Source organism: Scyliorhinus torazame, unplaced genomic scaffold (genome assembly GCF_047496885.1).
Source record: "Scyliorhinus torazame isolate Kashiwa2021f unplaced genomic scaffold, sScyTor2.1 scaffold_1271, whole genome shotgun sequence".
Classification (NCBI taxonomy): Eukaryota; Metazoa; Chordata; class Chondrichthyes; order Carcharhiniformes; family Scyliorhinidae; genus Scyliorhinus; species Scyliorhinus torazame.
In genome coordinates this window covers 1-57,442 of record NW_027308998.1, presented here as the reverse complement: position 1 = coordinate 57,442, position 57,442 = coordinate 1, and the positions used below count along the sequence as shown (strand labels likewise).

Sequence of the window (57,442 nt, the reverse complement as noted above, 5' to 3'; positions counted from 1 at the left end):
GACAGATCGGAGAGAGAGAGACAGATCGGAGAGAGAGAGAGACAGATCGAGAGAGAGAGAGACAGATCGGAGAGAGAGAGACAGATCGGAGAGAGAGAGACAGATCGGAGAGAGAGAGACAGATCGGAGAGAGAGAGACAGATCGAGAGAGAGAGAGACAGATCGGAGAGAGAGAGACAGATCGGAGAGAGAGAGACAGATCGGAGAGAGAGAGACAGATCGGAGAGAGAGAGACAGATCGGAGAGAGAGAGACAGATCGGAGAGAGAGAGACAGATCGGAGAGAGAGAGACAGATCGAGAGAGAGAGACAGATCGGAGAGAGAGAGACAGATCGGAGAGAGAGAGACAGATCGGAGAGAGAGAGAGACAGATCGGAGAGAGAGAGAGACAGATCGGAGAGAGAGAGACAGATCGGAGAGAGAGAGACAGATCGGAGAGAGAGAGACAGATCGGAGAGAGAGAGAGACAGATCGGAGAGAGAGAGAGACAGATCGGAGAGAGAGAGACAGATCGGAGAGAGAGAGAGACAGATCGGAGAGAGAGAGAGACAGATCGGAGAGAGAGAGAGAGACAGATCGGAGAGAGAGAGACAGATCGGAGAGAGAGAGAGACAGATCGGAGAGAGAGACAGATCGAGAGAGAGAGACAGATCGGAGAGAGAGAGACAGATCGGAGAGAGAGAGAGACAGATCGGAGAGAGAGAGACAGATCGGAGAGAGAGAGAGACAGATCGGAGAGAGAGAGAGACAGATCGGAGAGAGAGAGAGACAGATCGGAGAGAGAGAGAGACAGATCGGAGAGAGAGAGAGCAGATCGGAGAGAGAGAGACAGATCGGAGAGAGAGAGACAGATCGGAGAGAGAGAGACAGATCGGAGAGAGAGAGAGACAGATCGGAGAGAGAGAGAGACAGATCGGAGAGAGAGAGACAGATCGGAGAGAGAGAGACAGATCGGAGAGAGAGAGAGAGACAGATCGGAGAGAGAGAGACAGATCGAGAGAGAGAGAGACAGATCGGAGAGAGAGAGACAGATCGGAGAGAGAGAGAGACAGATCGGAGAGAGAGAGAGACAGATCGGAGAGAGAGAGACAGATCGGAGAGAGAGAGACAGATCGGAGAGAGAGAGACAGATCGGAGAGAGAGAGACAGATCGGAGAGAGAGAGACAGATCGGAGAGAGAGAGACAGATCGGAGAGAGAGAGACAGATCGGAGAGAGAGAGACAGATCGGAGAGAGAGAGACAGATCGGAGAGAGAGAGACAGATCGGAGAGAGAGAGACAGATCGGAGAGAGAGAGAGACAGATCGGAGAGAGAGAGACAGATCGGAGAGAGAGAGACAGATCGGAGAGAGAGAGACAGATCGGAGAGAGAGAGACAGATCGGAGAGAGAGAGACAGATCGGAGAGAGAGAGACAGATCGGAGAGAGAGAGACAGATCGGAGAGAGAGAGAGACAGATCGGAGAGAGAGAGACAGATCGGAGAGAGAGAGACAGATCGGAGAGAGAGAGACAGATCGGAGAGAGAGAGACAGATCGGAGAGAGAGAGACAGATCGGAGAGAGAGAGACAGATCGGAGAGAGAGAGAGACAGATCGGAGAGAGAGAGACAGATCGGAGAGAGAGAGACAGATCGGAGAGAGAGAGACAGATCGGAGAGAGAGAGACAGATCGGAGAGAGAGAGACAGATCGGAGAGAGAGAGAGACAGATCGGAGAGAGAGACAGATCGGAGAGAGAGAGACAGATCGGAGAGAGAGAGACAGATCGGAGAGAGAGAGACAGATCGGAGAGAGAGAGACAGATCGGAGAGAGAGAGACAGATCGGAGAGAGAGAGACAGATCGGAGAGAGAGAGAGACAGATCGGAGAGAGAGAGAGACAGATCGGAGAGAGAGAGACAGATCGGAGAGAGAGAGACAGATCGGAGAGAGAGAGACAGATCAGAGAGAGAGAGAGACAGATCGGAGAGAGAGAGACAGATCGGAGAGAGAGAGAGACAGATCGGAGAGAGAGAGACAGATCGGAGAGAGAGACAGATCGGAGAGAGAGAGACAGATCGGAGAGAGAGAGAGACAGATCGGAGAGAGAGAGAGACAGATCGGAGAGAGAGAGAGACAGATCGGAGAGAGAGAGACACAGATCGGAGAGAGAGAGACAGATCAGGAGAGAGAGAGAGACAGATCGGAGAGAGAGAGACAGATCGGAGAGAGAGAGACAGATCGGAGAGAGAGAGAGAGACAGATCGAGAGAGAGAGAGAGACAGATCGGAGAGAGAGAGAGACAGATCGGAGAGAGAGAGAGACAGATCGGAGAGAGAGAGACAGATCGGAGAGAGAGAGAGACAGATCGGAGAGAGAGAGAGACAGATCGGAGAGAGAGAGACAGATCGAGAGAGAGAGAGAGACAGATCGGAGAGAGAGAGACAGATCGGAGAGAGAGAGAGACAGATCGGAGAGAGAGAGACAGATCGGAGAGAGAGACAGATCGGAGAGAGAGAGACAGATCGGAGAGAGAGAGACAGATCGAGAGAGAGAGACAGATCGGAGAGAGAGAGAGACAGATCGGAGAGAGAGAGAGACAGATCGGAGAGAGAGAGAGACAGATCGGAGAGAGAGAGACAGATCGGAGAGAGAGAGACACAGATCGGAGAGAGAGAGAGACAGATCAGAGAGAGAGAGAGACAGATCGGAGAGAGAGAGACAGATCGAGAGAGAGAGACAGATCGGAGAGAGAGAGAGAGAGACAGATCGGAGAGAGAGAGACAGATCAGAGAGAGAGAGAGAGACAGATCGGAGAGAGAGAGACAGATCGGAGAGAGAGAGAGACAGATCGGAGAGAGAGAGACAGATCGGAGAGAGAGAGACAGATCGGAGAGAGAGAGAGAGACAGATCGGAGAGAGAGAGACAGATCGGAGAGAGAGAGACAGATCGGAGAGAGAGAGACAGATCGGAGAGAGAGAGACAGATCGGAGAGAGAGAGACAGATCGGAGGAGAGAGAGACAGATCGGAGAGAGAGAGACAGATCGGAGAGAGAGAGACAGATCGGAGAGAGAGAGACAGATCGGAGAGAGAGAGACAGATCGGAGAGAGAGAGACAGATCGAGAGAGAGAGAGAGAGACAGATCGGAGAGAGAGAGAGACAGATCGGAGAGAGAGAGCAGATCGGAGAGAGAGAGACAGAACGGAGAGAGGGAGACAGATCGGAGAGAGAGAGAGACAGATCGGAGAGAGAGAGACAGATCGGAGAGAGAGAGACAGATCGGAGAGAGAGAGACAGATCGAGAGAGAGAGAGACAGATCGGAGAGAGAGACAGATCGGAGAGAGAGAGACAGATCGGAGAGAGAGAGACAGATCGGAGAGAGAGAGACAGATCGGAGAGAGAGACAGATCGGAGAGAGAGAGACAGATCGGAGAGAGAGAGACAGATCGGAGAGAGAGAGAGACAGATCGGAGAGAGAGAGAGACAGATCGGAGAGAGAGAGAGACAGATCGGAGAGAGAGAGACAGATCGGAGAGAGAGAGACAGATCGGAGAGAGAGAGAGACAGATCGGAGAGAGAGAGAGACAGATCGGAGAGAGAGAGAGACAGATCGGAGAGAGAGAGACAGATCGGAGAGAGAGAGAGACAGATCGAGAGAGAGAGACAGATCGGAGAGAGAGAGACAGATCGGAGAGAGAGAGACAGATCGGAGAGAGAGAGAGACAGATCGGAGAGAGAGAGAGACAGATCGGAGAGAGAGAGACAGATCGGAGAGAGAGAGACACAGATCGGAGAGAGAGACAGATCAGAGAGAGAGAGAGACAGATCGGAGAGAGAGAGACCGATCAGAGAGAGAGACAGATCGGAGAGAGAGAGAGAGAGACAGATCGGAGAGAGAGACAGATCGGAGAGAGAGAGAGACAGATCGGAGAGAGAGAGAGACAGATCGGAGAGAGAGAGACAGATCGGAGAGAGAGAGAGACAGATCGGAGAGAGAGAGAGACAGATCGGAGAGAGAGAGACAGATCAGAGAGAGAGAGAGAGAGATCGGAGAGAGAGACAGATCGGAGAGAGAGAGAGACAGATCGGAGAGAGAGAGAGAGACAGATCGGAGAGAGAGACAGATCGGAGAGAGAGACAGATCGGAGAGAGAGAGACAGATCGGAGAGAGAGAGACAGATCGGAGAGAGAGACACAGATCGGAGAGAGAGAGAGACAGATCGGAGAGAGAGAGAGACAGATCGGAGAGAGAGACAGATCGGAGAGAGAGAGAGACAGATCGGAGGAGAGAGAGACAGATCGGACAGAGAGAGACACAGATCGGAGAGAGAGAGACACAGATCGGAGAGAGAGAGAGACAGATCGGAGAGAGAGAGACCGATCAGAGAGAGAGACAGATCGGAGAGAGAGAGAGAGAGACAGATCGGAGAGAGAGACAGATCAGAGAGAGAGAGAGACAGATCGGAGAGAGAGAGAGACAGATCGGAGAGAGAGAGAGACAGATCGGAGAGAGAGAGACAGATCGGAGAGAGAGAGAGACAGATCGGAGAGAGAGAGACAGATCGGAGAGAGAGAGACAGATCGGAGAGAGAGAGACAGATCGGAGAGAGAGAGAGACAGATCGGAGAGAGAGAGACACAGATCAGAGAGAGAGAGAGACAGATCGGAGAGAGAGAGACCGATCGGAGAGAGAGACAGATCGGAGAGAGAGAGGAGAGAGACAGATCGGAGAGAGAGACAGATCAGAGAGAGAGAGAGAGACAGATCGGAGAGAGAGACAGATCGGAGAGAGAGAGACAGATCGGAGAGAGAGAGACCGATCGGAGAGAGAGACAGATCGGAGAGAGAGAGAGAGAGCGAGATCGGAGAGAGAGAGAGAGAGATCGGAGAGAGAGACAGATCGGAGAGAGAGAGAGAGAGAGAGACAGATCGGGAGCAAGAGAGCGAGATCGGAGAGAGAGAGACAGATCGGAGAGAGAGAGAGAGACAGATCGGAGAGAGAGAGAGAGACAGATCGGAGAGAGAGAGACAGATCGGAGAGAGAGAGACAGATCGGAGAGAGAGAGACAGATCGGAGAGAGAGAGACAGATCGGAGAGAGAGAGAGAGATCGGAGAGAGAGACAGATCGGAGAGAGAGAGAGAGAGAGACAGATCGGAGAGAGAGAGACAGATCGGAGAGAGAGAGAGACAGATCGGAGAGAGAGACAGATCGGAGAGAGAGACAGATCGGAGAGAGAGAGACAGATCGGAGAGAGAGAGACAGATCGGAGAGAGAGAGACAGATCGGAGAGAGACAGATCGGAGAGAGAGACAGATCGGAGAGAGAGACAGATCGGAGAGAGAGACAGATCGGAGAGAGAGAGAGAGACAGATCGGAGAGAGAGAGAGACAGATCGGAGAGAGAGAGACAGATCGGAGAGAGAGAGGCAGATCGGAGAGAGAGAGAGACAGATCGGAGAGAGAGAGACAGATCGGAGAGAGAGAGACAGATCGGAGAGAGAGAGAGACAGATCGGAGAGAGAGACACACATCGGAGAGAGAGACAGATCGGAGAGAGAGAGAGACAGATCGGAGAGAGAGAGACCGATCGGAGAGAGAGACCGATCGGAGAGAGAGAGAGACAGATCGGAGAGAGAGAGAGACAGATCGGAGAGAGAGAGACAGATCGGAGAGAGAGAGACAGATCGGAGAGAGAGAGACAGATCAGAGAGAGAGAGACAGATCGGAGAGAGAGAGAGACCGATCGGAGAGAGAGAGAGACAGATCGGAGAGAGAGAGACAGATCGGAGAGAGAGAGAGACAGATCAGAGCGAGAGAGACAGATCGGAGAGAGAGAGAGACAGATCGAAGAGAGAGAGACAGATCGGAGAGAGAGAGACCGATCGGAGAGAGAGAGACAGATCGGAGAGAGAGAGAGACAGATCGGAGAGAGAGAGAGACAGATCGGAGAGAGAGAGACAGATCGGAGAGAGAGAGACAGATCGGAGAGAGAGAGAGAGACAGATCGGAGAGAGAGAGAGACAGATCGGAGAGAGAGAGAGAGACAGATCGGATGAGAGAGAGAGACAGATCGGGGAGAGAGAGACAGATCGGAGAGAGAGAGAGAGACAGATTGGAGAGAGAGCGAGACAGATCGGAGAGAGAGAGACAGATCGGAGAGAGAGAGACAGATCGGAGAGAGAGAGAGACCGATCGGAGAGAGAGAGAGACAGATCGGAGAGAGACAGACAGATCGGAGAGAGAGAGACAGATCGGAGACAGAGACAGATCGGAGAGAGAGAGAGACAGATCGGAGAGAGAGAGACAGATCGGAGAGAGAGACAGATCGGAGAGAGAGAGACAGATCGGAGAGAGAGAGAGAGACAGATCGGAGAGAGAGAGACAGATCGGAGAGAGAGAGAGACAGATCGGAGAGAGAGAGAGACAGATCGGAGAGAGAGACAGATCGGAGAGAGAGAGACAGATCGGAGAGAGAGAGACAGATCGGAGAGAGAGAGAGAGACAGATCGGAGAGAGAGACAGATCGGAGAGAGAGAGAGACAGATCGGAGAGAGGGAGACAGATCGGAGAGAGAGAGAGACAGATCGGAGAGAGAGAGACAGATCGGAGAGAGAGAGAGAGACAGATCAGAGAGAGAGAGAGAGATCGGAGAGAGAGACAGATCGGAGAGAGAGAGATCAGATCGGAGAGAGAGAGAGACAGATCGGAGAGAGAGACAGATCGGAGAGAGAGAGACAGATCGGAGAGAGAGAGACAGATCGGAGAGAGAGAGACAGATCGGAGAGAGAGAGACAGATCGGAGAGAGAGAGACAGATCGGAGAGAGAGAGAGAGACAGATCAGAGAGAGAGAGACAGATCGGAGAGAGAGAGAGAGACAGATCGGAGAGAGAGAGAGACAGATCGGAGAGAGAGAGACAGATCAGAGAGAGAGAGAGACAGATCGGAGAGAGAGAGACAGATCGGAGAGAGAGAGAGACAGATCGGAGAGAGAGAGACAGATCAGAGAGAGAGAGACAGATCGGAGAGAGAGAGACAGATCGGAGAGAGAGAGACAGATCGGAGAGAGAGAGACAGATCGGAGAGAGAGAGAGACAGATCGGAGAGAGAGAGACAGATCAGAGAGAGAGAGACAGATCGGAGAGAGAGAGACAGATCGGAGAGAGAGAGACAGATCGGAGAGAGAGACAGATCGGAGAGAGAGAGACAGATCGGAGAGAGAGAGACAGATCGGAGAGAGAGACAGATCGGAGAGAGAGAGACAGATCAGAGAGAGAGACAGATCGGAGAGAGAGAGAGACAGATCGGAGAGAGAGAGACAGATCGGAGAGAGAGAGAGACCGATCGGAGAGAGAGAGAGAGAGATCGGAGAGAGAGAGAGACAGATCGGAGAGAGAGAGACAGATCGGAGAGATAGAGACAGATCGGAGAGAGAGAGAGACAGATCGGAGAGAGAGAGAGACAGATCGGAGAGAGAGAGACAGATCGGAGAGAGAGAGAGACAGATCGGAGAGAGAGAGAGACAGATCGGAGAGAGAGAGAGACAGATCGGAGAGAGAGAGAGAGATCGGAGAGAGAGAGACAGATCGGAGAGAGAGAGAGTCAGATCGGAGAGAGAGACAGATCGGAGAGAGAGACAGATCGGAGAGAGAGAGAGAGATCGGAGAGAGAGAGACAGATCGGAGAGAGAGAGAGACAGATCGGAGAGAGAGAGAGAGATCGGAGAGAGAGAGACAGATCGGAGAGAGAGAGACAGATCGGAGAGAGAGACAGATCGGAGAGAGAGAGACAGATCGGAGAGAGAGAGACAGATCGGAGAGAGAGACCCAGATCGGAGAGAGAGAGACAGATCGGAGAGAGAGAGACAGATCGGAGAGAGAGAGACAGATCGGAGAGAGAGAGACAGATCGGAGAGAGAGAGACAGATCGGAGAGAGAGAGACAGATCGGAGAGAGAGACAGATCGGAGAGAGAGACAGATCGGAGAGAGAGAGACAGATCGGAGAGAGAGAGAGAGACAGATCGGAGAGAGAGAGACAGATCGGAGAGAGAGAGACAGATCGGAGAGAGAGAGAGACAGATCGGAGAGAGAGAGAGACAGATCGGAGAGAGAGAGACAGATCGGAGAGAGAGAGACAGAACGGAGAGAGGGAGACAGATCGGAGAGAGAGAGACAGATCGGAGAGAGAGAGACAGAACGGAGAGAGGGAGACAGATCGGAGAGAGAGAGACAGATCGGAGAGAGAGAGAGACAGATCGGAGAGAGAGAGACAGATCGGAGAGAGAGAGAGACAGATCGGAGAGAGAGAGACAGATCGGAGAGAGAGAGAGAGGCAGATCGGAGAGAGAGAGACAGATCGGAGAGAGAGAGACAGATCGTAGAGAGAGAGACAGATCGGAGAGAGAGAGACAGATCGGAGAGAGAGAGACAGATCGGAGAGAGAGACAGATCGGAGAGAGAGAGACAGATCGGAGAGAGAGACAGATCGGAGAGAGAGAGACAGATCGTAGAGAGAGAGACAGATCGGAGAGAGAGAGAGACAGATCGGAGAGAGAGAGACAGATCGGAGAGAGAGAGACAGATCGGAGAGAGAGACAGATCGGAGAGAGAGAGACAGATCGTAGAGAGAGAGACAGATCGGAGAGAGAGAGAGACAGATCGGGAGAGAGAGACAGATCGGAGAGAGAGAGACAGATCGGAGAGAGAGAGACAGATCGGAGAGAGAGAGACAGATCGGAGAGAGAGAGACAGATCGGAGAGAGAGAGACAGATCGGAGAGAGAGAGAGACAGATCGGAGAGAGAGAGAGACAGATCGGAGAGAGAGAGAGACAGATCGGAGAGAGAGAGACAGATCGGAGAGAGAGAGACAGATCGGAGAGAGAGAGAGACAGATCAGAGAGAGAGAGAGACAGATCGGAGAGAGAGAGACAGATCGGAGAGAGAGAGAGACAGATCGGAGAGAGAGAGACAGATCGGAGAGAGAGACAGATCGGAGAGAGAGAGACAGATCGGAGAGAGAGAGAGACAGATCGGAGAGAGAGAGAGACAGATCGGAGAGAGAGAGAGACAGATCGGAGAGAGAGAGACACAGATCGGAGAGAGAGAGAGACAGATCAGAGAGAGAGAGAGACAGATCGGAGAGAGAGAGACCGATCAGAGAGAGAGACAGATCGGAGAGAGAGAGAGAGAGACAGATCAGAGAGAGAGAGAGAGACAGATCGGAGAGAGAGAGAGACAGATCGGAGAGAGAGAGAGACAGATCGGAGAGAGAGAGACAGATCGGAGAGAGAGAGAGACAGATCGGAGAGAGAGAGAGACAGATCGGAGAGAGAGAGACAGATCAGAGAGAGAGAGAGAGAGATCGGAGAGAGAGACAGATCGGAGAGAGAGAGAGACAGATCGGAGAGAGACGACAGATCGGAGAGAGAGACAGATCGGAGAGAGAGAGACAGATCGGAGAGAGAGAGACAGATCGGAGAGAGAGACACAGATCGGAGAGAGAGAGAGACAGATCGGAGAGAGAGAGAGACAGATCGGAGAGAGAGAGAGACAGATCGGAGAGAGAGAGAGACAGATCGGAGAGAGAGAGACAGATCGGAGAGAGAGAGACACAGATCGGAGAGAGAGAGAGACAGATCGGAGAGAGAGAGAGACAGATCGGAGAGAGAGAGACCGATCAGAGAGAGAGACAGATCGGAGAGAGAGAGAGAGAGACAGATCGGAGAGAGAGACAGATCAGAGAGAGAGAGAGAGACAGATCGGAGAGAGAGAGAGACAGATCGGAGAGAGAGAGAGACAGATCGGAGAGAGAGAGACAGATCGGAGAGAGAGTGACAGATCGGAGAGAGAGAGAGAGACAGATCGGAGAGAGAGACAGATCGGAGAGAGAGAGACAGATCGGAGAGAGAGACAGATCGGAGAGAGAGAGACAGATCGGAGAGAGAGAGACAGATCGGAGAGAGAGAGACAGATCGGAGAGAGAGAGACAGATCGGAGAGAGAGAGACAGATCGGAGAGAGAGAGACAGATCGGAGAGAGAGAGACAGATCGGAGAGAGAGAGACAGATCGGAGAGAGAGAGACAGATCGGAGAGAGAGAGACAGATCGGAGAGAGAGAGAGACAGATCGGAGAGAGAGAGGCAGATCGGAGAGAGAGAGACAGAACGGAGAGAGGGAGACAGATCGGAGAGAGAGAGACAGATCGGAGAGAGAGAGACAGATCGGAGAGAGAGAGACAGATCGTAGAGAGAGAGACAGATCGGAGAGAGAGAGAGACAGATCGGAGAGAGAGACAGATCGGAGAGAGAGAGACAGATCGGAGAGAGAGAGACAGATCGGAGAGAGAGAGACAGATCGGAGAGAGAGACAGATCGGAGAGAGAGAGACAGATCGGAGAGAGAGAGACAGATCGGAGAGAGAGAGAGACAGATCGGAGAGAGAGAGAGACAGATCGGAGAGAGAGAGAGACAGATCGGAGAGAGAGAGACAGATCGGAGAGAGAGAGACAGATCGGAGAGAGAGAGAGACAGATCGGAGAGAGAGAGAGACAGATCGGAGAGAGAGAGAGACAGATCGGAGAGAGAGAGACAGATCGGAGAGAGAGAGAGACAGATCGGAGAGAGAGAGACAGATCGGAGAGAGAGAGACAGATCGGAGAGAGAGAGACAGATCGGAGAGAGAGAGAGACAGATCGGAGAGAGAGAGAGACAGATCGGAGAGAGAGAGACAGATCGGAGAGAGAGAGACACAGATCGGAGAGAGAGACAGATCAGAGAGAGAGAGAGACAGATCGGAGAGAGAGAGACCGATCAGAGAGAGAGACAGATCGGAGAGAGAGAGAGAGAGACAGATCGGAGAGAGAGACAGATCGGAGAGAGAGAGAGACAGATCGGAGAGAGAGAGAGACAGATCGGAGAGAGAGAGACAGATCGGAGAGAGAGAGAGACAGATCGGAGAGAGAGAGAGACAGATCGGAGAGAGAGAGACAGATCAGAGAGAGAGAGAGAGAGATCGGAGAGAGAGACAGATCGGAGAGAGAGAGAGACAGATCGGAGAGAGAGAGAGAGACAGATCGGAGAGAGAGACAGATCGGAGAGAGAGACAGATCGGAGAGAGAGAGACAGATCGGAGAGAGAGAGACAGATCGGAGAGAGAGACACAGATCGGAGAGAGAGAGAGACAGATCGGAGAGAGAGAGAGACAGATCGGAGAGAGAGACAGATCGGAGAGAGAGAGAGACAGATCGGAGAGAGAGAGACAGATCGGACAGAGAGAGACACAGATCGGAGAGAGAGAGACACAGATCGGAGAGAGAGAGAGACAGATCGGAGAGAGAGAGACCGATCAGAGAGAGAGACAGATCGGAGAGAGAGAGAGAGAGACAGATCGGAGAGAGAGACAGATCAGAGAGAGAGAGAGAGACAGATCGGAGAGAGAGAGAGACAGATCGGAGAGAGAGAGAGACAGATCGGAGAGAGAGAGACAGATCGGAGAGAGAGAGAGACAGATCGGAGAGAGAGAGACAGATCGGAGAGAGAGAGACAGATCGGAGAGAGAGAGACAGATCGGAGAGAGAGAGAGACAGATCGGAGAGAGAGAGACACAGATCAGAGAGAGAGAGAGACAGATCGGAGAGAGAGAGACCGATCGGAGAGAGAGACAGATCGGAGAGAGAGAGAGAGAGACAGATCGGAGAGAGAGACAGATCAGAGAGAGAGAGAGAGACAGATCGGAGAGAGAGACAGATCGGAGAGAGAGAGACAGATCGGAGAGAGAGAGACCGATCGGAGAGAGAGACAGATCGGAGAGAGAGAGAGAGAGCGAGATCGGAGAGAGAGAGAGAGAGATCGGAGAGAGAGACAGATCGGAGAGAGAGAGAGAGAGAGAGACAGATCGGAGCAAGAGAGCGAGATCGGAGAGAGAGAGACAGATCGGAGAGAGAGAGAGAGACAGATCGGAGAGAGAGAGAGAGACAGATCGGAGAGAGAGAGACAGATCGGAGAGAGAGAGACAGATCGGAGAGAGAGAGACAGATCGGAGAGAGAGAGACAGATCGGAGAGAGAGAGAGAGATCGGAGAGAGAGACAGATCGGAGAGAGAGAGAGAGAGAGACAGATCGGAGAGAGAGAGACAGATCGGAGAGAGAGAGAGACAGATCGGAGAGAGAGACAGATCGGAGAGAGAGACAGATCGGAGAGAGAGAGACAGATCGGAGAGAGAGAGACAGATCGGAGAGAGAGAGACAGATCGGAGAGAGACAGATCGGAGAGAGAGACAGATCGGAGAGAGAGACAGATCGGAGAGAGAGACAGATCGGAGAGAGAGAGAGAGACAGATCGGAGAGAGAGAGAGACAGATCGGAGAGAGAGAGACAGATCGGAGAGAGAGAGGCAGATCGGAGAGAGAGAGAGACAGATCGGAGAGAGAGAGACAGATCGGAGAGAGAGAGACAGATCGGAGAGAGAGAGAGACAGATCGGAGAGAGAGACACACATCGGAGAGAGAGACAGATCGGAGAGAGAGAGAGACAGATCGGAGAGAGAGAGACCGATCGGAGAGAGAGACCGATCGGAGAGAGAGAGAGACAGATCGGAGAGAGAGAGAGACAGATCGGAGAGAGAGAGACAGATCGGAGAGAGAGAGACAGATCGGAGAGAGAGAGACAGATCAGAGAGAGAGAGACAGATCGGAGAGAGAGAGAGACCGATCGGAGAGAGAGAGAGACAGATCGGAGAGAGAGAGACAGATCGGAGAGAGAGAGAGACAGATCAGAGCGAGAGAGACAGATCGGAGAGAGAGAGAGACAGATCGAAGAGAGAGAGACAGATCGGAGAGAGAGAGAGACAGATCGGAGAGAGGGACACAGATCGGAGAGAGAGAGACAGATCGGAGAGAGAGAGAGACAGATCGGAGAGAGAGAGAGACAGATCGAAGAGAGAGAGACAGATCGGAGAGAGAGACAGATTGGAGCGAGAGAGAGACAGATCGGAGCGAGAGAGAGACAGATCGGAGAGAGAGAGACAGATCGGAGAGAGAGAGACAGATCGGAGAGAGAGAGACAGATCGGAGAGAGAGAGACAGATCGGAGAGAGAGACAGATCGGAGAGAGAGAGAGACAGATCGGAGAGAGAGAGACAGATCGGAGAGAGAGACAGATCGGAGAGAGAGAGACAGATCGGAGAGAGAGAGACAGATCGGAGAGAGAGACAGATCGGAGAGAGAGAGAGACAGATCGGAGAGAGAGAGACCGATCGGAGAGAGAGAGAGACAGATCGGAGAGAGAGAGAGACAGATCGGAGAGAGAGAGACAGATCGGAGAGAGAGAGAGAGACCGATCGGAGAGAGAGAGAGACAGATCGGAGAGAGAGAGTCAGATCGGAGAGAGAGAGAGACAGATCAGAGAGAGAGAGACAGATCGGAGAGAGAGACAGATCGGAGAGAGAGAGAGACCGATCGGAGAGAGAGAGAGACAGATCGGAGAGAGAGACACAGATCAGAGAGAGAGAGACAGATCGAAGAGAGAGAGACAGATCGGAGAGAGAGAGACAGATCGGAGAGAGAGAGAGACCGATCGGAGAGAGAGAGAGACAGATCGGAGAGAGAGAGTCAGATCGGAGAGAGAGAGAGACAGATCAGAGAGAGAGAGACAGATCGGAGAGAGAGAGAGACAGATCGGAGAGAGAGACACAGATCAGAGAGAGAGAGACAGATCGAAGAGAGAGAGACAGATCGGAGAGAGAGAGAGATCGGAGAGAGAGAGACAGATCGGAGAGAGAGAGACAGATCGGAGAGAGAGAGAGATCGGAGAGAGAGAGAGATCGGAGAGAGAGAGAGAGAGAGATCGGAGAGAGAGAGAGTGACAGATCGGAGAGAGAGAGACAGATTGGAGAGAGAGAGAGACAGATCGGAGAGAGAGACACAGATCGGAGAGAGAGAGACAGATCGAAGAGAGAGAGACAGATCGGAGAGAGAGAGAGATCGGAGAGAGAGAGACAGATCGGAGAGAGAGAGAGATCGGAGAGAGAGAGAGAGAGAGATCGGAGAGAGAGAGAGTGACAGATCGGAGAGAGAGAGACAGATTGGAGAGAGAGAGAGAGAGAGATCGGAGAGAGAGAGACAGATCGGAGAGAGGGACACAGATCGGAGAGAGGGAGACAGATCGGAGAGAGAGAGAGACAGATCGGAGAGAGAGAGACAGATCGGAGAGAGAGAGACAGATCGGAGAGAGAGACAGACAGATCGGAGAGATAGACAGATCGGAGAGAGAGAGGCAGATCAGAGAGAGAGAGACAGATCGGAGAGAGAGAGAGAGATCGGAGAGAGAGACAGATCGGAGAGAGAGAGACAGATCGGAGAGAGAGACAGATCGGAGAGAGAGAGAGACAGATCGGAGAGAGAGAGAGACAGATCGGAGAGAGAGACAGATCGGAGAGAGAGAGAGACAGATCGGAGAGAGAGAGAGAGAGATCGGAGAGAGAGAGAGAGATCGGAGAGAGAGAGACAGATCGGAGAGAGAGAGACAGATCGGAGAGAGAGAGACAGATCGGAGAGAGAGAGACAGATCGGAGAGAGAGAGAGACAGATCGGAGAGAGAGAGACAGATCGGAGAGAGAGAGAGAGGCAGATCGGAGAGAGAGAGACAGATCGGAGAGAGAGAGACAGATCGTAGAGAGAGAGACAGATCGGAGAGAGAGAGACAGATCGGAGAGAGAGAGACAGATCGGAGAGAGAGACAGATCGGAGAGAGAGAGACAGATCGGAGAGAGAGACAGATCGGAGAGAGAGAGACAGATCGTAGAGAGAGAGACAGATCGGAGAGAGAGAGAGACAGATCGGAGAGAGAGAGACAGATCGGAGAGAGAGAGACAGATCGGAGAGAGAGACAGATCGGAGAGAGAGAGACAGATCGTAGAGAGAGAGACAGATCGGAGAGAGAGAGAGACAGATCGGAGAGAGAGACAGATCGGAGAGAGAGAGACAGATCGGAGAGAGAGAGACAGATCGGAGAGAGAGAGACAGATCGGAGAGAGAGAGACAGATCGGAGAGAGAGAGACAGATCGGAGAGAGAGAGAGACAGATCGGAGAGAGAGAGAGACAGATCGGAGAGAGAGAGAGACAGATCGGAGAGAGAGAGACAGATCGGAGAGAGAGAGAGACAGATCAGAGAGAGAGAGAGACAGATCGGAGAGAGAGAGACAGATCGGAGAGAGAGAGAGACAGATCGGAGAGAGAGAGACAGATCGGAGAGAGAGACAGATCGGAGAGAGAGAGACAGATCGGAGAGAGAGAGAGACAGATCGGAGAGAGAGAGAGACAGATCGGAGAGAGAGAGAGACAGATCGGAGAGAGAGAGACACAGATCGGAGAGAGAGAGAGACAGATCAGAGAGAGAGAGAGACAGATCGGAGAGAGAGAGACCGATCAGAGAGAGAGACAGATCGGAGAGAGAGAGAGAGAGACAGATCAGAGAGAGAGAGAGAGACAGATCGGAGAGAGAGAGAGACAGATCGGAGAGAGAGAGAGACAGATCGGAGAGAGAGAGACAGATCGGAGAGAGAGAGAGACAGATCGGAGAGAGAGAGAGACAGATCGGAGAGAGAGAGACAGATCAGAGAGAGAGAGAGAGAGATCGGAGAGAGAGACAGATCGGAGAGAGAGAGAGACAGATCGGAGAGAGACACAGATCGGAGAGAGAGACAGATCGGAGAGAGAGAGACAGATCGGAGAGAGAGAGACAGATCGGAGAGAGAGACACAGATCGGAGAGAGAGAGAGACAGATCGGAGAGAGAGAGAGACAGATCGGAGAGAGAGAGAGACAGATCGGAGAGAGAGAGACAGATCGGAGAGAGAGAGACACAGATCGGAGAGAGAGAGAGACAGATCAGAGAGAGAGAGAGACAGATCGGAGAGAGAGAGACCGATCAGAGAGAGAGACAGATCGGAGAGAGAGAGAGAGAGACAGATCGGAGAGAGAGACAGATCAGAGAGAGAGAGAGAGACAGATCGGAGAGAGAGAGAGACAGATCGGAGAGAGAGAGAGACAGATCGGAGAGAGAGAGACAGATCGGAGAGAGAGTGACAGATCGGAGAGAGAGAGAGAGACAGATCGGAGAGAGAGACAGATCGGAGAGAGAGAGACAGATCGGAGAGAGAGACAGATCGGAGAGAGAGAGACAGATCGGAGAGAGAGAGACAGATCGGAGAGAGAGAGACAGATCGGAGAGAGAGAGACAGATCGGAGAGAGAGAGACAGATCGGAGAGAGAGAGACAGATCGGAGAGAGAGAGACAGATCGGAGAGAGAGAGACAGATCGGAGAGAGAGAGACAGATCGGAGAGAGAGAGACAGATCGGAGAGAGAGAGAGACAGATCGGAGAGAGAGAGGCAGATCGGAGAGAGAGAGACAGAACGGAGAGAGGGAGACAGATCGGAGAGAGAGAGACAGATCGGAGAGAGAGAGACAGATCGGAGAGAGAGAGACAGATCGTAGAGAGAGAGACAGATCGGAGAGAGAGAGAGACAGATCGGAGAGAGAGACAGATCGGAGAGAGAGAGACAGATCGGAGAGAGAGAGACAGATCGGAGAGAGAGAGACAGATCGGAGAGAGAGACAGATCGGAGAGAGAGAGACAGATCGGAGAGAGAGAGACAGATCGGAGAGAGAGAGAGACAGATCGGAGAGAGAGAGAGACAGATCGGAGAGAGAGAGAGACAGATCGGAGAGAGAGAGACAGATCGGAGAGAGAGAGACAGATCGGAGAGAGAGAGAGACAGATCGGAGAGAGAGAGAGACAGATCGGAGAGAGAGAGAGACAGATCGGAGAGAGAGAGACAGATCGGAGAGAGAGAGAGACAGATCGGAGAGAGAGAGACAGATCGGAGAGAGAGAGACAGATCGGAGAGAGAGAGACAGATCGGAGAGAGAGAGAGACAGATCGGAGAGAGAGAGAGACAGATCGGAGAGAGAGAGACAGATCGGAGAGAGAGAGACACAGATCGGAGAGAGAGACAGATCAGAGAGAGAGAGAGACAGATCGGAGAGAGAGAGACCGATCAGAGAGAGAGACAGATCGGAGAGAGAGAGAGAGAGACAGATCGGAGAGAGAGACAGATCGGAGAGAGAGAGAGACAGATCGGAGAGAGAGAGAGACAGATCGGAGAGAGAGAGACAGATCGGAGAGAGAGAGAGACAGATCGGAGAGAGAGAGAGACAGATCGGAGAGAGAGAGACAGATCAGAGAGAGAGAGAGAGAGATCGGAGAGAGAGACAGATCGGAGAGAGAGAGAGACAGATCGGAGAGAGAGAGAGAGACAGATCGGAGAGAGAGACAGATCGGAGAGAGAGACAGATCGGAGAGAGAGAGACAGATCGGAGAGAGAGAGACAGATCGGAGAGAGAGACACAGATCGGAGAGAGAGAGAGACAGATCGGAGAGAGAGAGAGACAGATCGGAGAGAGAGACAGATCGGAGAGAGAGAGAGACAGATCGGAGAGAGAGAGACAGATCGGACAGAGAGAGACACAGATCGGAGAGAGAGAGACACAGATCGGAGAGAGAGAGAGACAGATCGGAGAGAGAGAGACCGATCAGAGAGAGAGACAGATCGGAGAGAGAGAGAGAGAGACAGATCGGAGAGAGAGACAGATCAGAGAGAGAGAGAGAGACAGATCGGAGAGAGAGAGAGACAGATCGGAGAGAGAGAGAGACAGATCGGAGAGAGAGAGACAGATCGGAGAGAGAGAGAGACAGATCGGAGAGAGAGAGACAGATCGGAGAGAGAGAGACAGATCGGAGAGAGAGAGACAGATCGGAGAGAGAGAGAGACAGATCGGAGAGAGAGAGACACAGATCAGAGAGAGAGAGAGACAGATCGGAGAGAGAGAGACCGATCGGAGAGAGAGACAGATCGGAGAGAGAGAGAGAGAGACAGATCGGAGAGAGAGACAGATCAGAGAGAGAGAGAGAGACAGATCGGAGAGAGAGACAGATCGGAGAGAGAGAGACAGATCGGAGAGAGAGAGACCGATCGGAGAGAGAGACAGATCGGAGAGAGAGAGAGAGAGCGAGATCGGAGAGAGAGAGAGAGAGATCGGAGAGAGAGACAGATCGGAGAGAGAGAGAGAGAGAGAGACAGATCGGAGCAAGAGAGCGAGATCGGAGAGAGAGAGACAGATCGGAGAGAGAGAGAGAGACAGATCGGAGAGAGAGAGAGAGACAGATCGGAGAGAGAGAGACAGATCGGAGAGAGAGAGACAGATCGGAGAGAGAGAGACAGATCGGAGAGAGAGAGACAGATCGGAGAGAGAGAGAGAGATCGGAGAGAGAGACAGATCGGAGAGAGAGAGAGAGAGAGACAGATCGGAGAGAGAGAGACAGATCGGAGAGAGAGAGAGACAGATCGGAGAGAGAGACAGATCGGAGAGAGAGACAGATCGGAGAGAGAGAGACAGATCGGAGAGAGAGAGACAGATCGGAGAGAGAGAGACAGATCGGAGAGAGACAGATCGGAGAGAGAGACAGATCGGAGAGAGAGACAGATCGGAGAGAGAGACAGATCGGAGAGAGAGAGAGAGACAGATCGGAGAGAGAGAGAGACAGATCGGAGAGAGAGAGACAGATCGGAGAGAGAGAGGCAGATCGGAGAGAGAGAGAGACAGATCGGAGAGAGAGAGACAGATCGGAGAGAGAGAGACAGATCGGAGAGAGAGAGAGACAGATCGGAGAGAGAGACACACATCGGAGAGAGAGACAGATCGGAGAGAGAGAGAGACAGATCGGAGAGAGAGAGACCGATCGGAGAGAGAGACCGATCGGAGAGAGAGAGAGACAGATCGGAGAGAGAGAGAGACAGATCGGAGAGAGAGAGACAGATCGGAGAGAGAGAGACAGATCGGAGAGAGAGAGACAGATCAGAGAGAGAGAGACAGATCGGAGAGAGAGAGAGACCGATCGGAGAGAGAGAGAGACAGATCGGAGAGAGAGAGACAGATCGGAGAGAGAGAGAGACAGATCAGAGCGAGAGAGACAGATCGGAGAGAGAGAGAGACAGATCGAAGAGAGAGAGACAGATCGGAGAGAGAGAGAGACAGATCGGAGAGAGGGACACAGATCGGAGAGAGAGAGACAGATCGGAGAGAGAGAGAGACAGATCGGAGAGAGAGAGAGACAGATCGAAGAGAGAGAGACAGATCGGAGAGAGAGACAGATTGGAGCGAGAGAGAGACAGATCGGAGCGAGAGAGAGACAGATCGGAGAGAGAGAGACAGATCGGAGAGAGAGAGACAGATCGGAGAGAGAGAGACAGATCGGAGAGAGAGAGACAGATCGGAGAGAGAGACAGATCGGAGAGAGAGAGAGACAGATCGGAGAGAGAGAGACAGATCGGAGAGAGAGACAGATCGGAGAGAGAGAGACAGATCGGAGAGAGAGAGACAGATCGGAGAGAGAGACAGATCGGAGAGAGAGAGAGACAGATCGGAGAGAGAGAGACCGATCGGAGAGAGAGAGAGACAGATCGGAGAGAGAGAGAGACAGATCGGAGAGAGAGAGACAGATCGGAGAGAGAGAGAGAGACCGATCGGAGAGAGAGAGAGACAGATCGGAGAGAGAGAGTCAGATCGGAGAGAGAGAGAGACAGATCAGAGAGAGAGAGACAGATCGGAGAGAGAGACAGATCGGAGAGAGAGAGAGACCGATCGGAGAGAGAGAGAGACAGATCGGAGAGAGAGACACAGATCAGAGAGAGAGAGACAGATCGAAGAGAGAGAGACAGATCGGAGAGAGAGAGACAGATCGGAGAGAGAGAGAGACCGATCGGAGAGAGAGAGAGACAGATCGGAGAGAGAGAGTCAGATCGGAGAGAGAGAGAGACAGATCAGAGAGAGAGAGACAGATCGGAGAGAGAGAGAGACAGATCGGAGAGAGAGACACAGATCAGAGAGAGAGAGACAGATCGAAGAGAGAGAGACAGATCGGAGAGAGAGAGAGATCGGAGAGAGAGAGACAGATCGGAGAGAGAGAGACAGATCGGAGAGAGAGAGAGATCGGAGAGAGAGAGAGATCGGAGAGAGAGAGAGAGAGAGATCGGAGAGAGAGAGAGTGACAGATCGGAGAGAGAGAGACAGATTGGAGAGAGAGAGAGACAGATCGGAGAGAGAGACACAGATCGGAGAGAGAGAGACAGATCGAAGAGAGAGAGACAGATCGGAGAGAGAGAGAGATCGGAGAGAGAGAGACAGATCGGAGAGAGAGAGAGATCGGAGAGAGAGAGAGAGAGAGATCGGAGAGAGAGAGAGTGACAGATCGGAGAGAGAGAGACAGATTGGAGAGAGAGAGAGAGAGAGATCGGAGAGAGAGAGACAGATCGGAGAGAGGGACACAGATCGGAGAGAGGGAGACAGATCGGAGAGAGAGAGAGACAGATCGGAGAGAGAGAGACAGATCGGAGAGAGAGAGACAGATCGGAGAGAGAGACAGACAGATCGGAGAGATAGACAGATCGGAGAGAGAGAGGCAGATCAGAGAGAGAGAGACAGATCGGAGAGAGAGAGAGAGATCGGAGAGAGAGACAGATCGGAGAGAGAGAGACAGATCGGAGAGAGAGACAGATCGGAGAGAGAGAGAGACAGATCGGAGAGAGAGAGAGACAGATCGGAGAGAGAGACAGATCGGAGAGAGAGAGAGACAGATCGGAGAGAGAGAGAGAGAGATCGGAGAGAGAGAGAGAGATCGGAGAGAGAGAGACAGATCGGAGAGAGAGAGACAGATCGGAGAGAGAGAGACAGATCGGAGAGAGAGAGACAGATCGGAGAGAGAGTGAGACAGATCGGAGAGAGAGAGACAGATCGGAGACAGAGAGAGACAGATCGGAGAGAGAGAGAGACAGATCGGAGAGAGAGAGACAGATCGGAGAGAGAGAGACAGATCGGAGAGAGAGACAGATCGGAGAGAGAGAGACAGATCGGAGAGAGAGAGACAGATCGGAGAGAGAGAGACAGATCGGAGAGAGAGAGACAGATCGGAGAGAGAGAGACAGATCGGAGAGAGAGAGACAGATCGGAGAGAGAGAGACAGATCGGAGAGAGAGAGACAGATCGGAGAGAGAGAGACAGATCGGAGAGAGGGAGACAGATCGGAGAGAGAGACACAGATCGGAGAGAGAGAGAGACAGATCGGAGAGAGAGACAGATCGGAGAGAGAGACAGATCGGAGAGAGAGAGAGACAGATCGGAGAGAGAGAGAGACAGATCGGAGAGAGAGAGAGAGACAGATCGGAGAGAGAGAGACAGATCGGAGAGAGAGAGAGACAGATCGGAGAGAGAGAGAGACAGATCGGAGAGAGAGAGAGACAGATCGGAGAGAGAGAGACAGATCGGAGAGAGAGAGACAGATCGGAGAGAGAGAGACAGATCGGAGAGAGAGAGACAGATCGGAGAGAGAGAGACAGATCGGAGAGAGAGAGACAGATCGGAGAGAGAGAGACAGATCGGAGAGAGAGAGGCAGATCGGAGAGAGAGAGAGACAGATCGGAGAGAGAGAGAGACAGATCGGAGAGAGAGAGAGAGACAGATCGGAGAGAGAGAGACAGATTGGAGAGAGAGAGACAGATCGGAGAGAGAGAGACAGATCGGAGAGAGAGAGAGACAGATCGGAGAGAGAGAGACAGATCGGAGAGAGAGAGACAGATCGGAGAGAGAGAGAGGCAGATCGGAGAGAGAGAGAGACAGATCGGAGAGAGAGAGACAGATCGGAGAGAGAGAGACAGATCGGAGAGAGAGAGACAGATCGGAGAGAGAAAGAGACAGATCGGAGAGAGAGAGACAGATCGGAGAGAGAGAGACAGATCGGAGAGAGAGAGACAGATCGGAGAGAGAGAGAGGCAGATCGGAGAGAGAGACAGATCGGAGAGAGAGAGACAGATCGGAGAGAGAGAGACAGATCGGAGAGAGAGAGACAGATCGGAGAGAGAGAGACAGATCGGAGAGAGAGACAGATCGGAGATAGAGAGACAGATCGGAGAGAGAGAGAGAGACAGATCGGGGAAAGAGAGAGAGAGAGGCAGATTGGAGAGAGAGAGATAGATCGGAGAGAGAGAGAGACAGATCGGAGAGAGAGAGGCAGATCGGAGAGAGAGAGACAGATCGGAGAGAGAGAGAGAGATCGGAGAGAGAGAGACAGATCAGAGAGAGAGAGAGAGATCGGAGAGAGACCAGATCGGAGAGAGAGAGAGACAGATCGGAGACAGAGAGACAGATCGGAGAGAGAGAGAGAGAGACAGATCGGGGAAAGAGAGAGAGAGAGGCAGATTGGAGAGAGAGAGAGACAGATCGGAGAGAGAGAGACAGATCGGAGAGAGAGAGACAGATCGGAGAGAGAGAGACAGATCGGAGAGAGAGAGAGACAGATCGGAGAGAGAGAGACAGATCGGAGAGAGAGAGACAGATCGGAGAGAGAGAGACAGATCGGAGAGAGAGAGACAGATCGGAGACAGAGAGACAGATCGGAGAGAGAGAGACAGATCGGAGAGAGAGAGACAGATCGGAGAGAGAGAGACAGATCGGAGACAGAGAGACAGATCGGAAAGAGAGAGAGAGAGACAGATCGGAAAGAGAGAGAGAGACAGATCGGAGAGAGAGAGATAGATCGGAGACAGAGAGACAAATCGGAAAGAGAGAGAGAGACAGATCGGAGAGGGAGACAGATCGGAGAGAGAGAGACAGATCGGAGAGAGAGAGGCAGATCGGAGAGAGAGAGATAGATCGGAGAGAGAGAGATAGATCGGAGAGAGAGAGACAGATCGGAGAGAGGCAGATCGGAGAGAGAGAGACAGTTCAAGGAGAGAGAAGACTGATCAGAGAGAGAGAGACAGATCGGAGAGAGAGAGACAGATCGGAGAGAGAGAGACAGATCGGAGAGAGAGAGAGACAGATCGGAGAGAGAGAGACAGATCGGAGAGAGAGAGACAGATCGGAGAGAGAGAGACAGATCAGAGAGAGAGAGAGAGAGATCGGAGAGAGAGAGAGACAGATCGGAGAGAGAGAGAGAGATCGGAGAGAGAGAGACAGATCGGAGAGAGACCAGATCGGAGAGAGAGAGAGACAGATCGGAGACAGAGAGACAGATCGGAGAGAGAGAGAGAGAGACAGATCGGGGAAAGAGAGAGAGAGAGGCAGATCGGAGAGAGAGAGACAGATCAGAGAGAGAGAGAGAGAGATCGGAGAGAGAGAGAGACAGATCGGAGAGAGAGAGACAGATCGGAGAGAGAGAGACAGATCGGAGAGAGAGAGACAGATCGGAGACAGAGAGGCAGATCGGAGACAGAGAGACAAATCGGAAAGAGAGAGAGAGACAGATCGGAGAGGGAGACAGATCGGAGAGAGAGAGACAGATCGGAGAGAGAGAGACAGATCGGAGAGAGAGAGATAGATCGGAGAGAGAGAGATAGATCGGAGAGAGAGAGACAGATCGGAGAGAGAGAGACAGATCGGAGAGAGAGAGACAGATCGGAGAGAGAGAGACAGATCGGAGACAGAGAAGACTGATCGGAGACAGAGAAGACTGATCGGAGAGAGGCAGATCGGAGAGAGAGAGACAGTTCAAGGAGAGAGAAGACTGATCAGAGAGAGAGAGACAGATCGGAGATAGAGAGACAGATCGGAGAGAGAGAGAGAGACAGATCGGGGAAAGAGAGAGAGAGAGGCAGATTGGAGAGAGAGAGATAGATCGGAGAGAGAGAGAGACAGATCGGAGAGAGAGAGACAGATCGGGGAGAGAGAGACAGATCGGAGAGAGAGAGACAGATCGGAGAGAGAGAGACAGATCGGAGAGAGAGAGGCAGATCGGGGAGAGAGAGACAGATCGGAGAGAGAGAGACAGATCGGAGAGAGAGAGGCAGATCGGAGAGAGAGACACAGATCGGAGAGAGAGAGAGAGATCGGAGAGAGAGAGACAGATCGGAGAGAGAGAGACAGATCAGAGAGAGAGAGAGAGATCGGAGAGAGACCAGATCGGAGAGAGAGAGAGACAGATCGGAGACAGAGAGACAGATCGGAGAGAGAGAGAGAGAGACAGATCGGGGAAAGAGAGAGAGAGAGGCAGATTGGAGAGAGAGAGAGACAGATCGGAGAGAGAGAGACAGATCGGAGAGAGAGAGACAGATCGGAGAGAGAGAGACAGATCGGAGAGAGAGAGACAGATCGGAGAGAGAGAGACAGATCGGAGAGAGAGAGACAGATCGGAGAGAGAGACAGATCGGAGAGAGAGAGACAGATCGGAGACAGAGAGACAGATCGGAGAGAGAGAGACAGATCGGAGAGAGAGAGACAGATCGGAGACAGAGAGACAGATCGGAAAGAGAGAGAGAGACAGATCGGAAAGAGAGAGAGAGACAGATCGGAGAGAGAGAGACAGATCGGAGAGAGAGAGATAGATCGGAGACAGAGAGACAAATCGGAAAGAGAGAGAGAGACAGATCGGAGAGGGAGACAGATCGGAGAGAGAGAGACAGATCGGAGAGAGAGAGACAGATCGGAGAGAGAGAGATAGATCGGAGAGAGAGAGATAGATCGGAGAGAGAGAGAGACAGATCGGAGAGAGGCAGATCGGAGAGAGAGAGACAGTTCAAGGAGAGAGAAGACTGATCAGAGAGAGAGAGACAGATCGGAGAGAGAGAGACAGATCGGAGAGAGAGAGACAGATCGGAGAGAGAGAGACAGATCGGAGAGAGAGAGAGACAGATCGGAGAGAGAGAGACAGATCGGAGAGAGAGAGACAGATCGGAGAGAGAGAGACAGATCGGAGAGAGAGAGACAGATCGGAGAGAGAGAGACAGATCGGAGAGAGAGAGACAGATCGGAGAGAGAGAGACAGATCGGAGAGAGAGAGACAGATCGGAGAGAGAGAGACAGATCGGAGAGAGAGACAGATCGGAGAGAGAGAGACAGATCGGAGACAGAGAGACAGATCGGAGAGAGAGAGACAGATCGGAGAGAGAGAGACAGATCGGAGACAGAGAGACAGATCGGAAAGAGAGAGAGAGACAGATCGGAAAGAGAGAGAGAGACAGATCGGAGAGAGAGAGACAGATCGGAGAGAGAGAGATAGATGGGAGACAGAGAGACAAATCGGAAAGAGAGAGAGAGACAGATCGGAGAGGGAGACAGATCGGAGAGAGAGAGACAGATCGGAGAGAGAGAGACAGATCGGAGAGAGAGAGATAGATCGGAGAGAGAGAGATAGATCGGAGAGAGGCAGATCGGAGAGAGAGAGACAGTTCAAGGAGAGAGAAGACTGATCAGAGAGAGAGAGACAGATCGGAGAGAGAGAGACAGATCGGAGAGAGAGAGACAGATCGGAGAGAGAGAGACAGATCGGAGAGAGAGAGAGACAGATCGGAGAGAGAGAGACAGATCGGAGAGAGAGAGACAGATCGGAGAGAGAGAGACAGATCGGAGAGAGAGAGAGGCAGATCGGAGAGAGAGACATATCGGAGAGAGAGACAGATCGGAGAGAGAGAGACAGATCGGAGAGAGAGAGACAGATCGGAGAGAGAGAGACAGATCGGAGAGAGAGACAGATCGGAGATAGAGAGACAGATCGGAGAGAGAGAGAGAGACAGATCGGGGAAAGAGAGAGAGAGAGGCAGATTGGAGAGAGAGAGATAGATCGGAGAGAGAGGGAGACAGTTCGGAGAGAGAGAGGCAGATCGGAGAGAGAGAGACAGATCGGAGAGAGAGAGAGAGATCGGAGAGAGAGAGACAGATCGGAGAGAGAGAGACAGATCAGAGAGAGAGAGAGAGAGATCGGAGAGAGAGAGAGACAGATCGGAGAGAGAGAGAGAGATCGGAGAGAGAGAGACAGATCGGAGAGAGACCAGATCGGAGAGAGAGAGAGACAGATCGGAGACAGAGAGACAGATCGGAGAGAGAGAGAGAGAGACAGATCGGGGAAAGAGAGAGAGAGAGGCAGATTGGAGAGAGAGAGAGACAGATCGGAGAGAGAGAGACAGATCGGAGAGAGAGAGACAGATCGGAGACAGAGAGACAGATCGGAGAGAGAGAGACAGATCGGAGAGAGAGAGACAGATCGGAGAGAGAGAGACAGATCGGAAAGAGAGAGAGAGACAGATCGGAAAGAGAGAGAGAGACAGATCGGAGAGAGAGAGACAGATCGGAGAGAGAGACACAGATCGGAGACAGAGAGACAGATCGGAGACAGAGAGACAAATCGGAAAGAGAGAGAGAGACAGATCGGAGAGGGAGACAGATCGGAGAGAGAGAGACAGATCGGAGAGAGAGAGACAGATCGGAGAGAGAGAGACAGATCGGAGAGAGAGAGATAGATCGGAGAGAGAGAGATAGATCGGAGAGAGAGAGACAGATCGGAGAGAGAGAGACAGATCGGAGAGAGAGAGACAGATCGGAGACAGAGAAGACTGATCGGAGACAGAGAAGACTGATCGGAGAGAGGCAGATCGGAGAGAGAGAGACAGTTCAAGGAGAGAGAAGACTGATCAGAGAGAGGCAGATCGGAGAGAGAGAGACAGATCGGAGAGAGAGACACAGATCGGAGAGAGAGAGACAGATCGGAGAGAGAGAGAGACAGATCGGAGAGAGAGAGACAGATCGGAGAGAGACCAGATCGGAGAGAGAGAGAGACAGATCGGAGACAGAGAGACAGATCGGAGAGAGAGAGAGAGAGACAGATCGGGGAAAGAGAGAGAGAGAGGCAGATTGGAGAGAGAGAGAGACAGATCGGAGAAAGAGAGACAGATCGGAGAGAGAGAGACAGATCGGAGAGAGAGAGACAGATCGGAGACAGAGAGACAGATCGGAGAGAGAGAGACAGATCGGAGAGAGAGAGACAGATCGGAGACAGAGAGACAGATCGGAAAGAGAGAGAGAGACAGATCGGAAAGAGAGAGAGAGACAGATCGGAGAGAGAGAGACAGATCGGAGAGAGAGACACAGATCGGAGACAGAGAGACAGATCGGAGACAGAGAGACAAATCGGAAAGAGAGAGAGAGACAGATCGGAGAGGGAGACAGATCGGAGAGAGAGAGACAGATCGGAGAGAGAGAGACAGATCGGAGAGAGAGAGACAGATCGGAGAGAGAGAGATAGATCGGAGAGAGAGAGACAGATCGGAGAGAGAGAGACAGATCGGAGAGAGAGAGACAGATCGGAGACAGAGAAGACTGATCGGAGACAGAGAAGACTGATCGGAGAGAGGCAGATCGGAGAGAGAGAGACAGTTCAAGGAGAGAGAAGACTGATCAGAGAGAGGCAGATCGGAGAGAGAGAGACAGATGGGGGAAGAGGGAGGGAGACTGGAGGGGTGGACTGAGAGGGGAGAGGGTGTGGGAGGAGTGCGGTGGGTGAGTGATGTGGATTGGAGAGGAACGCCGTGCCGTGTGTTTATGCGGTCCAGTACCAATCCCGTGTTTATACTGTCCTGTATCGATACTGTGTTTACACAGTCCAGTACCAATCCCGTGTTTATACTGTCCTGTATCGATCCTGTGTTTACACAGCCCTGTACCAATCTCGTGTTTACACAGCCCTGTCCCAATCCCGTGTTTACACAGCCCTGTACCAATCCCGTGTTTATACAGTCCTGTATCGATCCTGTGTTTACACAGTCCAGTGCCAATCCTGTGTTTATTCTGTCCTGTATCGATCCCGAGTTTACACAGTCCCTGTACCAACTCCCTGTGTTTACACAGTCCCTGTACCAACTCCCTTTGTTTACACAGTCCTGTACCATCTCCCTAGGTTTCCACAGTCCTGTAACAATCCCGTGTTTACACAGTCCTGTAACAATCCCGTGTTTACACAGTCCTGTAACAATCCCGTGTTTACACAGTCCTGTAACAATCCCGTGTTTACACAGTCCTGTACCGACTCCCTGTGTGTACACAGTCCTGCGCCGATCCCTGGGGTTTACGCAGTCCCAATCCCCTGTATTTACGCAATCCTGTACCAATCCCCTGTGTGCATCTCCTCTGCAGGTCCCGCGCTGATACGCTCGCCGTTGCCCATCCGCGAGACTCCGGATCATGGAGACGGCCGTGGAAGGCAGACTGAATGTGACCCTCACTCTCCGCCTATTGATGCACGGAAAGGTTTGTCCTCACAGCCCCGGTCTGCGTTCTGGGTCCGCGCAGTCCCGGTCTGCGTTCTGGGTCCTCGCAATCCCGGTCTGCGTTCTGGGTCCTCGCAATCCCGGTCTGCGTTCTGGGTCCTCGCAATCCCGGTCTGCGTACTGGGTCCTCGCAGTCCCGGTCTGCGTGTGTGTTGGGGGGGGGGGGGGGGGGGGGGAGAGAGGGGGGGGACACCCTAGGAATTTGAAACTGCTAACCATCTCCACCTCGGCCCCGTCGACGCTGACAGGGGTGTGTCCAGTACTTTGCTTCCTGAAGTCAATGACCAGCTCTTTAGTTTTACTGGCATTGAGGGAGAGATTGTGGTCGCTACACCACTCCACTAGGTTCTCGATCTCCCTCCTGTAGTCGGACTCGTCGTTATTCGAGATCCGGCCCACTATGGTCGTATCGTCAGCAAACTTGTAGATGGAGTTGGGACAGAGTTGTACAGGTTGTCAGAGTTTTAGGTGTAGTGTTTATGTTGCATGTATGAGTTAACCTTGTGTGTGAATAAAGTATTATTGAACTAACGAACCAGTTGTTGGGTCTTTGATCGATATCTGGTTGAACCTTGAGGGGGTATCATTTGATACCCTGCGACTCTGAAAGCAATATAATGTCGATATCTAGACAGGGGAACCGCAGTCATATTTATAGCGAGGAATTTGAAGTTGTTAATTACCTACTGAGTTAATGATAGGGAGTTGGGGAGAGTTACAGAACAAAGAGATCTCGGGGTACAGGTTCATAGCTCCTTGAAGGTGGAGTCGCAGGTGGACAGGGTGGTGACGAAGGCATTCGGCATGCTAGGTTTCAACAAAGAACAGAGAAAAGTACAGCACAGGAACAGGCCCTTCGGCCCTCCAAGCCCGTGCCGACCATGCTGCCCGACTAAACTACAATCTTCTACACTTCCTGGGTCCGTATCCCTCTATTCCCATCCTATTCATGTATTTGTCAAGATGCCCCTTAAATTTCACTATCGTCCCTGCTTCCACCACCTCCTCCGGCAGCGAGTTCCAGGCACCCACTACCCTCTGCGTAAAGAATTTGCCTCGTACATCTACTTAAAACCTTGCCCCTCGCACCTTAAACCTCTGCCCCCTAGTAATTGACCCCTCTACCCTGGGGAAAAGCCTCTGACTATCCACTCTGTCTATGCCCCTCGTAATATTGTAGACCTCTATCAGGTCGCCCCTCAACCTCCTTCGTTCCAGTGAGAACAAACCGAGTTTATTCAACCGCTCCTCATAGCTAATGCCCTCCGCACCAGGCAACATCCTGGTAAATCTCTTCTGCAACCTCTCTAAAGCCTCCACATCCTTCTGGTTGTGTGGTGACCAGAATTGAACACTATACTCCAAGTGTGGCCTAACTAAGGTTCTATACAGCTGCAACATGACTTGCCAATTCTTATACTCAATGCCCCGGCCAATGAAGGCAAGCATGCCGTGTGCCTTCTTGACTACCTTCTCCACCTGTGTTGCCCCTTTCAGTGACCTGTGGACCTGTACTCCTAGATCTCTTTGACTTTCAATACTCTTGAGGGTTCTACCATTCACTGTATATTCCCGACCTGCATTAGACCTTCCAAAATGCATCACCTCACATTTGTCCGGATTAAACTCCATTTCATTGGTCAGAACATTGAATACAGGAGTTGTGATGTCTTGTTGAAGTTGTACAAGACATTGGTAAGGCCACACATGGAATACTGTGTTCAGTTCCCGTCACCCTATTCTGGGAAGGAGATTGTTAAACTAGAACGATTGCAGAAGAGATTTACGAGGATGCTACCGTGGAGCCGCCTGGGGTTCAGGGTGTACGAGCTAGATGGATAAAGAACTGGCTGGGCAACAGGAGACAGAGAGTAGTGGTGGAAGGGAGTGTCTCAAAATGGAGAAAGGTGACTAGTGGTGTTCCACAGGGATCCGTGCTTGGACCACTGTTGTTTGTGATATACATAAATGATCTGGACGAAGGTATAGGTGGTCTGATTAGCACGTTTGCAGATGATACTAAGATTGGTGGAGTTGCAGATCGCGAGGGGGACTGTCAGAGAATACAGCAAAATACAGATAGACTGGAGAGTTGGGCAGAGAAGTGGCAGATGGAGTTCAATCCAGGCAAATGCGAGGTGATGCATTTTGGAAGATCTAATTCAAGAGCGGACTGTACGGTCAATGGAAGAGTCCTGGGGAAAATTGATGTACAGAGAGATCTGGGAGTTCAGGTCCATTGTAACCTGAAGGTGGCAACGCAGGTCGATAGAGGGGTCAAGAAGGCACACAGCATGCTTGCCTTCATCGGACGGGGTATTGAGTACAAGAGTCGGCAGGTCATGTTACAGTTGTACAGGACTTTGGTGAGGCCACATTTGGAATACTGCGTGCAGTTCTGGTCGCCACATCACCAGAAGGATGTGGATGCTTTAGAGAGGGTGCAGAGGAGGTTCACCAGGATGTTACCTGGTATGGAGGGTTCGCTATGAAGAAAGGTTGAGTAGATTAGGATTGTTTTCGTTGGAAAGACGGAGGTTGAGGGGTGGACCTGATAGAGGTCTACAAAATTGTGAGAGGTCTGGACAGGGTGGATCGCGACAAGCTTCTTCCAAGAGTGGGGGTGTCGATTACAAGGGGTCCCGGTTTCAAGGTGAGACGGGGAAAGTTTAAGGGAGATGTGCGTGGAAAGTTTTTTACGCAGAGGGTGATGGGTACCTGGAATGCTTTGCCAGCGGAGGTGGTAGAGGCGGGCACGATAGCGTCATTCAAGATGCATCTAGACAGATATATGAACGGGCGGGGAACAGAGGGAAGTAAATCCTTGGAAAATAGGCGACAGGTTTAGATAAAGGATCTGGATCGGCGCAGGCTGGGAGGGCCGAAGGGCCTGTTCCTGTGCTGTAATCGTTCTTTGTTCTAAGTCAGTAGTTTAGTGCTGCCGGTGTTGAGGGAGAGACTGTTGCGATTCTGTATCTCCCTCTGCTGTACTCTCTGTATCTCCCTCTGCTGTACTCTGACTGGGATAACGCTTGTGTTTTCTCTGCTCTCTCCACACAGGAGGTGGGCAGCATCATTGGAAAGGTGAGTGAACCCCCCCCCCACCCAGCTCTCTTTGACTTGACTGTTTTAAAAGGTGGACCCGCTGTCACTGAGCGTAACCCGCGTCTCCTCTTGTGTCTCCTCCCCCCCCCCCCACAGAAAGGCGAGACGGTGAAGAGAATGCGGGAAGAGGTGAGCACAGGACCGTCCGGACGCGAGGGCTGGGTAGTCGGGGGAGGGGGGCGGGCGCGGGGAGAGAGGGGGGGGGGGGGTGGCGGGGAGGGGAGGGAGGGGGGGGCGGCCGGGAGGGTGGGGGGGCGGGGGGGGGGGTTATAACTCTCAGTCACGACCATGTTTTCCTGTTTTTTTCTTTTACCCCCCCCCCCCCAGAGCGGCGCGCGAATCAACATCTCCGAAGGCAACTGCCCAGAACGGATTGTCACCTTGTCGGGACCGACCAGTGCCATCTTCAAGGCTTTCGCGATGATCACGCACAAGCTGGAGGAGGTGAGGGGGAAGGGGGATGTCTGTGCTCGAGTGGTGGGGTGTCTGCTTGAGGGGGTAGGGGGGTGGCAACGGGAGCCGGGACACAAGGTGAGAATCGGACTGCGTGCGATCACTTGGGGTGACCTCGGTAACACTGGTGGATCTCGGGGGGACTGGGCGATCTCAGGGGGACTGGGGCGATCTCGGGGGGACTGGGGCGATCTCGGGGGGGACTGGGGCGATCTCGGGGGGGACTGGGGCGATCTCGGGGGGACTGGGGGGATCTCGGGGACACTGGGTGATTTCAGGGGGACTGGGGGGATCTCGGGAACACTGGGCAATCTCGGAGGGAATGGGGCGATCTCGGGGGGACTGGGCGATCTCGGGGGGACTGGGCGATCTCGGGGACACTGGGCGATCTCGGGGACACTGGGGGATCTCGGGGACACTGGGCGATCTCGGGGACACTGGGGGGATCTCGGGGGGACTGGGGGATCTCGGGGACACTGGGGGAATCTCGGGGGGATTGGGGGGATCTCGGGGACACTGGGGGGATCTCGGGGGGACTGGGCGATCTCGGGGGGACTGGGCGATCTCGGGCCACTGGGCGATCTCGGGGACACTGGGCGATCTCGGGGACACTGGGGGATCTCGGGGGGACTGGGCGATCTCGGGGGCCTGGGCGATCTCGGGGGGACTGGGCGATCTCGGGGGGACTGGGGGATCTCGGGGACACTGGGGGATCTCGGGGGGACTGGGCAATCTCGGGACACTGGGCGATCTCGGGGGGACTGGGCGATCTCGGGGGGACTGGGGGATCTCGGGGGGACTGGGCGATCTCAGAGACACTGGGGGGATCTCGGGGACACTGGGGGGTTCTCGGGGGGACTGGGCGATCTCGGGACACTGGGGGATCTCGGGGACACTGGGGGGATCTCGGGGGGACTGGGCGATCTCGGGGACACTGGGAGGATCTCGGGGGGACTGGGCGATCTCGGGGGACTGGGGGGATCTCGGGGGGACTGGACGATCTCGGGGGGACTGGGGGGTTCTCGGGGGGACTGGGCGATCTCGGGACACTGGGCGATCTCGGGGGGGCTGGGCGATCTCGAGGGGACTGGGCGATCTCGGGGACACTGGGGGGATCTCGGGGACACTGGGGGGATCTCGGGGACACTGGGGGAATCTCGGGGACACTGGGGGGATCTCGGGGACACTGGGGGATCTCGGGGACACTGGGGGGATCTCGGGGACACTGGGGGGTTCTCGGGGACACTGGGGGGTTCTCGGGGACACTGGGGGGATCTCGGGGACACTGGGGGAATCTCGGGGACACTGGGGGAATCTCGGGGACACTGGGGGAATCTCGGGGACACTGGGGGATCTCGGGGACACTGGGGGATCTCGGGGACACTGGGGGAATCTCGGGGACACTGGGGGGATCTCGGGGACACTGGGGGGATCTCGGGGACACTGGGGGGATCTCGGGGACACTGGGGGGATCTCGGGGACACTGGGGGGATCTCGGGGACACTGGGGGATCTCGGGGACACTGGGGGGATCACGGGGACACTGGGCGATAGAGACACTGGGGGGATCTCGGGGACACTGGGGGGTTCTCGGGGGGACTGGGCGATCTCGGTACACTGGGGGATCTCGGGGACACTGGGCGATCTCGGGACACTGGGTGATCTCGCGGGGACTGGGCGATCTCGGGACACTGGCCGATCTCGGGGACACTGGGAGGATCTCGGGGGGACTGGGTGATCTCGGGGGGACTGGGGGGTTCTCGGGACACTGGCCGATCTCGGGGGACTGGGCGATCTCGGGGGGACTGGGGGAATCTCGGGGGACTGGGCGATCTCGGGGGGACTGGGCGATCTCGGGGGGACTGGGGGAATCTCGGGGGGACTGGGAGGATCTCGGGACACTGGGCGATCTCGGGGGGGGACTGGGGGAATCTCGGGGGGACTGGGCGATCTCGGGACACTGGGGGCTTCTCGGGGGGACTGGGCGATCTCGGGGACACTGGGCGATCTCGGGGGGACTGGGCGATCTCGGGACACTGGGCGATCTCGGGGGGACTGGGCGATTTCGGGACACTGGGCGATCTCGGGACACTGGGCGATCTCGGGGACACTGGGAGGATATCGGGGGGACTGGGCGATCCCGGGGACACTGGGAGATATCGGGGGGACTGGGGGGTTCTCGGGGGGACTGGGGGATCTCGGGACACTGGGCGATCTCGGGAGGACTGGGCGATCTCGGGACACTGGGCGATCTCGGGGGGACTGGAGGATCTCGGGGGGACTGGGCGATCTCGGGGGGGGGACTGGGGCGATCTCGGGGGGACTGGGCGATCTCGGGAGGACTGGGCGATCTCGGGGGGACTGGGCGATCTCGGGACACTGGGCGATCTCGGGGGGACTGGGCGATCTCGGGGGGACTGGGGGAATCTCGGGGGGACTGGGCGATCTCGGGACACTGGGCGATCTCGGGGGGACTGGGCGATCTCGGGGGGACTGGGGGGTTCTCGGGGGGACTGGGCGATCTCGGGACACTGGGCGATCTCGGGACACTGGGCGATCTCGGGGGGACTGGGCGATCTCGGGGGGACTGGGCGATCTCGGGGGGACTGGGCGATCTCGGGACACTGGGCGATCTCGGGACACTGGGCGATCTCGGGGGGACTGGGCGATCTCGGGGGGACTGGGGGAATCTCGGGGGGACTGGGGGGGTTCTCGGGACACTGGGCGATCTCGGGGGGACTGGGCGATCTCGGGGGGACTGGGCGATCTCGGGACACTGGGCGATCTCGGGGGGACTGGGCGATCTCGGGGGGGACTGGGGGAATCTCGGGGGGACTGGGGGGTTCTCGGGACACTGGGCGATCTCGGGGGGACTGGGGGAATCTCGGGGAGACTGGGCGATCTCGGGGGGACTGGGCGATCTCGGGGGGACTGGGCGATCTCGGGGGGACTGGGGGAATCTTGGGGGGACTGGGCGATCTCGGGACACTGGGCGATCTCGGGGGGACTGGGCGATCTCGGGGGGACTGGGCGATCTCGGGGGAGTCTCAGGGTAACATTGTGTGTGTGTCCCCCAGGATATCAACAGTGCAATGTCCAACAGCAATGCGTCCAGCCAACCCCCGGTCACCCTCCGGATCGTCATTCCAGCCAGTCAGTGCGGTTCGCTGATCGGAAAAGGAGGCTGTAAAATCAAGGAGATTCGGGAGGTGAGAGAGTCCCAGCCCCCTCCCTGCCTCAGAATCCTCCTCCCTCCCCGACAACCCTCCCTCTCTAACCTCCTCCCTCCCCGACAACCCTCCCTCTCTAACCTCCTCCAGCCCCGTACACCCCTCCCTATCTCTGTAACCTCCTCCAGCCCCCTACACCCTCCCTATCTCTGTAACGTCCTCCAGTCCCCTACACCCTCCCTATCTCTGTAACGTCCTCCAGTCCCCTACACCCCTCCCTATCTCTGTACCCTCCTCCAGCCCCCTACACCCCTCCCTATCTCTGTAACCTCCTCCAGCCCCCTACACCCCTCCCTATCTCTGTCACCTCCTCCAGCCCCCTACACCCTCCCTATCTCTGTAACCTCCTCCAGCCACCTACACCCCTCCCTATCTCTGTAACCTCCTCCAGTCCCCTACAACCCTCCCTATCTCTGTCACCTCCTCCAGCCCCCTACACCCCTCCCTATCTCTGTAACCTCCTCCAGCCCCCTACACCCCTCCCTATCTCTGTAACCTCCTCCAGCCCCCTACACCACACCCTATCTCAGTAACCTCCTCCAGTCCCCTACAACCCTCCCTATCTCTGTCACCTCCTCCAGCCCCCTACACCCCTCCCTATCTCTGTAACCTCCTCCAGCCCCCTACACCCCTCCCTATCTCTGTAACCTCCTCCAGCCCCCTACACACCTCCCTATCTGTGTAACCTCCTCCAGCCCCCTACACCCCTCCCTATCTGTGTAACCTCCTCCAGTCCCCTACACCCCCTCCCTATCTCTGTAACCTCCTCCAGCCCCCTACACCCCTCCCTATCTCTGTAACCTCCTCCAGCCCCCTACACCCCTCCCTATCTGTGTAACCTCCTCCAGTCCCCTACACCCCTCCCTATCTCTGTAACCTCCTCCAGTCCCCTACAACCCTCCCTATCTCTGTCACCTCCTCCAGCCCCCTACACCCCTCCCTATCTCTGTAACCTCCTCCAGCCCCCTACACCACACCCTATCTCTGTAACCTCCTCCAGCCCCCTACACCCCTCCCTATCTCTGTAACCTCCTCCAGTCCCCTACAACCCTCCCTATCTCTGTCACCTCCTCCAGCCCCCTACACCCCTCCCTATCTCTGTAACCTCCTCCAGCCCCTACACCCCTCCCTATCTCTGTAACCTCCTCCAGCCCCTACACCCCTCCCTATCTCTGTAACCTCCTCCAGCCCCCTACACCCTCCCTATCTCTGTAACCTCCTCCAGCCCCTACACCCCTCCCTATCTCTGTAACCTCCTCCAGCCCCTACACCCCTCCCTATCTCTGTAACCTCCTCCAGCCCCCTACACCCCTCCCTATCTCTGTAACCTCCTCCAGCCCCCTACACCCCTCCCTATCTATGTAACCCCCTCCAGCCCCCTACAACCCTCCCTATCTCTGTAACCTCCTCCAGTCCCCTACAACCCTCCCTATCTCTGTAACCTCCTCCAGCCCCCTACACCCCTCCCTATCTCTGTAACCTCCTCCAGCCCCCTACACCCCTCCCTATCTCTGTAACCTCCTCCAGCCCCCCTACACCCCTCCCTATCTCTGTAACCTCCTCCAGCCCCTACACCCCTCCCTATCTCTGTAACCTCCTCCAGCCCCTACACCCCTCCCTATCTCTGTAACCTCCTCCAGTCCCCTACACCCTTCCCTATCTCTGTAACCTCCTCCAGTCCCCGACACCCCTCCCTATCTCTGTAACCTCCTCCAGCCCCCTACACCCCTCCCTATCTCTGTAACCACCTCCAGTCCCCTACAACCCTCCCTATCTCTGTAACCTCCTCCAGCCCCCTACACCCCTCCCTATCTCTGTAACCTCCTCCAGCCCCCTACACCCCTCCCTATCTCTGTAACCTCCTCCAGTCCCCTACACCCCTCCCTATCTCTGTAACCTCCTCCAGCCTCTACACCCCTCCCTATCTCTGTAGCCTCCTCCAGCCTCCTACACCCCTCCCTATCTCTGTAAACTTCTCCAGCCCCCTACACCCCTCCCTATCTCTGTAACCTCCTCCAGCCCCCCACAACCCTCCCTATCTCTGTAACCTCCTCCAGTCCCCCTACACCCCTCCCTATCTCTGTAACCTCCTCCAGTCCCCTACACCCTCCCTATCTCTGTAACCTCCTCCAGCCCCCTACACCCTCCCTATCTCTGTAACCTCCTCCAGCCCCTACACCCCTCCCTATCTCAGTAACCTCCTCCAGTCCCCTACACCCCTCCCTATCTCTGTAACCTCCTCCAGTCCCCTACCCCCTCCCTATCTCTGTAACCTCCTCCAGTCCCTACACCCCTCCCTATCACTGTAACCTCCTCCAGCCCCCTACACCCCTCCCTATCTCTGTAATCTCCTCCAGTCCCCGACACCCCTCCCTATCTCTGTAACCTCCTCCAGCCCCCTACACCCCTCCCTATCTCTGTAACCACCTCCAGTCCCCTACAACCCTCCCTATCTCTGTAACCTCCTCCAGCCCCCTACACCCCTCCCTATCTCTGTAACCTCCTCCAGTCCCCTACACCCCTCCCTATCTCTGTAACCTCCTCCAGCCTCTACACCCCTCCCTATCTCTGTAGCCTCCTCCAGTCCCCTACACCCCTCCCTATCTCTGTAACCACCTCCAGTCCCCTACACCCCTCCCTATCTCTGTAACCTCCTCCAGCCCCCTACACCCTCCCTATCTCTGTAACCTCCTCCAGCCCCTACACCCCTCCCTATCTCTGTAACCTCCAGCCCCCCTACACCCCTCCCTATCTCTGTAACCTCCTCCAGCCCCCTACACCCCTCCCTATCTCTGTAACCTCCTCCAGCCTCCTACACCCCTCCCTATCTCTGTAACCTTCTCCAGCCCCCTACACCCCTCCCTATCTCTGTAACCTCCTCCAGCCCCCCACAACCCTCCCTATCTCTGTAACCTCCTCCAGTCCCCCTACACCCCTCCCTATCTCTGTAACCTCCTCCAGTCCCCTACACCCTCCCTATCTCTGTAACCTCCTCCAGCCCCCTACACCCTCCCTATCTCTGTAACCTCCTCCAGCCCCTACACCCCTCCCTATCTCTGTAATCTCCTCCAGTCCCCTACACCCCTCCCTATCTCTGTAACCTCCTCCAGCCCCCTACACTCTCCCTATCTCTGTAACCTCCTCCAGCCCCCTACACCCCTCCCTATCTCTGTAACCTCCTCCAGCCCCTACACCCCTCCCTATCTCTGTAACCTCCTCCAGCCCCTACACCCCTCCCTATCTCTGTAACCTCCTCCTGCCCCCTACACCCCTCCCTATCTCTGTAACCTCCTCCAGCTCCCTACACCCCTCCCTATCTCTGTAACCTCCTCCAGCCCCCTGCACCCCTCCCTATCTCTGTAACCTTCTCCAGCCCCGACACCCCTCCCTATCTCTGTAACCTCCTCCAGCCCCCTACACCCCTCCCTATCTCTGTAACCTCCTCCAGCACGCTACACCCTCCCTATCTCTGTAACCTCCTCCAGCCCCCTACCCCCTCCCTATCTCTGTAACCTCCAGTCCCCTACACCCATCCCTATCTCTGTAACCTCCTCCAGCCCCCTGCACCCCTCTCTATCTCTGTAACCTCCTCCAGTCCCCTACAACCCTCCCTATCTCTGTAACCTCCTCCAGCCCCCGACACCCCTCCCTATCTCTGTAACCACCTCCAGCCCCCTACACTCTCCCTATCTCTGTAACCTCCTCCAGCCCCCTACAACCTTCCCTATCTCTGTAACCTCCAGCCCCCTACATCCCTCCCTATCTCTGTAACCTCCTCCAGCGCCCTACAACCTTCCCTATCTCTGTAACCTCCAGCCCCCTACAACCCTCCCTATCTCTGTAACCTCCTCCAGCCCCGTACACCCCTCCCTATCTCTGTAACCTCCTCCAGCCCCCTACACCCCTCCCTATCTCTGTAACCTCCTCTCTCCCCATCTCTGTAACCTCCTCCAGCCCCCTACACCCTCCCTATCTCTGTAACCTCCTCCAGCCCCCTTCACCCCTCCCTATCTCTGTAACCTACTCCAGCCCCCTACACCCCTCCATATCTCTGTAACCTCCTCCAGCCCCCTACAACCCTCCCTAACTCTATAACCTCCTCCAGCCCTCTACACCCCTCCCTATCTCTGTAACCTCCTCCAGCCCCTACACCCCTCCCTATCTCTGTAACCTCCTCCAGCCCCCCACACCCTCCCTCTCTCTGTAACCTCCTCCAGCCCCGTACACCCTCCCTATCTCTGTAACCTCTTCCAGCCCCAACACCCCTCCCTATCTCTGTAACCTCCTCCAGCCCCCCTACACCCTCCCTATCTCTGAACCTCCTCCAGCCCCCTACACCCCTCCCTATCTCTGTAACCTCCTCCAGCCCCTACAACCCTTCCTATCTCTGTAACCTCCTCCAGCCCCTACACCCCTCCCTATCTCTGTAACCTCCTCCAGCCCCCGACACTCTCCCTATCTCTGTAACCTCCTCCAGCCCCCTACACCCCTCCCTATCTCTGTAACCTCCTCCAGCCCCCTACACTCTCCGTATCTCTGTAACCTCCTCCAGCCTCCTACACCCCTCCCTATCTCTGTAACGTCCTCCAGCCCCCTACACCCCTCCCTGTCTCTGTAACCTCCTCCAGCCCCCTACACCCCTCCCTGTCTCTGTAACCTCCTCCAGCCCCCTACAACCTTCCCTATCTCTGTAACCTCCTCCAGCCCCTACACCCCTCCCTGTCTCTGTAACCTCCTCCAGCCCCCTACACCCCTCCCTATCTCTGTAACCTCCTCCAGCCCCCTACAACCCTCCCTATCTCTGTAACCTCCTCCAGTCCCCTACACCCCTCCCTATCTCTGTAACCTCCTCCAGCCCCCTACAACCCTCCCTATCTCTGTAACCTCCTCCAGCCCCCTACACCCCTCCCTATCTCTGTAACCTCCTCCAGCCCCCTACACCCCTCCCTATCTCTGTAACCTCCTCCAGCCCCTACACCCCTCCCTATCTCGGTAACCTCCTCCAGCCCCCTACACCCCTCCCTATCTCTGTAACCTCCTCCAGCCCCCTACAACCCTCCCTATCTCTGTAACCTCCTCCAGCCCCCGACACCCCTCCCTATCTCTGTAACCTCCTTCAGCCCTCTACACCCCTCCCTATCTCTGTAACCTCCTCCAGCCCCCTACACCCCTCCCTATCTCTAACCTCCTCCAGTCCCCTACACCCCTCCCTGTCTCTGTAACCTCCGACAGCCCCCTACACCCCCTCCCTATCTCTGTAACCTCCTCCAGCCCCCTACACCCCTCCCTATCTCTGTAACCTCCTCCAGCCCCCTACAACCCTCCCTATCTCTGTAACCTCCTCCAGCCCCCTACACCCCTCCCTATCTCTGTAACCTCCTCCAGCCCCCTACAACCCTCCCTATCTCTGTAACCTCCTCCAGCCCCCTACAACCCTCCCTATCTCTGTAACCTCCTCCAGCCCCCTACAACCCTCCCTATCTCTGTAACCTCCTCCAGTCCCTACACCCCTCCCTATCTCTGTAACCTCCTCCAGTCCCCTACACCCCTCCCTATCTCTGTAACCTCCTCCAGCCCCTACAACCCTCCCTATCTCTGTAACCTCCTCCAGCCCCCTACACCCTCCCTATCTCTCTAATCTCCTCCAGCCCCCTACACCCCTCCCTATCTGTAACGTCCAGCCCCCACACTCCTCCCTATCTCTGTAACCTCCTCCAGCCCCCTACACCCCTCCCTATCTCTGTAACCTCCTCCAGCCCCCACACCCCTCCCTATCTCTGTAACCTCCTCCAGTCCCCTACACCCCTCTCTATCTCTGTAACCTCCTCCAGCCCCCTACACCCCTCCCTATCTCTGTAACCTCCTCCAGCCCCCTACACCCCTCCCTATCTCTGTAACCTCCTCCAGCCCCTACACCCCTCCCTATCTCTGTAACCTCCTCCAGTCCCCTGCACCCCTCCCTATCTCTGTAACCTCCTCCAGCCCCCTACACCCCTCCCTATCTCTGTAACCTCCTCCTGTCCCCCTACACCCCTCACTATCTCTGTAACCTCCTCCAGCCCCCCTACACCCCTCCCTATCTCTGTAACCTCCTCCAGTCCCCCTACACCCCTCACTATCTCTGTAACCTCCTCCAGTCCCTACACCCCTCCCTATCTCTGTAACCTCCTCCAGCCCCCTACACCCCTCCCTATCTCTGTAACCTCCTCCAGTCCCCCTACACCCCTCCCTATCTCTGTAACCTCCTCCAGTCCCCTACACCCCTCCCTATCTTTGTAACCTCCTCCAGCCCCCTACACCCCTCCCTATCTCTGTAATCTCCTCCAGCCCCCTACACCCCTCCCTATCTCTGTAACCTCCTCCAGCTCCCTACACCCCTCCCTATCTCTGTAACCTCCTCCAGCCCCCACACCCCTCCCTATCTCTGTAACCTCCTCCAGCCCCCTACACCCTCCCTATCTCTGTAACCTCCTCCAGCCCCCTACACCCCTCCCTATCTCTGTAACCTCCTCCAGCCCCCCTACACCCCTCCCTATCTCTGTAACCTCCTCCAGTCCCCTACACCCCTCCCTATCTCTGTAACCTCCTCCAGCCCCCTACAACCCTCCCTATCTCAGTAACCTCCTCCAGCCCCGTACACCCCTCCCTATCTCTGTAACCTCCTCCAGCCCCCTACACCCCTCCCTATCTCTGTAACCTCCTCTCTCCCCATCTCTGTAACCTCCTCCAGCCCCCTACACCCTCCCTATCTCTGTAACCTCCTCCAGCCCCTTCACCCCTCCCTATCTCTGTAACCTACTCCAGCCCCCTACACCCCTCCATATCTCTGTAACCTCCTCCAGCCCCCTACAACCCTCCCTAACTCTATAACCTCCTCCAGCCCTCTACACCCCTCCCTATCTCTGTAACCTCCTCCAGCCCCTACACCCCTCCCTATCTCTGTAACCTCCTCCAGCCCCCCACACCCTCCCTCTCTCTGTAACCTCCTCCAGCCCCGTACACCCTCCCTATCTCTGTAACCTCTTCCAGCCCCAACACCCCTCCCTATCTCTGTAACCTCCTCCAGCCCCCCTACACCCTCCCTATCTCTGAACCTCCTCCAGCCCCCTACACCCCTCCCTATCTCTGTAACCTCCTCCAGCCCCTACAACCCTTCCTATCTCTGTAACCTCCTCCAGCCCCTACACCCCTCCCTATCTCTGTAACCTCCTCCAGCCCCCGACACTCTCCCTATCTCTGTAACCTCCTCCAGCCCCCTACACCCCTCCCTATCTCTGTAACCTCCTCCAGCCCCCTACACTCTCCGTATCTCTGTAACCTCCTCCAGCCCCCTACAACCTTCCCTATCTCTGTAATCTCCTCCAGCCCCTACAACCCTCCCTATCTCTGTAACCTCCTCCAGCCCCCTACACCCCTCCCTGTCTCTGTAACCTCCTCCAGCCCCCTACAACCCTCCCTATCTCTGTAACCTCCTCCAGTCCCCTACACCCCTCCCTATCTCTGTAACCTCCTCCAGCCCCCTACAACCCTCCCTATCTCTGTAACCTCCTCCAGCCCCCTACACGCCTCCCTATCTCTGTAACCTCCTCCAGCCCCCTACACCCCTCCCTATCTCTGTAACCTCCTCCAGCCCCCTACACCCCTCCCTATCTCTGTAACCTCCTCCAGCTCCCTACACCCCTCCCTATCTCTGTAACCTCCTCCAGCCCCCTACACCCTCCCTATCTCTGTAACCTCCTCCAGTCCCTACACCCCTCCCTATCTCTGTAACCTCCTCCAGCCCCCTACACCCCTCCCTATCTCTGTAACCTCCTCCAGTCCCCCTACACCCCTCCCTATCTCTGTAACCTCCTCCAGTCCAATACACCCCTCCCTATCTTTGTAACCTCCTCCAGCCCCCTACACCCCTCCCTATCTCTGTAATCTCCTCCAGCCCCCTACACCCCTCCCTATCTCTGTAACCTCCTCCAGCTCCCTACACCCCTCCCTATCTCTGTAACCTCCTCCAGCCCCCACACCCCTCCCTATCTCTGTAACCTCCTCCAGCCCCCTACACCCTCCCTATCTCTGTAACCTCCTCCAGCCCCCTACACCCCTCCCTATCTCTGTAACCTCCTCCAGCCCCCCTACACCCCTCCCTATCTCTGTAACCTCCTCCAGTCCCCTACACCCCTCCCTATCTCTGTAACCTCCTCCAGCCCCCTACAACCCTCCCTATCTCAGTAACCTCCTCCAGCCCCGTACACCCCTCCCTATCTCTGTAACCTCCTCCAGCCCCCTACACCCCTCCCTATCTCTGTAACCTCCTCTCTCCCCATCTCTGTAACCTCCTCCAGCCCCCTACACCCTCCCTATCTCTGTAACCTCCTCCAGCCCCTTCACCCCTCCCTATCTCTGTAACCTACTCCAGCCCCCTACACCCCTCCATATCTCTGTAACCTCCTCCAGCCCCCTACAACCCTCCCTAACTCTATAACCTCCTCCAGCCCTCTACACCCCTCCCTATCTCTGTAACCTCCTCCAGCCCCTACACCCCTCCCTATCTCTGTAACCTCCTCCAGCCCCCCACACCCTCCCTCTCTCTGTAACCTCCTCCAGCCCCGTACACCCTCCCTATCTCTGTAACCTCTTCCAGCCCCAACACCCCTCCCTATCTCTGTAACCTCCTCCAGCCCCCCTACACCCTCCCTATCTCTGAACCTCCTCCAGCCCCCTACACCCCTCCCTATCTCTGTAACCTCCTCCAGCCCCTACAACCCTTCCTATCTCTGTAACCTCCTCCAGCCCCTACACCCCTCCCTATCTCTGTAACCTCCTCCAGCCCCCGACACTCTCCCTATCTCTGTAACCTCCTCCAGCCCCCTACACCCCTCCCTATCTCTGTAACCTCCTCCAGCCCCCTACACTCTCCGTATCTCTGTAACCTCCTCCAGCCCCCTACAACCTTCCCTATCTCTGTAATCTCCTCCAGCCCCTACAACCCTCCCTATCTCTGTAACCTCCTCCAGCCCCCTACACCCCTCCCTGTCTCTGTAACCTCCTCCAGCCCCCTACAACCCTCCCTATCTCTGTAACCTCCTCCAGTCCCCTACACCCCTCCCTATCTCTGTAACCTCCTCCAGCCCCCTACAACCCTCCCTATCTCTGTAACCTCCTCCAGCCCCCTACACGCCTCCCTATCTCTGTAACCTCCTCCAGCCCCCTACACCCCTCCCTATCTCTGTAACCTCCTCCAGCCCCCTACACCCCTCCCTATCTCTGTAACCTCCTCCAGCTCCCTACACCCCTCCCTATCTCTGTAACCTCCTCCAGCCCCCTACACCCTCCCTATCTCTGTAACCTCCTCCAGCCCCCTACACCCCTCCCTATCTCTGTAACCTCCTCCAGCCCCCCTACACCCCTCCCTATCTCTGTAACCTCCTCCAGTCCCCTACACCCCTCCCTATCTCTGTAACCTCCTCCAGCCCCCTACAACCCTCCCTATCTCTGTAACCTCCTCCAGCCCCGTACACCCCTCCCTATCTCTGTAACCTCCTCCAGCCCCCTACACCCCTCCCTATCTCTGTAACCTCCTCTCTCCCCATCTCTGTAACCTCCTCCAGCCCCCTACACCCTCCCTATCTCTGTAACCTCCTCCAGCCCCTTCACCCCTCCCTATCTCTGTAACCTACTCCAGCCCCCTACACCCCTCCATATCTCTGTAACCTCCTCCAGCCCCCTACAACCCTCCCTAACTCTATAACCTCCTCCAGCCCTCTACACCCCTCCCTATCTCTGTAACCTCCTCCAGCCCCTACACCCCTCCCTATCTCTGTAACCTCCTCCAGCCCCCCACACCCTCCCTCTCTCTGTAACCTCCTCCAGCCCCGTACACCCTCCCTATCTCTGTAACCTCTTCCAGCCCCAACACCCCTCCCTATCTCTGTAACCTCCTCCAGCCCCCCTACACCCTCCCTATCTCTGAACCTCCTCCAGCCCCCTACACCCCTCCCTATCTCTGTAACCTCCTCCAGCCCCTACAACCCTTCCTATCTCTGTAACCTCCTCCAGCCCCTACACCCCTCCCTATCTCTGTAACCTCCTCCAGCCCCCGACACTCTCCCTATCTCTGTAACCTCCTCCAGCCCCCTACACCCCTCCCTATCTCTGTAACCTCCTCCAGCCCCCTACACTCTCCGTATCTCTGTAACCTCCTCCAGCCCCCTACAACCTTCCCTATCTCTGTAATCTCCTCCAGCCCCTACAACCCTCCCTATCTCTGTAACCTCCTCCAGCCCCCTACACCCCTCCCTGTCTCTGTAACCTCCTCCAGCCCCCTACAACCCTCCCTATCTCTGTAACCTCCTCCAGTCCCCTACACCCCTCCCTATCTCTGTAACCTCCTCCAGCCCCCTACAACCCTCCCTATCTCTGTAACCTCCTCCAGCCCCCTACACGCCTCCCTATCTCTGTAACCTCCTCCAGCCCCCTACACCCCTCCCTATCTCTGTAACCTCCTCCAGCCCCTACACCCCTCCCTATCTCGGTAACCTCCTCCAGCCCCCTACACCCCTCCCTATCTCTGTAACCTCCTCCAGCCCCCTACAACCCTCCCTATCTCTGTAACCTCCTCCAGCCCCCGACACCCCTCCCTATCTCTGTAACCTCCTCCAGCCCTCTACACCCCTCCCTATCTCTGTAACCTCCTCCAGCCCCCTACACCCCTCCCTATCTCTAACCTCCTCCAGTCCCCTACACCCCTCCCTGTCTCTGTAACCTCCGACAGCCCCCTACACCCCCTCCCTATCTCTGTAACCTCCTCCAGCCCCCTACACCCCTCCCTATCTCTGTAACCTCCTCCAGCCCCCTACAACCCTCCCTATCTCTGTAACCTCCTCCAGTCCCTACACCCCTCCCTATCTCTGTAACCTCCTCCAGTCCCCTACACCCCTCCCTATCTCTGTAACCTCCTCCAGCCCCTACAACCCTCCCTATCTCTGTAACCTCCTCCAGCCCCCTACACCCTCCCTATCTCTCTAATCTCCTCCAGCCCCCTACACCCCTCCCTATCTGTAACGTCCAGCCCCCACACTCCTCCCTATCTCTGTAACCTCCTCCAGCCCCCTACACCCCTCCCTATCTCTGTAACCTCCTCCAGCCCCCACACCCCTCCCTATCTCTGTAACCTCCTCCAGTCCCCTACACCCCTCCCTATCTCTGTAACCTCCTCCAGCCCCCTGCACCCCTCCCTATCTCTGTAACCTCCTCCAGCCCCCTACACCCCTCCCTATCTCTGTAACCTCCTCCTGTCCCCCTACACCCCTCACTATCTCTGTAACCTCCTCCAGTCCCCCTACACCCCTCACTATCTCTGTAACCTCCTCCAGTCCCTACACCCCTCCCTATCTCTGTAACCTCCTCCAGCCCCCTACACCCCTCCCTATCACTGTAACCTCCTCCAGCTCCCTACACCCCTCCCTATCTCTGTAATCTCCTCCAGCCCCCTACACCCCTCCCTATCTCTGTAACCTCCTCCAGTCCCCTACACCCCTCCCTATCTCTGTAACCTCCTCCAGCCCCCACACCCCTCCCTATCTCTGTAACCTCCTCCATCCCCCTACACCCCTCCCTATCTCTGTAACCTCCTCCAGCCCCTACACCCCTCCCTATCTCTGTAACCTCCTCCAGCCCCTACACCCTCCCTATCTCTGTAACCTCCTCCAGCCCCCCTACACCCTCCCTATCTCTGTAACCTCCTCCAGCCCCCCTACACCCCTCCCTATCTCTGTAACCTCCTCCAGTCCCCCTACACCCCTCCCTATCTCTGTAACCTCCTCCAGCCCCCTACACCCCTCCCTATCTCTGTAACCTCCTCCAGCCCCCTACACCCCTCCCTATCTCTGTAACCTCCTCCAGCCCCTACACCCCTCCCTATCTCTGTAACCTCCTCCAGTCCCCTACACTCTCCCCATCTCTGTAACCTCCTCCAGCCCCCTACACCCTCCCTATCTCTGTAACCTCCTCCAGCCCCCTTCACCCCTCCCTATCTCTGTAACCTACTCCAGCCCCCTACACCCCTCCATATCTCTGTAACCTCCTCCAGCCCCCTACAACCCTCCCTAACTCTATAACCTCCTCCAGCCCTCTACACCCCTCCCTATCTCTGTAACCTCCTCCAGCCCCTACACCCCTCCCTATCTCTGTAACCTCCTCCAGCCCCCCACACCCTCCCTCTCTCTGTAACCTCCTCCAGCCCCGTACACCCTCCCTATCTCTGTAACCTCTTCCAGCCCCAACACCCCTCCCTATCTCTGTAACCTCCTCCAGCCCCCCTACACCCTCCCTATCTCTGAACCTCCTCCAGCCCCCTACACCCCTCCCTATCTCTGTAACCTCCTCCAGCCCCTACACCCCTCCCTATCTCTGTAACCTCCTCCAGCCCCCGACACTCTCCCTATCTCTGTAACCTCCTCCAGCCCCCTACACCCCTCCCTATCTCTGTAACCTCCTCCAGCCCCCTGCACTCTCCGTATCTCTGTAACCTCCTCCAGCCCCTACAACCCTCCCTATCTCTGTAACCTCCTCCAGCCCCCTACACCCCTCCCTGTCTCTGTAACCTCCTCCAGCCCCCTACAACCTTCCCTATCTCTGTAACCTCCTCCAGCCCCTACACCCCTCCCTGTCTCTGTAACCTCCTCCAGCCCCCTACACCCCTCCCTATCTCTGTAACCTCCTCCAGCCCCTACACCCCTCCCTATCTCTGTAACCTCCTCCATCCGCCCTACACCCCTCCCTATCTCTGTAACCTCCTCCAGCCCCCGACACTCTCCCTATCTCTGTAACCTCCTCCAGCCCCCTACACCCCTCCCTATCTCTGTAACCTCCTCCAGCCCCCTACACTCTCCGTATCTCTGTAACCTCCTCCAGCCCCTACAACCCTCCCTATCTCTGTAACCTCCTCCAGCCCCTACACCCCTCCCTATCTCTGTAACCTCCTCCAGCCCCCGACACTCTCCCTATCTCTGTAACCTCCTCCAGCCCCCTACACCCCTCCCTATCTCTGTAACCTCCTCCAGCCCCCTACACTCTCCGTATCTCTGTAACCTCCTCCAGCCCCTACAACCCTCCCTATCTCTGTAACCTCCTCCAGCCCCCTACACCCCTCCCTGTCTCTGTAACCTCCTCCAGCCCCCTACAACCTTCCCTATCTCTGTAACCTCCTCCAGCCCCTACACCCCTCCCTGTCTCTGTAACCTCCTCCAGCCCCCTACACCCCTCCCTATCTCTGTAACCTCCTCCAGCCCCCTACAACCCTCCCTATCTCTGTAACCTCCTCCAGTCCCCTACACCCCTCCCTATCTCTGTAACCTCCTCCAGCCCCCTACACCCCTCCCTATCTCTGTAACCTCCTCCAGTCCCCTACACCCCTCCCTATCTCTGTAACCTCCTCCAGCCCCCTACAACCCTCCCTATCTCTGTAACCTCCTCCAGCCCCCTACACCCCTCCCTATCTCTGTAACCTCCTCCAGCCCCCTACACCCCTCCCTATCTCTGTAACCTCCTCCAGCCCCTACACCCCTCCCTATCTCGGTAACCTCCTCCATCCCCCTACACCCCTCCCTATCTCTGTAACCTCCTCCAGCCCCCTACAACCCTCCCTATCTCTGTAACCTCCTCCAGACCCCTACACCCCTCCCTATCTCTGTAACCTCCTCCAGCCCCTACACCCCTCCCTATCTCTGTAACCTCCTCCAGCCCCCTACAACCCTCCCTATCTCTGTAACCTCCTCCAGCCCCCTACACCCCTCCCTATCTCTGTAACCTCCTCCAGCCCCCTACAACCCTCCCTATCTCTGTAACCTCCTCCAGCCCCCGACACCCCTCCCTATCTCTGTAACCTCCTCCAGCCCTCTACACCCCTCCCTATCTCTGTAACCTCCTCCAGCCCCCTACACCCCTCCCTATCTCTAACCTCCTCCAGCCCCCTACACCCCTCCCTATCTCTGTAACCTCCTCCAGCCCCCTACACCCCTCCCTATCTCTGTAACCTCCACCAGCCCCCTACACCCCTCCCTATCTCTGTAACCTCCTCCAGCCCCCTACAACCCTCCCTATCTCTGTAACCTCCTCCAGTCCCTACACCCCTCCCTATCTCTGTAACCTCCTCCAGTCCCCTACACCCCTCCCTATCTCTGTAACCTCCTCCAGCCCCTACAACCCTCCCTATCTCTGTAACCTCCTCCAGCCCCCTACACCCCTCCCAATCTCTGTAACCTCCTCCAGCCCCCCTAAACCCCTCCCTATCTCTGTAACCTCCTCCAGCCCCCTACACCCCTCCCTATCTCTCTAATCTCCTCCAGCCCCCTACACCCCTCCCTATCTGTAACGTCCAGCCCCCACACTCCTCCCTATCTCTGTAACCTCCTCCAGCCCCCTACACCCCTCCCTATCTCTGTAACCTCCTCCAGCCCCCACACCCCTCCCTATCTCTGTAACCTCCTCCAGTCCCCTACACCCCTCTCTATCTCTGTAACCTCCTCCAGCCCCCTACACCCCTCCCTATCTCTGTAACCTCCTCCAGCCCCCTACACCCCTCCCTATCTCTGTAACCTCCTCCAGCCCCTACACCCCTCCCTATCTCTGTAACCTCCTCCAGTCCCCTGCACCCCTCCCTATCTCTGTAACCTCCTCCAGCCCCCTACACCCCTCCCTATCTCTGTAACCTCCTCCTGTCCCCCTACACCCCTCACTATCTCTGTAACCTCCTCCAGCCCCCCTACACCCCTCCCTATCTCTGTAACCTCCTCCAGTCCCCCTACACCCCTCACTATCTCTGTAACCTCCTCCAGTCCCTACACCCCTCCCTATCTCTGTAACCTCCTCCAGCCCCCTACACCCCTCCCTATCACTGTAACCTCCTCCAGCTCCCTACACCCCTCCCTATCTCTGTAACCTCCTCCAGTCCCCTACACCCCTCCCTATCTCTGTAACCTCCTCCAGTCCCCCTACACCCCTCACTATCTCTGTAACCTCCTCCAGTCCCTACACCCCTCCCTATCTCTGTAATCTCCTCCAGCCCCCTACACCCCTCCCTATCTCTGTAACCTCCTCCAGTCCCCTACACCCCTCCCTATCTCTGTAACCTCCTCCAGCCCCCACACCCCTCCCTATCTCTGTAACCTCCTCCATCCCCCTACACCCCTCCCTATCTCTGTAACCTCCTCCAGCCCCTACACCCCTCCCTATCTCTGTAACCTCCTCCAGTCCCCCTACACCCCTCCCTATCTCTGTAACCTCCTCCAGCCCCCTACACCCCTCCCTATCTCTGTAACCTCCTCCAGCCGCTACACCCTCCCTATCTCTGTAACCTCCTCCAGTCCCCTACAACCCTCCCTATCTCTGTAACCTCCTCCAGTCCCCTACACCCCTCCCTATCTCTGTAACCTCCTCCAGTCCCCTACAACCCTCCCTATCTCTGTAACCTCCTCCAGCCCCCTACACCCCTCCCTATCTCTGTAACCTCCTCCAGCCCCCTACATCCCTCCCTATCTCTGTGACCTCCTCCAGTCCCCTACATCCCTCCCTATCTCTGTAACCTCCTCCAGCCCTTACGCCCCTCCCTATCTCTGTAACCTCCAGCCCCCACACCCCTTCCTATCTCTGTAACCTCCTCCAGTCCCCTACACCCCTCCCTATCTCTGTAACCTCCTCCAGCCCCCTACACCCCTCCCTATCTCTGTAACCTCCTCCAGCCCCCTACACCCCTCCCTATCTCTGTAACCTCCTCCAGCCCCCTACACCCCTCCCTATCTCTGTAACCTCCTCCAGCCCCCGACACCCCTCCCTATCTCTGTAACCTCCTCCAGCCCCCTACACCCCTCCCTATCTCTGTAACCTCCTCCAGCCCCCTACACCCCTCCCTATCTCTGTAACCTCCTCCAGCCCCCCTACACCCCTCCCTATCTCTGTAACCTCCTCCAGCCCCCTACACCCCTCCCTATCTCTGTAACCTCCTCCAGCCCCCTACACCCCTCCCTATCTCTGTAACCTCCTCCAGCCCCCGACACCCCTCCCTATCTCTGTAACCTCCTCCAGCCCCCTACAACCCTCCCTATCTCTGTTACCTCCTCCAGCCCCCCTACAACCCTCCCTATCTCTGTAACCTCCTCCAGCCCCCTACAACCCTCCCTATCTCTGTAACCTCCTCCAACCCCCTACACTCTCCCTATCTCTGTAACCTCCTCCAGCCCCCTACACCCCTCCCTATCTCTGTGACCTCCTCCAGCCCCTACACCCCTCCCTATCTCTGTAACCTCCTCCAGCCCCCTACAACCCTCCCTATCTCTGTAACCTCCTCCAACCCCCTACACCCTCCCTATCTCTGTAACCTCCTCCAGTCCCCTACACTCTCCCTATCTCTGTAACCTCCTCCAGCCCCCTCCACCCCTCCCTATCTCTGTAACCTCCTCCAGCCCCTACACCCCTCCCTATCTCTGTAACCTCCTCCAGCCCCCTACACCCCTCACTATCTCTGTAACCTCCTCCAGCCCCCTACACCCCTCCCTATCTCTGTAACCTCCTCCAGCCCCCGACACCCCTCCCTATCTCTGTAACCTCCTCCAGCCCCCTACACCCCTCCCTATCTCTGTAACCTCCTCCAGCCCCCTCCACCCCTCCCTATCTCTGTAACCTCCAGCCCCCGCACCCCTTCCTATCTCTGTAACCTCCAGCCCCTACACCCCTCCCTATCTCTGTAACCTCCTCCAGCCCCCTACACCCCTCCCTATCTCTGTAACCTCCAGCCCCCTACACCCCTCCCTATCTCTGTAACCTCCTCCAGTCCCCTACACCCTCCCTATCTCTGTAACCTCCTCCAGTCCCCTACACCCCTCCCTATCTCTGTAACCTCCTCCAGCCCCCTCCACCCCTCCCTATCTCTGTAACCTCCTCCAGCCCCCGACACCCCTCCCTATCTCTGTAACCTCCTCCAGTCCCCTACACCCCTCCCTATCTCTGTAACCTCCTCCAGTCCCCCTACACCCCTCCCTATCTCTGTAACCTCCTTCAGCCCCCTACACCCCTCCCTATCTCTGTAACCTCCTCCAGTCCCCTACACCCCTCCCTATCTCTGTAACCTCCTCCAGTCCCCTACACCCCTCCCTATCTCTGTAACCTCCTCCAGCTCCTACACCCCTCCCTATCTCTGTAACCTCCTCCAGCCCCCCTACACCCCTCCCTATCTCTGTAACCTCCTCTAGCCCCTACACCCCTCCCTATCTCTGTAACCTCCAGCCCCCACACCCCTCCCTATCTCTGTAACCTCCTCCAGCCCCTACACCCCTCCCTATCTCTGTAACCTCCTCCAGCCCCCTACACCCCTCCCTATCTCTGTAACCTCCTCCAGCCCCTTACAACCCCGGCAGCCCGTGCCCCATTGAGTCTGAACACCTCTCCTTTTTTTCTCTCTCTCTCCCCCTCCCTCGTTCTGACAGTCGACAGGTGCCCAAGTTCAGGTGGCTGGGGACATGTTGCCGAATTCGACCGAGAGAGCCATCACCATTGCCGGCACCCCGCCTTCCATCATCGAGTGTGCCAAGCAGATCTGTGTGGTCATCCTTGAGGTAGCTGGAGATCGCTGCAAGAGGCGGGCGTGTGTGGCCTGGGCCTGTATGTGCGTGTGTCGAGGGCGTGTGGGGCCTGGGCGTGTATGTGCGTGTGTCGAGGGCGTGTGGGGCCTGGGCGTGTATGTGCGTGTGTCGAGGGCGTGTGGGGCCTGGGCGTGTATGTGCGTGTGTGGCTGGAGTGTGTGCGTGTTGTCATGTGAGTGTACCTTTAAGAAATGGGTGCTTATTACTGCGGTGGATGTCAGAGGAGTGGGTGGAGCTGGGCCGTGTGTCCGCTTTTTACTTTCGTTTTAGGCTGTTTGCTGCAGAGGGTGTGTTTTAGTTTCGTTTTGGGAGCTGGATAGCCGCAGTCACAGCCAGAAGGTGTCTGAATCTTTCTCTCTGTAATCTAAACACTAAATCGATCCTGATGATTTAAAACTAATAACCTGATGTGCTTCTGGTAAAAGGTGTTTTAAGTCGTCGTGGGTGTTGAAAGGAAAGCTTAAAGGATTACTTAGTGTGGTATTCTTTGGGGGTTGTATTTGAATTAATGGTCGCTAAGGTGTTCACTGTATGTTTTAAAAAGGTTAACTTGAGTTCATGGAATAAACATTGTTTTGCTCCTGGGTGTGTAGGCAACACAAGCAGACTGAATGCTTGCCTCCTTCGGACGGGGCATCGAGTATAGAACATGGAACATTACAGCGCAGTACAGGCCCTTCGGCCCCTCGATGTTGCGCCGACCTGCGAAACCCCTCTGAAGCCCATCTACACTATTCCCTTATCGTCCATATGTCTATCCAATGACCATTCGAATGCCCTTAGTGTTGGCGAGTCCACTACTGTTGCAGGCAGGGCATTCCACGCCCTTACTACTCTCTGAGTAAAGAACCTACCTCTGACATCTGTCCTACATCTATCTCCCCTCAATTTAAAGCTACGTCCCCTCGTGCCGGACATCACCATCCGAGGGAAAAGGCTCTCACTGTCCACCCTATCCAATCCTCTGATCATCTTGTCTGCCCTCAATTAAGTCACCTCTTAACCTTCTTCTCTCTAACGAAAACAGCCTCAAGTCCCTCAGCCTTTCCTCATCAGACCTTCCCTCCACACCAGGCAACATCCTGGTGAATCTCCTCTGCACCCTTTCCAAAGCTTCCACGTCCTTCCTATAATGCGGCGACTGGAATCGCACGCAATACTCCAAATGCGGCCGCACCAGAGTTTTGTACAGCTGCAACATGACCTCATGGCTCCGAAACTCAATCCCTCCACCAATAAAAGCTAACACACCGTCCGCCTCCTTAACAACCCTCTCAACCTGGGTGGCGACTTTCAGGGATCTATGTACATGGACACCGAGATCTCTCTGCTCATCCACACTGCCAAGAATCTTACCATTAGCCCAGTACTCAGTCTTCCTGTTATTCCTCCCAAAATGAATCACCTCACACTTTTCTGCATTAAACTCCATTTGCCACCTCTCAGCCCAGCGCTGCAGCTTATCTCTGTCCCTCTGTAACTTGTAACATCCTTCCGCACCGTCCACAACTCCACCGACTTTAGTGTCATCTGCAAATTTACTCACTCATCCTTCTACGCCCTCCTCCAGGCCATTTATAAAAATGACAAACAGCAGTGGCCCCAAAGCAGATCCTTGTGGTACACCACTTGTAACTGGACTCCAGTCTGAACACTTCCCACCAACCACCACCCTTTGTCTTCTTCCAGCTAGCCAATTTCTGATCCAAACTGCTAAATCACCCCGAATCCCATGCCTCTGTATTTTCTGCAGTAGCCTACCGTGGGGAACCTTCTCAAACGCTTTGCTGAAATCCATATACACCACATCAACTGCTTTACCCTCATCCACCTGTTTGGTCACCAAGTTAAAAGCAATGATGATCCTGCCTTTTTACCACTTCTTAATTACGGCTGGACTAAAGCCTCCGTGCACTGAGGGATAATTCAGAATGTCCAATCCACCCTAACCCGCGCATCTTTGGACTGTGGGAGGAAACCCACGCGCACACGCGGGGGGGACGGGGAACTCCGCGCGGACGGTGACCCGAGCCGGGACTCGACCCCGGCGGCCTGAAGCAGCAGTGCTGATCGCTGGTGCGCCGAGATCCCGGTCAACGACGGAGCTGTCCCCTCGAGGGGCTGAACGGTCTATTCCTGTTCCTGCGTTTGGATATGTGGGGGGGGGGGGGGGGCCTGCTCGTTCCTGCCCGGGAGGGTTAGGGTTAGGGTTAGGGTTAGGGTTAGGCTAACCCTAACCCTAATTTGGGCCTGCTCGTTCCTGCCCGGGGGGGGACACGGGGGGGGGGGGGGTCCGCTGTACGGGTTGGCGGGAGGGTGGGTGTTGTCCGGGTGACGATCGCGTTGCCTGACGTCTCTATCTCCTTCTCTCCATCTTCAAGCAGTCGTCTCCAAAAGGCATCACAGTCCCCTACCGCCCGAAGCCCGTCTCTGCACCGGTCATCTTCGCAGGTGGACAGGTGAGTCCCAGACCGGTAGAATCTGGCCTTTTCCAGCTTTCATTGTCCAGTGAAGTCCCGGCGATCGCGCGGGCGGCGGGGGGGAGAGTGCGGGAGGTCGAGCGCCCGTTACTCACGGCCCCTGTTCTGTTCCCTTTGTCTTTTTCAGGCCTACACGATTCAAGGGCAATTCGCCATCCCACATCCCGATGTGAGTCCTCGCGCTTTTATTTGTTTTTCAGCAACTTGGGCTCGTTGCGCAGGCGCCGGTTTGCAGGTTCTGCTCGCTGAATGCCTTTTGCCGCGGCGGCGGGAGGGGTGTGGGGGGGGGGGGGGGGGGGGGGGGGGGGGGGGGGGGGTCGCAGCGCCGTCCCGCTCGAACCCATGTGCGTGACGTTTGTGTGTGTGTGTGAGAGCGGGTGACGTTGTGCGCGTGTGCACCTGATGAGGTGATGGTGCAGCTGTACAAAACCTTGGTCAGGCCGCACTTGGAGTACTGTGTACAGTTCCGGTCGCCTCGTTTCAGGAAGGGTGTGGAAGCTTTGGAAAAGGTGCAAAGGAGATTTACCCAGGATGTTGCCTGGAATGGAGAGTAGGTCTTACGAGGAAAGGTTGAGGGCGCTAGGCCTTTTCTCATTAGAACGGAGAAGGATGAGGGGCGACTTGATAGAGGTTTATAAGATGATCAGGGGAATAGATAGAGTAGACAGTCAGAGACTTTTTCCCCGGGTGGAACAAACCATTACAAGGGGACATAAATTTAAGGTGAATGGTGGAAGATATAGGAGGGATATCAGAGGTAGGTTCTTTACCCAGAGAGTAGTGGGGGCATGGAATGCACTGCCTGTGGAAGTAGTTGAGTCGGAAACATTAGGGACCTTCAAGCAGCTATTGGATAGGTACATGGATTACGGTTAAATGATATAGTGTAGATTTATTTGTTCTCAAGGGCAGCACGGTAGCATTGTGGATAGCACAATTGCTTCACAGCTCCAGGGTCCCAGGTTCGATTCCGGCTTGGGTCACTGTCTGTGCGGAGTCTGCACGTCCTCCCCGTGTCTGCGTGGGTTTCCTCCGGGTGCTCCGGTTTCCTCCCACAGTCCAAAGATGTGCGGGTTAGGTGGATTGGCCAATGATAAATTGCCCTTAGTGTCCAAAATTCATAGAATTAACAGTGCAGAAGGAGGCCATTCGGCCCATCGAGTCTGCACCAGCTCTTGGAAAGAGCACCCTATCCAAGGTCGACACCTCCACCCTATCCCCATAACCCAGTAACACCACCCAACACTAAGGGCAATTTTGGACACTAAGGGCAATTGATCATGGCCAATCCACCTAACCTGCACATCTTTGGACTGTGGGAGGAAACCGGAGCACCCGGAGGAAACCCACGCACACACGGGGAGGATGTGCAGACTACCACACAGACAGCGACCCAAGCCGTAATCGAACCTGGGACCCTGGAGCTGTGAAGCGATTGTGCTATCCACAACGCTACCGTGCTGCCCCAAATACAGCAGGTAACAGACAGACAGATTGCCCTTGGTGTTGGGTGGAGGTGTTGAGTTTGGGTAGGGTGCTCTTTCCAGGAGCCGGTGCAGACTCAGGGGGCCGAATGGCCTCCTTCTGTACTGTAAATTCAATGATAATCTATGATTAATCTAGGACAACATCGTGGGCCGAAGGGCCTGTTCTGTGCTGTATTTTCTATGTTCTATGTGTGTGTGCACGTGATGTGTGTGTGTGCGTGACATGTGTGTGTGCGTGTGGGAGGGTTCTGTTGGAGAGAATCTCGCCCAGCCGCCGTGGGTGCACCACACTGTCGCAGGTGACGGGGGCAGAGAGAGAGAGAGAGGGGGGGGGGGGCCGCTGCCGTCTCGCGTCCCCCGGGCGGCCGTTCCGGACGCTGCCTCGGGCCTCGTTTGACCGACCGTTTCCTGTCCTTGCGTTCCCGCAGCTCACCAAGTTACACCAGCTGGCCATGCAACAGACGCCCTTCACCCCGACGGGCCAGACCAGCCCCGGATACTCAGGTGGGTCGATCCAGCTCGGGGCTGCGCCGGGGGGGGGGGGGGGGGGGGGCGCATCTGTGTGGAGAGGGGGGGGCTATATGTGTGGAGAGGGGGGAGGGGGGGCTATCTGTGTGGAGAGGGGGGGGCTATCTGTGTGGAGAGGGGGGGTGCTATCTGTGTGGAGAGGGGGGGGCTATCTGTGTGGAGAGGGGGAGGGGGGCTATCTGTGTGGAGAGGGGGGCTATCTGTGGGGGGGGGGGGGGGCGCTATCTGTGTGGAGAGGGGGGGGGCGCTATCTGTGTGGAGAGGGGGGGGTCTATCTGTGGGGGGGGCGCTATCTGTGTGGAGAGGGGGGCTATCTGTGTGGAGAGGGGGGGGCTATCTGTGTGGAGAGGGGGGGGGCTATCTGTGGAGAGGGGGGGGCTCTCTGTGTGGAGAGGGGGGGGCTATCT

The 57,442-nt window shown here is 55.6% G+C and overlaps 1 protein-coding gene across 1 annotated transcript; it reads left to right on the top strand.

Moving 5' to 3' along the window:
• Positions 1-27,987: 27,987 nt before the first annotated feature.
• LOC140407172 (poly(rC)-binding protein 3-like) lies at positions 27,988-57,011 on the top strand (the record flags this gene model as incomplete). The annotated part of the gene is made up of 9 exons (XM_072494854.1): positions 27,988-28,106; positions 31,187-31,210; positions 31,328-31,360; positions 31,559-31,675; positions 34,761-34,892; positions 52,385-52,513; positions 54,922-54,999; positions 55,148-55,189; positions 56,936-57,011. Coding segments are annotated over exons 1-9 (697 nt in total), but the record flags the coding sequence as incomplete, so codon positions are not given.
• Positions 57,012-57,442: the final 431 nt, after the last annotated feature.